This window comes from Gastrolobium bilobum, unplaced genomic scaffold, assembly GCF_033153095.1.
Source record: "Gastrolobium bilobum isolate Gb01-03AN ecotype WA unplaced genomic scaffold, APGP_CSIRO_Gbil_v1 utg688, whole genome shotgun sequence".
NCBI classification, from domain to species: domain Eukaryota; kingdom Viridiplantae; phylum Streptophyta; class Magnoliopsida; order Fabales; family Fabaceae; genus Gastrolobium; species Gastrolobium bilobum.
The window spans coordinates 220,987-293,075 of record NW_026897255.1 but is presented as its reverse complement, the minus strand read 5'-3'; the positions used below and the strand labels follow the sequence as shown (position 1 = coordinate 293,075).

General features: G+C 34.2%; 4 protein-coding genes across 4 annotated transcripts; 2 read left to right on the top strand and 2 right to left on the bottom strand.

Annotated features, from left to right (window-relative positions):
• Window positions 1–3,452: 3,452 nt before the first annotated feature.
• LOC133305288 (MND1-interacting protein 1-like) lies at window positions 3,453–9,870 on the bottom strand. The gene is made up of 3 exons (XM_061505460.1): window positions 9,730–9,870; window positions 8,526–9,523; window positions 3,453–4,223 (listed from the first exon to the last, which is right to left on the bottom strand). The coding sequence occupies exons 2-3, from the start codon at window positions 9,465–9,467 to the stop codon at window positions 3,720–3,722; spliced, it is 1,446 nt and encodes a 481-aa protein (XP_061361444.1). The 5' UTR covers window positions 9,468–9,523; window positions 9,730–9,870; the 3' UTR covers window positions 3,453–3,719.
• Window positions 9,871–34,580: 24,710 nt separating this feature from the next.
• On the bottom strand, window positions 34,581–40,011 carry LOC133305287 (MND1-interacting protein 1). Its single transcript, XM_061505459.1, has 3 exons — window positions 39,836–40,011; window positions 38,074–39,709; window positions 34,581–35,344 (listed from the first exon to the last, which is right to left on the bottom strand). The coding sequence occupies exons 2-3, from the start codon at window positions 39,682–39,684 to the stop codon at window positions 34,826–34,828; spliced, it is 2,130 nt and encodes a 709-aa protein (XP_061361443.1). The 5' UTR covers window positions 39,685–39,709; window positions 39,836–40,011; the 3' UTR covers window positions 34,581–34,825.
• An 11,439-nt stretch (window positions 40,012–51,450) lies between these two features.
• On the top strand, window positions 51,451–53,605 carry LOC133305294 (plant intracellular Ras-group-related LRR protein 5-like). Its single transcript, XM_061505466.1, has 3 exons — window positions 51,451–52,112; window positions 52,346–53,262; window positions 53,349–53,605. Exons 1-3 carry the CDS (start codon window positions 51,593–51,595, stop codon window positions 53,469–53,471), a joined length of 1,560 nt encoding a protein of 519 aa, XP_061361450.1. The 5' UTR covers window positions 51,451–51,592; the 3' UTR covers window positions 53,472–53,605.
• Window positions 53,606–61,985: 8,380 nt separating this feature from the next.
• LOC133305296 (eyes absent homolog) lies at window positions 61,986–65,397 on the top strand. Its single transcript, XM_061505468.1, has 6 exons — window positions 61,986–62,067; window positions 62,552–62,835; window positions 62,928–63,095; window positions 64,416–64,509; window positions 64,595–64,789; window positions 64,964–65,397. The coding sequence occupies exons 2-6, from the start codon at window positions 62,590–62,592 to the stop codon at window positions 65,221–65,223; spliced, it is 963 nt and encodes a 320-aa protein (XP_061361452.1). The 5' UTR covers window positions 61,986–62,067; window positions 62,552–62,589; the 3' UTR covers window positions 65,224–65,397.
• Window positions 65,398–72,089: the final 6,692 nt, after the last annotated feature.

The window sequence follows — 72,089 nt, the reverse complement described above, 5'->3', positions numbered from 1 at the left end:
TTAATGGATGGACCCATTAAGAACTCAATGCCTTAAGGTTTTCGATTGAGATGTGGTGGCGGACCTGCTTGCTACGGTTGGTGTAGCTTAGCCCATTAGTGGTGGTCCCCCGCCACGGGCTCTGCCATGGACCCGCCTGACATACCGACCATGTTATACCTCTGTATTTGTTAAAGGAAAACAAAACGACGGTTAGATATTTCATTATTTTTGTCAAGTCACCTAGACGGCTACTAACATGAGAGCTTTTATAACGCAATGAAATTTAAACAAAAGGACTTTCTGGTGCCTATTCACGTGCATCATAAAATTAGAGTTAAAGATAATAAATATCAAACATATAAAGGAAGCATAAGAAAATGACTAATGAAGCCTAAATTCTTAATGCCTAAAGAAAAGAAAAAGCCGATCAAATAAACTCTGAACACAAGCATATGAAGTATTAAAATAATAAAGGAATTGAGAATGCCTAATGAAGATACATTACTTTCATCATGAAGGTAAAATAAGTTTATATATTAGGCCAAGTTTTTCCTACACTGCTTTCATTTCCAAATAGAAAAAAAAAAAAAAAAAATTTCATTACAAAAATTAGGCCACTTCCAAGATACACTGTTTTCAGTTTTGCATCTAACAACACAAAAAATTGAAGCATTTCACAGGCATTTCATTAAATAGTTTATGAGCAAGAAATAACATCATGAAAGTTTGAAGACAATCCTACATTTCTCACAATAATATTGAGATTTAAACATTGTATCTCACAACAATAATAACAGTACTGAGATTCAAACGATTTGGAAAAAAAGTTTGGAGTTCCTTAACATAAAGAAATGAAAAAGGGTTTACCTTTGTAGACTTTCCCTCTAAAAATCTGAAAAATCCAGGAGAAACATAATAGATTAGGAATGGGGTTGAGTGATATAATCATATTTTGAGTTTCTGAAGCGTTGAGAAATAAATTTTCGGACATGGATTGGAGAGGGAGTGAAATGACCCTCTTACTTAAGTAAAAAAAGGGATTTGAAAACATAATCACTTTGATCGATTTCTTATTTGATTAAGAACTCGTTTCTTTGGGCTTATAGAAAAAATAGTTTTTATCTATTTCTTATTGGGGAAGGATATTGTAACAATCAATTAGTGTTACTATTAATGTTACTACCAATCAATTTTACCGTTAAATCGATTTCGTTGATCCAACAGTTATATTTATTTTTACCTTTGTATAGTTATGATTCCTCATATTTAATACTTTATATTTATTTTCACCTATGTATGGTTATATTTCCCATATTTAATGCTTTTACATTAAATATGCGAAATCATAACCATACAAAGATGTAAATAAATATAATCATTGCATTAACATACTCGATCTAATAGTGAAATTAATTGGTAGTAACACTAATTGGTTGTTATAATATCTAGTGTTTTAAAATCTCACCCCGCCCCCCGGGTTGACCCGAGTCAACTCTGACCCCTTCTCTCTGAGAGTTAGGGTCTCAAGTTGGTCCCTATATGCATATCGACGCCTTCGACCCCAAAACCCGGGCGGGTTTCAGTGACTCCCGAGTCAGAGGGATCAAAAGGGGTCACTGCATGTTTTTTTATTTAAAAAATCCATAAACCGACATCGTTTTATTAAAAAAAATGCTTGCAAACCTAAATCTAATCGTTCTCTTCTCTCCCAGTGACCTAGATGTCTTCAATCTTCACCTCGCTGTCGTGAATCTTCTAGAAAAGATAAAAATTTTACACATTCAAATGAAATTCTTACGGACATTGATGGAAAACAAACACTCATTTTTACTTCTTTTAAATTTTTCTTTATTAGGGACCTTCTCAAAAGAGGCAGAACCGGGTCAGCGTAGTGACTCCATTAGAATATGAGTTTTGTACTTTGGTATCTTGATACTTTAATTAGGTTGTTTAATATTACTTGTGGTTGTAATTGATTAATTATGTTAAGTATACTTTGAATCTTTGATGATTAGTGGTTTGTTTTTTAATATTTTCATATAGGATATATATATTTATATTTTTTTAATATATAAAATCAGGTCAGCGTAGTGACCCCTGACCTCGGCCGGGTCGATGGCCAGTCCAGGTTTTTAAACACTGATAATATCGTACCCCTTTCTTATTTTAGAAGTGTTTTTTATAAAAGTTAAAGCTATTTATATTTTTATAAAAATATTTAGTTTTTGAAAAAAATATTTAATTTTTGACTTCTGCTTTTTTAGAAATTAAAACTTTAACTTCTAAAAAAATGTAAGTTTTTGACTTTTTTTTTGTGATTTCTAATTTTCTTAAAAGCAAACATCCAAACGAACTTAAGATGATAAGTGCTTTTTTTTCTTGAAAAAAAAACAGCTTTTGTAGAAAAAATCCCATCCAAACGGACCCCAACCCTCTTTAAATGGGCTTTTTTTTTTTAGCTAAAAGCTATTTTTTTCAGAAAAAAAATACTTTTACTACAAAAATCCATTTGGATGTCTGTTTAAAAAAAATAGAAATCACAAAAAAGTCAAAAAAAAATTGAAGTTAAAAACTTTAGCTTCTAAAAAACAGAAATCAAAAGTCAAATGTTTTTTTTAATTCAAATATTTTTTTTTAAAAATCTAAATAGCTCTATCTTTTCTAAAAAATACTTTTAAAATAAGTAAGTATAAAAAGCACATTTTTAAGAAGCCCTTACAAACAGGCCTTAAGTGAGTCACTCACTTGAGTAAGGGATTCTTTACTTGATTAAATTACTTACTCAACTAAGTGACCCGAACTATTTAAGTAAGTATCGGTCAATTAATAAAATTAGACATATTGATATATAATTTGGGATAAGGGAAAAGCGATAAATATTTTTAAAAATAGGTACAAAATTATCAATGAACCATGAATTAAAACATAAATATCCAATTAAATTGTTAATGAAAAAGGATTAAATTTTTGAAACACACATCATTCAACAATTGGAAATCCTCATTTTATTGACAACAAATTATGAATTAATAAGTTTAATATTTCTTTTGTTAGTAGAAACAAAATTATATTATGTAATTCAAAATAAGTTATTTAAAAATTTAAAAAAAAGAAGATATTTTGAAGAAGAAAAAATTATGCAGTAAGAAACAAATAAAATTTCAAAATATCCTCTCTTTTTTTTTTTCTCAAAATCTGAAAATAATATCCTTGAAATCTAGCATCGCATCAATAAATTAAAATTATCACCAACTTATGGCTTTTTGACTCTTTTGTCCTTCATTAATTTTTGCCCCTTATTCAAAACTATCTACCAACCTGCCCCTCTTTAATCGATTAAGTTCATAATTTAATAGATTTTTTTTGAAGTACATGGGAATCGAACTGCAACACACACACCCATTAAACACTACACACAAACGGTCAAAAAATGCATAAAATATTGACTCCTGATTTAAAACTATCCACCAACCTGCCCCTCTTAAATCGATTAAACGGCCAAAAAATACATAAAATGTTGACTCCTGATTTAATCGATTAAATCTCCTTCGTAATCGATTAAATCACGGCAGACTCTTTTTAAAATTCCGTGATTTAATCGATTAAGATCCTTATTTAATCGATTAAATCTTGACATATGAGTTTTTTAAAAACCCCCCATTTGGGGGAGGGAGTAATATTGCAACCCTAATCGATTAATCTTACAAAGTCCTATTGAAACAGAACTCTAAAATAAGCTACGAGCCTATCCCAAACACACGGATTCTCTGTTGGATTTGAACCCGGCAGTAAGGACAAGAAGTCTTACCCTTTCTTCCATGCTCAGCACTGCAACTAGCACACATAACTTGGTGAGCACACGGCAAGAAAACAATGGAGACTCTATCTTTCATGCACATAATGCATTCTCTGTTGCTCTTCACTTCTTTCTCCGAATGATCCTCCATGTCATCTAAGTCTTGAAGCAGATTAGCAATTGCTGTCTCCCACTGGGGCATTGCATCCTCAGAGTTAGTCATCGATGATGACTCGGCAGACTGAGCAGATGCTTTAAGGCGCGAAATCTCCTCCTCAAGTCTTGATAGATCATCCTTGTGGCGCTGGAAATCTATCTCTATCTTCACGCGCAAAGCCTCAAGCTTCCTCTTATTTTCAGACTCAGCAGTTTCCTTAGCTTGGCGTTCCTCCTCAACTAGTGCTAGGGCTTCCTCTTTGGCCTTCAACTCTTCCTTCCACTTGACCTGTAATAAGTTATTACACAGAATGAATGGTTCAAAGTAACACGTGTAAGGTGGTAGAACGAGAAAGAAAACAATGATAGACACTGTCCTAATGAATCAAAGCTAGACTCAAACTGCAGAGATACATCTCATAATATGATGGCAAGGTGGTTTCTATGATCCAGAGTAGTTTGGAAGAATGCATCCAAAGAAAGACCATGGTGCCAATAGGAATATAAAGTTGAAAATACCCACACTCAAAACTATGTTCTGATAAGTCTAATGTAGGAATGCACAGTTTGAACCATATGAAGTAACCAAAAAGCTGTTTACAGTGATTCAGAGAACAAATGAAGAAAAAGATGCTGCCTTAAAGATCAGTGAGATCAAATTACAGTTCACATAACTAACTTTTGAGGTTCATTACAAGTACATCCAAACACAAAACATTGACAATTTGGATTTAAAATCTGTACAAAGTTCCAGCCGGTTTTTTTGGTATTCGTAGAGAAGAATGAATCCATCCTAATTTGAACCAATATACCATAGAGAAACCTAAAATAGCAAACAGTGCCAGTATCAATACAGCTTTTACACTTTATCAATACTTCAAAAAATAAAAAATAAAAATGAAACCAACTGCCCATAAAACCGGAATTGCAAGGGTAGGGATGAGAAAATGCTCGTATGAGGCCTTACTCTTACAATTTTGCAAAGAGACTGTTTTTTGAATTCAATCATAAAGTAGAAAATTCATCAATACTTAGGTGATGCCAAATACTTTACTAAGACTGCACATGGGATACAAAACACTATTATCTCACTACTTCCATATCTAGTATAGTTGATGCCAAATAACAGCACAAGGCTCAAAATTATTTATTCATAATTGGCTCAATCAATGGTAGCAGTGTCAGAAGCCAAACATTAGTAAGTTAGAGCATTTGATACGGTAGGAATCAAGTGTGGAGGGAATCCTGGGGTACGGAAGGTATATTGTAGGAGGAAAGTTCTTGATACATATTCTGTTGACTGAGGCTATTACTCAGTGAAAGGGACCTCTCCCTCATATGGGCTAAGCCCTCGTACAATTCTTACACATCAATACAGAATACATATACTTTTTCCTTCATCTTCCTCCATTCTTTCCTCTGTAAACTCACACTCACAAACCAGAGCCGTATCAACATTCAGAAAATTATTAAGTGAGCTAGATTAAAGCATGGCTGGCTGGATCTAGAATCCTTTGCTGGTGATCTAATGCAAATGCTGAACTCTGTCATTGCCTTTGCAATCCTTTTTCTTCTTCTTTTTCACTTATAGCCAAACGATGTCGTTTTATGAGGTTTTATTTTAAAAAATATAAAAAAGAGTACATGAACCGTCCGATTTCTATAAACCGGCCAGGTCACCAAATTATACACAAACCCGTTGGGTCAAACCGGTTTGCACCGGTCGATGACTTAAAAAAAAAATTCTCATAAAACAATGTAATTTAGCTATAAGTGAAAAAAAGGAAAAGAAAAAAGATAGCAAAGGCATCGCCAGAGCTCAACACTTACTTTAGGTCATCACAGCAAAGGATTCCAAACCCAGCCATCCAACCATGTCTATGTCAAGATTCTGTCCAGCCGTCCATTTGTTCAACATTCATGCTTTTTTTGTCCTTTCGCCCCTATTTTTTTCCTTTTTAGTGCAGCTATGTATTTATTGGATGACTCTAGACTCAATTTCTGTTTTTTGTTTTTATTCAATTTTCCTTTCAAGCAAAAAGTTGATAACTTAGCATTCTAAATCCTGCAATTTTCTCTTGTTTTAGCACAAAAGTTCTTTCAATTCTTCATGTCATATGTTATCTTCAAAATCGATATTATGAATAAATGGGTTTAAACTTAATCCCGGGAAAGAAAATGCCTCTATGATATTTTAGGAAACAGTATAATAAAGCATAATATGCTGATGTTCCATTTTTTGGTAATGTAATATGTACGTTCATTCCTTATAGGCAGTATTTAAAAACAAGCTTGGACAAGCCGATTCAATTCGAAAACTGGAAAACCGATCATGTAACTGGTCCGGTAACATACAAGATTGGTCATGTTCAAGAAGTGGTATGAACAAGTTTGACCCAGCTGGTTTTTGTAAAAAACAATGACTTGACCGGTTCATATAAAATTGGATGGGTCATGCACTCTTTAATTAAAAAAACCTTATAAAAAGACGTTGTTTTGCTATGGAAGGGAAAAAGCCCATTAAAATGACCCTTATAAAACGGCGTCGATTCGATCTCACTGTGCCTTGCGATTTCATGAAAAACCCTTCCAAAATTTTGACACATTCGTTTTTTCAATAACCCGACTTGAATGGCCTTAAAATGACCCGATACTTCAATTAAGTCATCTAAGTATTGAAAAGGGAAAGAAAGAAACCCTAAATGAGCCTCCCCTCAATGTATCGTGCAACACCCAGCATCAAAGCCTTACCCTTCGGCCGCGGCCGCGCATTCTCTATTGCATCTCGTCTCCCGTCTATGTTTGCATCTTCAATGTGGTGTGTCTCCTCTCTATTCTGGTGCGTTCTCTTCTCTCCCTTCTCTATTTGTATGGTTTTTCATACTACCTTCTATGTTTTGTGGGTTATTCACTCTCCATATTCATTTTGTGACTTGAATGATTTGAATTTGATAATGATTTGGAATTGTCTTTTATATTAGAACTCTTTTGTTGTCTTTTATATTTGTTATCTTTTATAATTGAAGTTGAGATCAAATGTTATTTAATATGCATAAATATCATTTTGATAATTAAAGTTACGAACATAAGATTTTAACGATCCGTCTCGATCCCACGATTTATAATCTTGCAACCCTTTTCCAATTCTCGGTAAGATCTCGAGTTTGACTACCCTTCTTGCACGAGCCCCCCACCCTCCTTCTGTACCCTCACATGTTTGCAAGCAGATTACAGGTCCTATATTTCACATGTAGATCCTCCTCAGCCTCTATTTTGCATACATGTGCTCCCTCTCTAGCCTTTGTTTTATACACAAGTTCTCCTTTCTTCTCTGAATTTTGAGCACTAATTATGAATGTGTATGCAGTTGTAGCATTTTTTGGAGTAGGTCTGTTGGGGCTATGACAAGTGGGCCTAGGTCCAGCAATGCAAAGGAGTCCATTGCAGTTAGTTGGAAGAGAGAGGGGTAGTTATATGGGGGTGATTTGGGGTGGGTTTTCACGAATTGAGTAAATTGGAGTGGAATTTGGGGAACTCTAGGGTCTTGGTTATTGACCTTATGAGCATATGTGGGTTTCTTTTGCATTTGTGTTTATGTGTCTCAAGGGATAGTTTTCCTTGAGGGAGTCATTTAGAGTTTTTCCGCTAATTGAGTCTTTTATTTCAAGTAGGAGGAGAGTGTTCACCTCTATTAGTTGTCTTTTATTATTTTCTATTATTGAAAGTATCATTTGTTTCTGTGAGCCTGTTGTTTGAGTCTTTGACTGAGTTTTCTGTGTAAGAAGAAAGTCTCCCACTGTTTAGTGTTAATCTGATATATTATTGGGTTCCATCAAGCTCCTTCATGACACATTCCGCAGTTAACTACTTTGGTGTGAGCACATACACATACTAACAAATATGCACAAACACGGACATCAATGCGGACAACTTAGAGTGTCCCTTATAATTTGAAGTACTGTGTTGTGCTAAACAAAAATGCTAAATATGTGTCCAACACAATCACGACTCCTTTTTTGAACTCTCCAATTCTCCATGCTTCATATATGCACGATAAACTGATACAGATGCAATATGTATGAAATTCAAGAAAGAGAAGGGAAAAATACAACATTTTGAAGTTAGATATGCATTCGATTACTCGGGTAAAAAATAACCAAAGTTTTTTATGCAGAAACTATCAATTTCAACGTGACGATGGTTACGGAGCACCACAACAGTCTAGGCCATATTGATGTCTGATTTTGAAACATGTTACTCTTGTTTGGGTAAGACCATGAGGTGACTCCACCCCATTTGGGTATTATCAGCTTGGCCCTGACCAGAAGGTGCTTCCAATAGGTTTCAAGCCCCTTCCCTACAGGTAAAGTCCACCCACAATGAGCACAATTTGCAATTTTGCAAACTGAGACACACCTTGAGGCTGAAACATGTTACTTTTATTCTGACATGAGAAATGCATGTCCCAATCAATAACCTCACTCTATGCAAACAGAGACAAATGTCGCAAAACCATATTTTCTTTAGAGTTTGGTGGTCAATGTGTGACAGTCACAATGCATAAATAAATAATAGGGAGTGAATAGCAAACCTCAGCTTCTTCTCGAGACTGCTTAATCTGAGCCAATTCTTCTTGTGTCTTCAATACCTTTTCTCTTTCATCAGAAATCTCCTGCTCTAGTTTAGCTTTCTGCTTTTCCCATGCTTTAAGTTTCTTTAAGAATTTTTTCTCCCTTTTCTCAACTTCTTTACAAGCATCCACTGACTCTGATGCACTTAATTTGGAAGCCTCAATCTCTGCTTTGATTTCTGCATTCTCTAACTCTATTCTTCTCACGTTTGCATTTGCACGGTCTGCTTGACCACTAGCCCTTCTTAAGGCATCCTCCATCTCTGAGAGTCTCTTCATGGTTGAGTCATCAAGAGTTGGTTTCCCTCTCTTCAATTTCAGAGTCTCCTCTCTTTCCATCCTTAACATTTTGAGCTCAGTCAGATCACTGCTTAGCTTTCTTGCTGCTCCTATTACTGACTTATGAGCCCAATCTTTTTGCTCTTCGATATATTTCTCAAGATCCTTAATCTGAAGAATTATTTTGATTATCTTATCATCCCTCTCATTATCTTCCACAAGCTTCATACCCTCATCAAGATTTAAATTGCTAAATTTACTCAGCGCTGATCTCAAATCAGCTTTGTCATCAAGATTCTGAGAATCTCCAGACTGCTCAACAAACTGTGTCTGCAAATTTTTGAATTTTTCCTTAAAACCAGCAGCAAACACAGCAACATTTCTCTTCAATGAGGATTTCATTGAAGGAGAAAGATTGAACCTTTTGGGGAATTCAATATCTCTTTGCAACTGCAAATTCATCTCCAAGCCTCCCCCGTTTTCAAATCCCAAACCTGCATCTAACCTACATGGAGCTGGAGCCATAACACCAACTGAATTGCCATCATCCTCAACCTCAATCGTAGCAGAAGCAGGGCACTCATTGCCAGGGACAGGAATCTCCATTTTGCTATCCATTTCCATATGAAGATCACTCAAACCACATGCAATCACCTTTACTCAAAAAAGGCCTCACCTTGCTGCAACAAACACAACATACCCTCCGTAAGTACTCCTGATCAAGCAACCCATTTTCATTTTTTATATTTTTTTTTTTGTGTTTTTCTATGATTTTGTTGATTTTTATGAGGAGATGAATAAAGGGGCGGAGAAGAGAGAGGTTAGAAATGGAAAATGAAGATCAAAATTCAAACTTGACGGAAGGAAGCGAAGATAGAATACTCACAGCGAGGTTTATTCAGAGAGAAGACAAAGGAGGCAGCTTGATAAAGTTTTCGTCTTCGTTTTCTATCAGCTTGATAGAATACTCACACTCAAAAGCTCATTCGGTGCCTGGGTTTAGGAGCGAAGTTATTGTGCCTGGAGTTCAGACCACAAAATGGTTGGTAGGACTGAAGTGGAGAGAAAGAAAGATAAAGTTGAGGAGAGATAAAAAAAATAAAAAAATTCAGGTATCAAATTTTAAATGAAAAAATTATGGTGGTCCTATACCACGTTAAAAAATTTCGGGGTTTAGGTTTTAACTGTGTGCAATTCTTAAATAGCCTGCTCTTTAGTAGAAAAATGTTATTTGACGATGGTCACAATCAATTATTATTATTATTAATTAATTTTATTATTAGGTTGATAATGTTAATATAACGATTAAATTTATTTTAATTTTTATATGGTTATAATTTTTCATATTTAATATGAAAATATGAAAAAGTATTAAATATGAAAAATCATAATTATATAAAGGTAAAATAAATATAACTATATAAAGATAAAAATAAGTGTAAAATATTGAATATGAAAAATTAAAAATAAATATAAGTTAAATATGAAAAATAAATATATAATCGTGATTTCTCATATTTAATACTTTCACATTAAATATGAAAAATGATAACTGTACGAAGATATAAATAAATATAACTGTTATGTTGGATCTAATAATAAAATTAATTAATAATAACATTAATAATATTAATAATATGACCACCGTCAAATAACATTTTTTGGCTAAAGGAGCAGCCTATTTAAGAACTGCAGACAGCTAAGACCTAAACCCCAGGCACCGAATGAGCTTTTGAGTGTCAGTACTGAACTCACTGAAAACGAAAGACGAAAATTTTATCAAGCTGCCTCCTTTGTCTTCTCTCTTAACAAGCATCTCTGTGAGTATTCTCTCTTCGCTTCTCCACCCCTTTATTTTGATCTTCATTTTCCATTTCTAACCTCTCTCTTCTCCACCCCTTTATTCATCTCCTCATAAAAATAAAAAATCATAGAAAAACACACAAAAAAACTATAAAAAATAAAAATGGGTTGCTTGATCAGGAGTGCTTATGGAGGGTATGTTGTTTTTGTTGCAGCAAGGTGAGGCCTTTTTTGAGTAAAGGTGATTGCATGCGGTGTGAGTGATCTTCCAATGGAAATGGATAGCAAAATGGAGATTCTAGTGCCTGGCAATGAATGCCCTCCTTCTGCTACCATTGAGGTTGAGGATGGTGGCAATTCAGTTGGTGTTAAGGCTCCAGCTCCATGTAGGTTAGATGCAGGTTTGGGATTTGGAAATGGGGGAGGCTTGGAGATGAATTTGCAGTTGCAAAGAGATATTGAATTCCCCAAAAGGTTCGATCTTTCTCCTTCAATGAGATCCTAATTGAAGAGAAATGTTGCTGTGTTTGCTGTTGGTTTAATTTATGGAAAACGTGTCTATCATTTTAAAGATGTATAGATGTGTCATTTTAAGTGAGAGATAGATAAACGATGAGAGAGAATTGACAAAAAAATATAATGGTGTGGGTCCACCTCTTTGTGAGAGTGAAAGAATAAATCTTTGGTGCTACTGTTGCACCAAGATTCAGTACATCATATTAATGAGAGTATTACACATCATATGAGAGAGAGAAAATTTGACAGAGAAAAGAAAACTTTAGCTAATATGTTATATTTTCATTGATGGGATGTACTGAATCTTTGGTGCAACAGTAGCACCAAAAATTTATCCAGAGTAAAAGGATATAAGTTGTGTCATTTAAAATGACAAATATTTTTCCCTGAATTTATTTGTGTTTAGTAAATGCATGTTTGGATTCTCTTGTTTTTAGTTTTTTTAGTTCTTATAAACAGAAATTAGACTAAATAGATTTTGAAAAAAGTTCTTATAATAAAAAAAAATTATAATGAAAAAAAAACACTAGAACTCGTAAGAGGAACTTCTTTTAAGCCTTATCAATTTTTTAAAAATTGTGTTTTTAAAAAAAAAATAAAGAGTTGAAAAGTAAAGAGTCCTAAACTAAAAAATCTACATATTGCTTACCAAAAAATATCTACATAATAACCAAAGAATTTTTAACTATTCTTAATCTCTTTTTTTTGGTAAAATTTAATCTCTTCTTTTTACATGTAAAAGAAGAATCATTATGCAGCAATCTGAGTAAGAACAAAGATGCAATTATTATTTTTATTTTATGTTCCCAGAACAGAAATGGATACAAACAGCGTTTAATAAAATTAATTTATTTATTTGTTCTCGTGATAAATTGATTTATTTTTTTGCTGAAAAAAAAAAAATTGCTTCTTCGTTCCGGAACACAAAAAGTAAAAAACTTTTATGTTTTTCTTTTTACCACCTAATTGAATGTTATAGGTTAAATTTTTGCTTTTAATTTTTGCAATAATCGGAGATGGAAACGACACTGCCGTTTCTGGTAGAGTTATTGGTGATTATTTACAATGCCTGGTCGGTATCTTTGGTGGCATCGGCAACTCAAAGCACAAGTTATTGGTCCAATAGGTCGAACTCGAAAACGGTGTCGTCAGAGGTTTCATTATGGCTGTCACTGACGGAAGCTTTAGCGTTGAGGAATCTCGATAGGTTGGTGGCGTAGTTGGACATGTTTATGAGAGTTTGGGAGAGAAGCAAGGAGTGCACAAGTTTAGAGTCATAGCAGAAAATCATAAAAAGAAGAGAAGGTTCTTAATTGATGACTATGGCGTTGCGCTGATAGTTATTAACATTGTGGTTTTATTCGAGAGGGATGGATGAGAAACGAGAGGCAATTAGGTGAATGAGAAGAGGATAAAAAATAATAATTAGAACTATATTGTAGCATTTGTTGCAAAAAAAAAAATTACACAATAAAATATTATAATTTTTTAGATAATTTTTTTTTAAATATGAAATGTGCCATTTAGTTAAAATCTATTGCAATTTGTTATTTTATACAGTTGATGAAATCAGTAAACAAAAAGTAAATAAATAGATTTGTATTTTATTATCAAACGTAATTCTGATTCTCAAAATAAAAATAAAAAACATGTTAATAAACGTAATTCTGATTCTCAGAACTCTTTCAAGGAACAGAATTAGAAAAAAATATTTTATATCAGAATCACTGCAGGATAATAGAATGGTTGTCATGGACCTCCTATTTGAAAACCATTATTTGCATTAGTTGTCTAATCATAAGGGAAAAAAATAAAAAACTTATTCAGATATATTAACTATTAATTAATTATTTGAGTTAAAAAATATAATATAAAATTATTAATGTTTCATCACTTATAAGTAAGTTTTTGAGTAAAATGGTTGCTTTACATGGAGATATAATATAAAATCATTTAAGGTTGTTTGGTTGAATTAGTGTTTTAAAATTTTATTTCTATTTGTTAAAATTTTATTATCAATTACCCTCTTTTTAAATTTAAATTATCAAATGATATATCAATTCATCCTAATATGACTAAAGTTTGACTAGTCTTTACTCTATTAAAAGAACTCATTTATTCAAGTAAATAGTTTACTTGAGTAAATAAGCATCATGTACTTAAAGTAATTCATTTACTTGAGTTAATCCGTCTTTTTTACTTGACTATAAACAAGATAAATGGGCAACTCAAATTCAGATTCACAAATATTTTTCATTTAAATTAAGTTTTAATGCCTTGTTCATATATAAATGGACTTGGTATGAGTGTTTGTGGGTCTTATACAATTAAGGGCAATCTTCATTTAATTCTAGATGTTAAAACAAGATTTTTTGTTGTTTTTCACTATAACTTGTTAGGTTTGATTCATTTTTATGTAATCTATTCATATTATGTCATTTTCATGTATATTTGCACCTCATATAGGGGTTCGTGGGTTCAAAACACTTACGATAATCCCTATCCAATATCAAGCTCTTAAACGACAATTTTAGAATCCACTTTCCTAATGTCTTACAAAAATTAGTTCAATTTTTATTTAAACAGACTTGTAATCTCCAATGATGTTGTAAACCCCATCAACCCTCGTCTCATGAATGGACGTAGGTCAAGACATCATGTAGAGTATATGCTCTCCTATCCGTAGGTAAGTGGATCTCCTCATTAGTACCATCACCAACAACACCAACAACATCTTTACCATCTTCGTCACCATTACCGTAATCAGCCTCAACCATATCCACATCCACCAAATTTACTTTAAGCACAAACTCATATTTCCATTGCCACAGATTTCTTGGCTTGGTAATTTTGCACTGCTCTAGCAGACATTTCACAAACTTATGGTTCCAACCTCTCAAAGTCTCAACTTACATGGGTACTTGGAATTGCTCTAGGAAATATAATGCCTTCAGTTGACCTCCATTTTATTACGTATGGGTCACATAACAATCAAATCACGCTCTAATACCTTCCCGTGATTATGAGGTAACGAGAATATAATATGAGTCATGATGTAAAAAAGGATCCTAGAAACAACGATGAGCAACCCAACACCAAATTGTTTATGTTGAGCAAGTCTCACATAAGACCTCTTCACATATGGAACAATGTCAGCACGCCTATAACCCTGAATGGTAGTATGGCGCTCCCCATCATAAGGCATGACATCCTCAGTGGTACCAAAAGTATATCCAAGCAACTCAATCCAAACATCAGAAGTCATGACAATATCAACACCATATACCTTGTATGTGAGATCTCCATCAAAGTAGCGTAAATTCTTTTAAAAGGCCTTCACCATGACCTCTAAATAAGGACAACATATTTCCTCAAGAGTTCTTAAGTGTACGCAATCTAATGCAGATACAATGTCAAACCCCTCACTAATAAAAAATATTGAAACCAAATACTTCGGCTCCCCTATGGTCTAGGGAAGATAATTGGAGACAAATTCACTTGTCTCAAACTAACAAATCTCAAACTAATAACCATATGTCATCTTCATATTACCAGCATCAACAGATGCAGAGGATAAACCAGTGGGATAATCATTGTGGTGTTTAGTATGCTTTCATCCATGTTACGCTTTCGGAAGTGTCTACCGTGTTGGGATATTCAAGTGTGATGAGTCCCGCATTAGTTGGTAATGGGCTGAGTGAAGTGTATATAAGTGGATGGACCCATGAACCCAATGCCTTAAGGTTTTGGGTTGAGACGTGGTGTTGGATCCACTTGATATGGTGGTCTAGCTTAGCCTATTGGTGGTGGTTTCTCGTCACGGGCTTCTTCTTGGACCGGCCTGACAATGGTATCAGAGTCGGGTTGGGCTCAAACTAGCCTGGTGATTGGCTAGGAGGATGCTTTAACGCTTGGAGATGAATTTGCAGTTGCAAAGAGATATTGAATCCCCCAAAAGGTTCAATCTTTCTCCTTCAATGAAATCCTTATTGAAGAGAAATATTGTTGTGTTTGCTGCTGGTTTAATTTATGACAAAAGTGTGCCTCATTTTAAAGGAGGTAATGTTGTGTCATTTTAAGTGAGAGAAAGAGATAGATAAAGGATGAGAAACAATAGACAAAAAAATATAACGGTGTGGGTTCACCTCTTTGTGAGAGTGAAATGTATAAGTTGTGTCATTTAAAAGGACAAACATTTTCTCTAATTTATTTATGTTTGGTAAATGCATGTTTGGATTCTCTTGTTTTTAGTTTTTTTTTTATTTCTTATAAACAGAAATTAGATAAAAAAGATTTTGAAAAAAGTTCTTATAATAAAAAAAAATTATAATGAAATAAAAAACTAGAGCTCATAAGAGGAACTTTTTTTAAGCCTTATCAATTTATTAAAAATTCTGTGTGTTTTTTAAATAAGGAGTTGAAACGTAAACAGTCCTAAACTAAAAAATGTACAAAATAACCAAACAATTTTTAACTTTTCTTAATCTCTTTTTTTTTGGTAAAATATAATCTCTTCTTTTTACATGTAAAAGAAGAATCATTATGCAGCAATCTGAGTAAGAACAAAGATGCAATTATTATTTTTTATTTTCTGTTCCCGGAACAGAAACGGTTACAAACAACATTTAATGAAATTGATTTATTTATTTGTTTGTTCTCGTGATAAACCGATTTATTTTTGTGCAGAAAAATAAAAAATAAAAAATAAAAAATAAAAATTGCTTCTTCGTTCCGGGACACAAAAAGTGAATAACTTTTATGTTTTTCTTTTTACCACCTAATTGAATTTTATAGGTTAAATTTTTGCTTTTAATTTTTGCAATAATCGGAGATGGAAACGACACTGCCGTTTCTGGTAGAGTTATTGGTGATTATTTACAATGCCTGGTCGGAATCTTTGGTGGCAGCGGCAACTCGGAGCACAAGTTATTGGTCCAATAGGTCGATCTCGGAAATGGTGTAGTCAGAGGTTTCATTATGGCTGTCACTGACGGAAGCTTTAGCGTTGAGGAATCTCGATAAGTTGGTGGCGTGGTTGGACATGTTTATGAGAGTTTGGGAGAGAAGCAAGGAGTGCACAAGTTTAGAGTCATAGCAGAAAATCATAAAAAGAAGAGAAGGTTCTTAATTGATGACTATGGCGTTGCGCTGATCGTTATTAACATTGTGGTTTTGTTTGGAGAGGGATGGATGAGAAACGAGAGGCAATTAGGTGAATGAGAAGAGAATAAAAGATAATAATTAAAACTATATTGTAGCATTTGTTGCAAAAAAAATTACACAATAAAATATATATATATTTTTTTAAATATGAAATGTGCCATTAAGTTAAAATCTATTGCAATTTGTTATTTTATACAGTTGATGAAATCAGTAAACAAAAAGTAAATAAATAGATTTGTATTTTGTTATCAAACGTAATTCTGATTCTCAAAATAAATAAAAAACATGTTAATAAACGTAATTCTGATTCTCAGAACTCTTTCAAGGAACATGGTTGTCATGCACATCCTATTTGAAAACCATTATTTGCATTAGTTGTCTAATCATACGGGAAAAAAGTAAAAAACTTATTAAGCTATATATTAACTATTAATTAATTATTTATGTTAAAAGATATAATATAAGATCCTTAATGTTTCATCACCACTTATAAGGCATGACATCCTCAGTAGTATCAAAATCATATCCAAGTAACTCAATCCAAACATCAGAAGTCACGACAATATCAACACTATATACCCTGTATGTGAGATCTCCATCAAAGTAGCGTAAATTCTTTTAAAAGGCCTTCACCATGACCTCTAAATAAGGACAACATATTTCCTCAAGAGTTCTTAAGTGTATGCAATCTAATGCAGATACAATGTCAAACCCTTCACTAATAAAAAATATTGAATCCAAATACTTCGGCTCCTCTATGGTCTGGGGAGGATAATTGGAGATAAATTCACTTGTCTCAAACTAACAAATCTCAAACAAATAACCATAAGTCATCTTCACATTACCAGCATCAACAGATGCAGAGGATAAACCAGTGGGATAATCATTGTGGTGTTTAGTACGCTTTCATCCATGTTACGCTTTCGGAAGCGTCTACCGTGTTAGGATATTCAAGTGTGATGAGTCCTACATTAGTTGGTAATGGGCTGAGTGAAGTGTATATAAGTGGATGGACCCATGAACCCAATGCCTTAAGGTTTTGGGTTGAGACGTGGTGTTGGATCCACTTGATATGGTGGTCTAGCTTAGCCTATTAGTGGTGGTTCCTCGTCACAGACTTCTCCCTGGACCTGCCTGACAATAGTATCAGAGCCGGGTTGGGCTCAAACTAGCCTGGTGATTGGCTAGGAGGCGGGTTGAGTACTTGGACTCAAGGGTACTCGGTTGAGGGGAAGCATATCAATGTTGGGTTTCTCATTGAGGGGGAGTGAGTCCGACATTGGTTGGTAATGGGCTGGGTGAAGTGTATATAAGTGGATGGACCCATGAAGAACTCAATGCCTTAAGGTTTTCGATTAAGATGTGGTGGTGGGCCTGCTTGCTACGGTTGATGTAGCTTAGCCTATTAGTGGTGGTCTCCCGCCATGGGCTCCTCCATGGACCCGCCTGACATACCGGCCATGTTATACCTCTGTATTTGTTAAAGGAAAACAAAACGACGGTTAGATATTTCATTATTTTTGTCAAGTCACCTAGACGACTACTAACATGAGAGCTTTTATAGCGCAATAAAATTTAAACAAAATGACTTTCTGGTGCCTATTCACGTGCATCAAAAAATTAGAGTTAAAGATAATAAATATCAAACAGTTAAACGAAGCATAAGAAAATGAATAATGACCGAATGCGTGCAGCTCAGTTGGTAACTTGGCGCTGAGTTAGTGGGGTTGGATATGTGTTCGATTCACGCTGAATGCATTCTTGGGGAGGGGGCTGAACCTTTAGCCATCACTGTTCCCCCGCACTCCGGATTAGTCCCATAGCCGGCTCAAAGAGTCGAAGCTCGTGGGGATACCGAAGGGAGCCAACTCATCTCAAAGAGATAATTAGGGTTGGGTAACTCCAAAAAAAATAAAAATAAATGAATAATGAAGCCTAAATTCTTAATGCCTAAAGAAAAGAAAAAACCGATCAAATAAACTCTGAACACAAGCATATGAAGTATTAAAATAATAAAGGAATTGAGAATGCCTAATGAAGATACATTACTTTCTTCATGAGGGTAAAATAAGTCTATATATTAGGCCAAGTTTTTCCTACACTGTTTTCATTTCCAAATAGAAAAAATAAAATAAAATAAAAAAATATTTTATTACAAAAATTAGGCCACTTCCAAGTTACACTGTTTTCAGTTTTGATCTAACAACACGAAAAATTGAAGCATTTCACAGGCATTTCATTAAATAGTTTCTGAGCAGGCAATAACATCACGAAAGTTTGAAGACAATCCTACATATCTCACCACAATATTGAGATTTAAACATTGTATCTCACAACAATAATAACAGTACTGAGATTCAAACGATTTGGAGAAAAAGTTTGGAGTTCCTTAACATAAAGAAATGAAAAAGGGTTTACATTTTCCCTCTAAAAATCGAAAAATTCCAGGAGAAACATAATAGATTAGGAATGGGGTTGAGTGATATAATCATATTTTGAGTTTCTGAAGCGTTGAGAAATAAATTTTCGGACCTGGATTGGAGAAAGAGAGGAATGACCCTCTTACTTAAGTAAAAAAAGGATTTGAAAACATAATCGCTTTGATCAATTTCTTATTTGATTAAGAACTCGTTTCTTTGGGCTTATAGAAAAAATTGTTTTTATCTATTTTTTATTGGAGAATAATATTGTAACAACTAATTAGTGTTACTATCAATGTTACTACCAATCAATTTCACCGTTAGATCGATTATGTTGATCCAACGGTTATATTTATTTTCACCTTTGTATGGTTATAATTCCTCATATTTAATACTTTATATTTATTTTCTCTTATGTATGGTTATATTTCCCATCTTTAATGCTTTTACATTAAATATGGGGAATCATAACCATACAAAGATGGAAATAAATATAACCATTGGATTAACATAATCGATCTAACAGTGAAATTAATTAGTAGTAACACTAATTGGTTGTTATAATATCCAGTGTTTTAAAATCCAACCTCGCCCCCCGGGTTGACCCGAGTCAACCCTGACCCCTCCCCTCTGAGGTTTGGGGTCCCAAGTTGGACCTTATATGCATATCGACCCCTTCGACCCTCAAAACCCGGACGGGTTTCAGTGACTCCCGGGTCAGAGGAGTCAAATGGGGTCACTGCATGTTTTTTTTTTTTTTAAAAAAAAAATCCTTGAAACAACATCGTTTTATTAAAAAAAATGCTTGCAAACCTAAATCTAATCGTTCTCTTCTCTCCCAGCGACCTAGAAGTCATCAATATTCACCTCGCTGCCGTGAATCTTCTAGAAAAGGTAAGAATTTTACCCATTCAAATGAAATCCTTACGATCGTCGATGGAAAACAAAAACTCATTCTTACTTCCTTTAAATTTTTCTTTGCTAGGGACCTTCTCAAAAGAGGCAGAACCGGGTCAGCGTAGTGACCCCATTAGAATATGAGTTTTGTACTTTGGTATCTTGATACTTTAATTAGGTTATGTAATATTACTTATGGTTGTAATTGGTGAATTATATTAAGTATATTTTGAATCTTTGATGATTGGTGGTTTGTTTTTTAATATTTTTATGGAATAGGATTCGCTTACAAACTTTTTTTGCAAATTACACTAAGTACGACCGGTCATACATGCATGATTAAATTATGACCGGTCGTACTTAGTGTAGTTTGCAAGAGTTTGTAAACAAAAAAATTTATAAATATAACCTGCCCCTATTTTCATATAGGATATATATATTTATACTTTTTTATTATATAAAACCGGATCAGCGTAGTGACCCTGTGACTCCTGACCTCGACCGAGTTGATGGCCGGGCCAGATTTTTAATATTTTCAAAAGTCAAATATTTTTTTTAATTCAAATATTTTTTTTTTAGAAATCTAAATAGCTCTATCTTTTCTAAAAAAATACTTTTAAAATAAGTAAGTATAAAAAGCACATTTTTAAGAAGCGCATACAAACGGGCCTTAAGTGAGTCATTCACTTGAGTAAGGGATTCTTTACTAGATTAAATTACTTACTCAACTAAGTGACCCCAACTTTTTAAGTAAGTATCGGTCAATTAGTAAAATGAGGCATATTGATATATATTTTGGGATAGGGGCAAAGTGATAAATATTTTTAAAAATAGGTACAAAATTATCAATGAACCATGAATTAAAACGTAAATATCCAATTAAATTGTTAATGAAAAAGGATTAAATTTTTGAAACACACATCATTCAACAATTGGAAATCCTCATTTTATTGACAACAAATTATGAATTAAGATATAAGTTTAATATTTCTTTTGTTAGTAGAAACAAAATTATATTATGAAATTCAAAATAAGTTATTTAAAAATTTAAAAAATAAATAAGATATTTTGAAGAACAAAAAATTATGCGGTAAGAAACAAATAAAATTTCAAAATATCATCTCTCCTTTTTTCTCAAAATCTGAAAATAATATCAATATCCTTGAAATCTAGCATCGCATCAATAAATTAAAATTATCACCAACCTATGACTTTTTAACCCTTTTGCCCTTCATTAATTTTTGTCCCTTATTCAAAACTATCCACCAACCTACTCCTCTTTAATCGATTAAGTTCATAATTTAATAGATTAAACGGTCAAAAAAAGCATAAAATGTTGACTCGTGATTTAATCGATTAAATGTCCTTCCTAATCGATTAACTAATTTTTTAAAATCCCATGATTTAATCGATTAAGACCCTTATTCAATCGATTAAATCTTCACATATGAATTTTTTTTTAAAAACCCCCATTTGGGGGAGGGAGTTATATTGCAACCCTAATCGATTAATCTTACAAAGTTATGCAAAAATTCATGGCGCATACTTGCCAAGGTCCTATTGAAACAGAACTTTAAAATAAGCTACGAGCCTATCCCAAACACACGGATTCTCTGTTGGATTTGAACCCGGCAGTAAGGACAAGAAGTCTTACCCTTTCTTCCATGCTCAGCACTGCAACTAGCACACATAACTTGGTGAGCACACGGCAAGAAAACAATGGAGACTCTATCTTTCATACACATAATGCCTTCTCTGTTGCTCTTCACTTCTTTCTCCGAATGATCATCCTCCATATCATCTAATTCTTGAAGCAGATTAGCAATTGCTGTCTCCCATTGGGGCATTGCATCCTCAGAGTTAATACATATTATTTTTTAGATATTGTTTTTTTTTAAATATGAAATGTTGACATTTTGGTTATTGCAATTTGTTATTTATATAGTTGATGAAATCTGTAAACAAAAAGTAAAGAAATAGATTTGTATTGTATTAGTAAATGTAATTCTGATTCTCAGGAATAAAGAAAATGTATTAACAAATGTAATTCTGGAACTCTTCAAAAGCACATAATCAAAAAAAATTATTTCATCTAAGAATCAGTGCTGAAGAACATAATGGTTGTCATCCACACCCTGTTTGAAAACCATTTTTTACATTAGCCTTCTAATCATAAGGAAAAAAAATAAAAAACTTATTCAAATATGTATTAACTATTGATTTATTATTTTTGTTAAGAGATATCATATAAAATCATTAATGCTTCATCACTTATAAGCTTAAGTTGGTTGCTTTACATGGAGATATAATATAAAATCATTCAAGGTTCATCACTTATAAACTTAAGTTGTTGGGTTGAATTGGCGTTTTAAAATTTTATTTCTATTTTTTTTTAAATATCACTTTACCCTCTTTTCAAATTTAATTTATCAAATTATATATCAATTCATCCTAATTTAACCAAAGTTTGACTAGTCTTTACTCTATTAAAAGAACTCATTTGTTCCAGTAAATGATTTACTCGAGCAAATAAGCATGATGTACTCAAGTAATTCATTTACTTGAGTTAATCAGTCTTATTTACTTGACTAGTAAACAAAATAAATGGGCAACTCAAATTTAAATTCATAAACATTTTTCATTTAAACTAAGTTTTAATGCCTTGTTCATGTATAAATGGTCTTAGGATGAATGTTTGTGGGTCTTTTACAATTAAGGGCAATCTTTATTTAATTCAAGATGTTAAAACAAGATTTTCTGTTGTTTTTCACTATAACTTGTTAGGTTTGATTCATTTTTTATGTAATCCATGCATATTATGTCATTTTCTTGTATATTTGCACCTCATATAGGGGTTCGTGGGTTCAAAACACTTACGATAATCCCTATCCAATATCAAGCTCTTAAACGACAATTTTAGAATCCACTTTCCTAATGTCTTACAAAAATTAGTTCAATTTTTATTTAAACAGACTTGTAAATTTCCAATGATGTTGTAAATCCCATCAACCCTCATCTCATGAATGGACGTAGGTCAAGACATCATGTAGAGTATATGCTCTCCCATCCGTAGGTAAGTGGATCTCCTCATTAGTACCATCACCAACAACACCACCAACAACAACATCTTTACCATCTTCATCACCATTACCGTCATCAGCCTCAACCATATCCACATCCACCAAATTTACTTCAAGCACAAACTCATATTTCCATTGCCACAGATTCCTTGGCTTGGTAATTTTGCACTTCTCTAGCAGACATTTCCCAAACTTATGGTTCCAACCTCGGAAAGTCTCAACTTACATGGGTACTTGGAATTGCTCTAGGAAATATATTGCCTTAAGTTGACCTCCATTCTATTATGTATGGGTCACATAACAATCAAATCACTCTCCAATACCTTCCCGTGATTATGAGGTAACGAGAATATAATATGAGTCATGATGTAAAAAAGAATCCTAGAAACATCGATGAGCAACCCAACACCAAATTGTTTATGTTGAGCAAGTCTCACATAAGACCTCTTCACATATGGAGCAATGTCAGCACGCCTATAACCCTGAATGGTAGTATGGCGCTCCCCATCATAAGGCATGACATCCTCAGTGGTATCAAAATCATATCCAAGCAACTCAATCCAAACATCAGAAGTCATGACAATATCAACGCCATATACCCTGTATGTGAGATCTCCATCAAAGTAGCGTAAATTCTTTTAAAAGGCCTTCACCATGACCTCTAAATAAGGACAACATATTTCTTCAAGAGATCTCAAGTGTATGGAATCTAATGCAGATACAATGTCAAACCCCTCACTAATAAAAAGTATTAAATCCAAATACTTCGGCTCCCCTGTGGTCTGGGGAAGATAATTGGAGACAGATTCACTTGTCTCAAACTAACAAATCTCAAACAAATAACCATATGTCATCTTTATACTACCAGCATCAACAGATGCAGAGGATAAACTAGTGGAATAATCATTGTGGTGTTTAGTACGCTTTCATCTGTGTTACGCTTTCGGAATCGTCTACCGTCTTGGGATATTCAAGTGTGATGAGTCCCACATTAGTTGATAATGGGCTAAGTGAAGTGTATATAAGTTGATAGACCCATGAACCCAATGCCTTAGGATTTTGAGTTGAGATGTGGTGTTGGATCCACTTGATATGGTGGTCTAGCTTAGCCTATTGGTGGTGGTTCCTCGTCACTGGCTTCTCCCTGGACCCGCCTGACAAAGGTTTCGGAGCCAGGTTGGGCTCAAATTAGCCTGTGATTGGCTAGGAGGCGGGTTGAGTACTTGGACCCGAGGGTACTCGATTGAGGGGGAGCATATCAATGTTGGATTTCTCACTCGAGGGGGAGTGAGTCCGACATTGGTTGGTAATGGGCTGAGTGAAGTGTATATAAATAGATGGACCCATTAAGAACTCAATGCCTTAAGATTTTCGATTAAGATGTGGTGTCGGACCTGCTTGCTACGGTTGGTGTAGCTTAGCCCATTAATGATGGTCCCCCGCCACGGGCTCCTCCATGAACCTGCTTGACATACCGGCCATGTTATACTCTGTATTTGTTAAAGGAAAAAAAAAACGACGGTTAGATATTTCATTATTTTTGAAAAGTCACCTAGACGGCTACTAACATGAGAGCTTTTATAACGCAATAAAATTTAAACAAAAGGACTTTCTGGTGCCTATTCACGTGCATCAAAAAATTAGAGTTAAAGATAATAAATATCAAACAGATAACAGATAAATGAAGCATAAGAAAATGACTAATGAAGCATAAATGCTTAATGCCTAAAGAAAAGAAAAAACCGACCAAATAAACTCTGAACACAAGCATTTGAAGTATTAAAATAATAAAGGAATTGAGAATGCCTAATGAAGATACATTACTTTCATCATGAAGGTAAAATAAGTTTATATATTAGGCCAAGTTTTTGCTACACTGCTTTCATTTCCAAATAGAAAAAATAAAATAAAATAAAAAAACATTTCATTACAAAAATTAGGCCACTTCCAAGATACACTGTTTTCAGTTTTGCATCTAACAACACGAAAAATTGAAGCATTTCACAGGCATTTCATTAAATAGTTTCTCAGCAGGCAGTAACATCATGAAAGTTTGAAGACAATCCTACATATCTCACAACAATAATAATATTCCTGACATTCAAACGATTTGGAAAAAAAGTTTGGAGTTCCTTAACATAAAGAAATGAAAAAGGGTTTACCTTTGGATATTTTCCCTCTAAAAATCTGAAAAATCCAGGAGAAACATAATAGATTAGGAATGGGGTTGAGTGATATAATCATATTTTGAGTTTCTGAAGCGTTGAGAAATAAATTTTCGGACCTGGATTGAAGAGGGAGAGAAATGACCCTCTTACTTAAGTAAAAAAAGGGATTTGAAAACATAACCACTTTGATCGATTTCTTATTTGATTAAGAACTCGTTTCTTTGGGCTTATAGAAAAAATATTTTTTATCTATTTCTTATTGGGGAAGTATATTGTAACAATCAATTAGTGTTACTATCAATGTTACTACCAATCAATTTCACCGTTAAATCGATTTTGTTGATCCAACGGTTATATTTATTTTTACCTTTGTATAGTTATGATTCCCCATATTTAATACTTTATATTTATTTTACCTATGTATGGTTATATTTTCCATATTTAATGCTTTTACATTAAATATGAAAAATCATAATCATACAAAGATGGAAATAAATATAACCATTGGATTAACATACTCGATCTAACAGTGAAATTAATTGGTAGTAACATTAATTGGTTGTTATAATATCTAGTGTTTTAAAATCTCACCATGCCCCCCGGGTTGACCCGAGTCAACTCTGACCCCTTCTCTCTGAGGGTTGGGATCTCAAGTTGAACCCTATATGCATATCGACCCCTTCGACCCCAAATCCCGGGCGGGTTTCAGTGACTCCCGGGTCAGAGGGGTCAAAAGGGGTCACCGCATTTTTTTAAAAAAAAAATCCCTAAAACGACATCGTTTTATTAAAAAAATGCTTGCAAACCTAAATCTAATCGTTCTCTTCTCTCCCAGTGACCTAGATGTCTTCGATCTTCACCTCGTTGCCGTGAATCTTCTAGAAAAGGTAAGAATTTTACACATTCAAATGAAATTCTTACGGTCATCGATGGAAAACAAAAATTCATTTTTACTTCCTTTAAATTTTTCTTTATTAGGGACCTTCTCAAAAGAGGCAGAACCGGGTCAGCGTAGTGACTCCTTTAGAATATGAGTTTTGTACTTTAGTATCTTGATACTTTAATTAGGTTGTGTAATATTACTTGTGGTTGTAATTGATTAATTATGTTAAGTATACTTTGAATATTTTTTAATATTTTCATATAGGATATATATATTTATATTTTTTTAATATATAAAATCGGGTCAACGTAGTGACCCCTGACCTCGGCCGGGTCGATGGCCAGGCCAGGTTTTTAAACACTGATAATAACGTACCCCTTTCTTATTTTAGAAGTGTTTTTATATAAAAGTTAAAGCTATTTATATTTTTATAAAAATATTTAGTTTTTGAAAAAAATATTTGATTTTTGACTTCTGCTTTTTTTAGAAATTAAAACTTTAACTTCTAAAAAAAGCAAGTTTTTGATTTTTTTTTTTTTTTTGTGATTTCTAATTTTCTTAAAAGCAAACATCCAAACGAACTTAAGATGATAAGTGCTTTTTTTTCTTGAAAAAAAAAACAGCTTTTGAAGAAAAAATCTCATCCAAACGAACCCCAACCCTCTTTAAATGGGCTTTTTTTTAGCTAAAAGCTATTTTTTCGAAAAAAAGTACTTTTACTACAAAATCCATATGGATGTCTGTTTAAAAAAAATAGAAATCACAAAAAAGTCAAAAAAAAAAATTAAGTTAAAAATTTTAGCTTCTAAAAAACAGAAATCAAAAATAAATAGCACTATCTTTTCTAAAAAAATACTTTTAAAATAAGTAAGTATAAAAAGCACATTTTAAGAAGCCCGTACAAACGGGCCTTAAGTGAGTCATTCACTTACTTGAGTAAGAGATTCTTTACTCGATTAAATTACGTACTCAACTAAGTGACCTCAACTATTTAAGTAAGTATTGGTCAATTAGTAAAATGAGGCATATTGATATATAATTTGGATAGGGGCAAAGTGGTAAATATTTTTAAAAATAGGTACAAAATTATCAATGAACCATGAATTAAAACGTAAATATCCAATTAAATTGTTAATGAAAAGGGATTAAATTTTTGAAACACACATCATTCAACAATTGGAAATCCTCATTTTATTGACAACAAATTATGAATTAAGATATAAGTTTAATATTTCTTTTGTCAGTAGAAACAAAATTATATTATGTAATTCAAAATAAGTTATTTAAAAATTTAAAAAAAATAAGATATTTTGAAGAAGAAAAAAATTATGCGGTAAGAAACAAATAAAATTTCAAAATATCCTATCTCTTTTTTTCTCAAAATCTGTAAAAAAATATCATTAAATAATATCCTTGAAATCTAACATCGCATCAATAAATTAAAATTATCACCAACCTATGGCTTTTTGACTTTTTTGCCCTTCATTAATTAAATAATAATCATTTTGCTCATTATTCAAAACTATCCACCAATCGGCCCCTCTTTAATCGATGAAGTTCAAAATTTAATCAATTAAACGGTCCAAAACTGCATAAAATGTTGACTCGTGATTTAATCAATTAAATCTCCTTCTTAATTGATTAAATCACGCCAGACTCATTTTTTAAAATCCCATGATTTAATCGATTAAGACCCTTATTTAATTGATTAAATCTCGACATATGGGTTTTTTTAAAAAAAACCCATTTGGCAGAGGGAGTTATATTGCAACCCTAATCGATTAACCTTCCAAAGAAAATCCCCAACTCAAGATGTTGCCCACAAATTGTATGCCATGACAGATAACCCACATGATACCAGGAATATTTACACGATGAGTATTAGGACAGTCCATTACCATGAATATTTTCTCAAGTTCTTTTACCCATTCTATAGCTACCTTAGGATTATAATCTCCACGAAAAGTGGAAGGTTCATGCCTACGGAATTCAATTAGCCCTTTGTAATCAGAATTAGGTCCTCCTTGAGCATTTGTAGTTCTAGGTTCACTTTCACTTTCAAAGTTAAGGGTGTGATTTCTGGTCAATCTTCCCTCAACTCCTGAATAATTTGATGATTAGTTACAGTCTATTCTCTAAGAGCTTCTACCACTTGGGTAAATGCATCAGTTACTGGGTTAACTTCTAGTTCATAAGTTGAAGATGTCTGCCTTGTATCTGTCATAGATCTACATATATTGTTTCATGGTAGTGAGTTGATTAGGCTCATTACTAAATAATTCAAAATATGCATGATCTATGACAAAATATCAAGCAACTATAATAGTTTAGGTCTTTTATTTATTTGAATCGTTGCTCTAATACCATAAAATGTAACATCTTACATAAGGCATTATTTTTTTATACTATTTAAACTATAGGAAGATTTAACACTACCATTATGAAGATTAATTATACATAACAACAACATTATTTATACACAAAAGAGATGCAACAGTTGCATATTTTTCGTACTAGTGATACAAACACACTAACTATATACATATTCTTCCTACTCTTATTTATTTGTTACATTGAGTAGAATTACAAGTTTGAATTATATTAGTCTCCCATATTAAACTAAACAGTTTCTATATGGTCTAGATAAAATGTAATAATCACCATGGCCCATGGGTTCCAAGCATGACACAAAACTCAATTTTTTCTTCGTCAATTGAGAACGTCATCCCTCATCCGTTCCCTGTGATGAAGATGCTCAGCATAATTTGCTTCTGGACAAGATAGTATATAAAAATAAAATAAAAAATACTGCCTTATGTAGGATGTTATAGATGCCATGAAGTTCGTGAAGATGGTAGTCAAGAGTGGGAGAGGGAGAGAAAGAGAGAGGAGGATTTGGTGTTTCATTTCAATGAAAATGAAGATGCTGAGGGCAATGTATGCGGTGCAACATGTTTCAGGCTCTCAAGTGATACTGACGGAATAAGGGATGAAGATCATCATGGTCAAAATTTAGATAACCACAATTTTGACTGTGAAACTATCACATGCTTATGTGTAAAAATTGCTCCACACGAGTAAATGTTTTTTTCAATTAATTCAGTAAGTGGTAGGATATTGTAACAATCAATTAGAGTTACTACCAATATTATTATCAATCAATTTCACCGTTAAATCGATTATGTTGATCCAACGGTTATATTTATTTCCATCTTTGTATGGTTATGATTCCCCATATTTAATGTGAAAACATTAAATATGAGGAATCATAATTATGCAAACGTGAAAATAAACATAAAGTATTAAATATGGGGAATCATAACCATTCAAATATGGAAATAAATATAACCGTTGGATCAACATAATCAATAGTGACATGGGTAGTAACCCTAATTGGTTGTTACAATATCTTTCCCTATTTAGTAATCTTTAATTTATTTTTCCTCTGTTTGATCGATGAGCTCAGAAATGATACGCAATAAACTCATTTGAAGTTTTTATTTTAAAAATGGTCGGGTCGATTTTCATTGGGTTCACAAATCTATTCAAACCAATATGTTACAAGTCTCACATTGATTACCTATGCAATTAATGTAGGGTTTATAAGACCTTGGGCACTCTCACTTTTTGAGCTAGCTTTTGAGGTGGTGACCTCAAGATCCGTAACAATTGATGCTTTTATTGAGAACTGAGATCATGGGTAACAGAAGACACAATGTATACACTTTTGTCTCATACAGCAGTATATTGTTCTATTTTTAATGAGTGGTTCTCTCATCCATCTCCGAGTCAACTTTTCCATCTATTTAAAGCTCAGTTTTCACTATGTGAATGACTCTATTCCAAGTTGCCATCTGTTTTATTTTGTTCTGTTCACTTTAGAAGCATCGATTTTGTTCAACTATCTTTTAGTGTGATGATGGAAAAAAACTGGCCTCTAAATTTGTTCGCGAGTAACATAAGTTTAATCCCTAGAGAAACTAAAACCCAACTAAATGGGAAAATTATAATCCAAAGATATAATCATGAGAGACATTTTGAAAGGACAAATAAAAAAAGAAAAAGCAAACCGATGGTCTCAGGCTGCAACTGATTTACGAAAATGAAAATTATAAATACAATACAATATTTTCAAAACTCAATTCATATTCAAATTAAGTTTTTAACATGTATTTTATGATTTATCTTAGTTCATTTGGCAAAAAATTAATATATTGATATTTAAATAAAAAATTACAAATTTATCGCAGTTTTTAAAATATTTACGAATCTACTGCACAATGTCACGTCCAAATTGGGCGTCACATGTCACGCCTCATTTAGGCGTGACACCAACATGGATCACGCCTAAATAAGGCGTAACATGTGACGCCCAATTTGGGCGTGACACATGCAGCCATGCTGCCTCCCCAGAGCGTGAATGGCTCAAAAATTTTTATATAATCCCCTACCATTCCATGCACTCCTCACATCTCTTCTCTACCATCAATTCTTACATTTTACATATATAATTATTATCTTAAATTTAGTCTTTTATTTTATTTGTCATTGCATTTTAAAATGAGTTCACATTCTGATTCTGTTCGTGTCGTGTTATATTACAATGGTAGGAAGGTGGAAGGTCGACGAGGTATCATGTTTGAAGGTGAAAAAAGGTCGACATGCATCCAACGCAACGCAACCATTTGCGAACTGCATCACAGAATTCGTCAGAAGTTAAGTCTTCAAGGTAACCAATGTATCACTCAAATCACCACAAGGTTATGGCAATCTGAACAATACATTAGTTTGCAAGTGGTTGACGATGAAGATGTCGAGATGATAATGAAAGAATTTTTCAACCAGTCAAGGAAAGATTTTCTGGAGTTGTATGTGGACATTGCCGGAGCAGAGGATATACCATTATCGGTGAGGTCAATTGCTTTAAATTCTCCCCGTATTGCATCAACATCTGTCGCTTATGCTTCTCCAATTGCTAACATTTCTTAGGGAGATAAAAATTATCCGACATGGGTTATGCATGACGACGACGACGACGATGAAAATATCGCAATGGAAGAACGTCTTCTGTCCAAGGATGTTAGTGCTTCAGAAGGAGATGAAGGTGGTGATATGGGCGCGTCTCAAATCCCAGTATATCATGAAACAGTGAAGCCTCAAATCCCGCAACTTAATGATGTTGGCTCCGCACAACTACTAGGTCATCATGAAGGTAATTTACATATTAATTCGTATGTGATATAGGATGTATGAATATCGTATTAAGAAGTTTTAATTCTTATATGCAGGTGACAATGCTGTTATTCCTTTTTGGGAAGGAATTCCACATTACACAAATATTGATTGGAGTTATCGGAGCGAACAAGAATCATGCACTGATTGTTCGGTTTCAGGATCGGGATCAATACAAGGTTCGTGGCAACTGGGTGATAAGTTATTTGTGAACCGAGAATTTGCAACAAAAAAGAGGTTCAGATGGAACTGAAGCACAACCTCATGAAGGAGCATCAAGATGAAATTGTAATTGAGAGCATGCCTGCAAAGTTAAGCATGAAATGTGGCGCGTATGATAAGGGTTTCCTGTGGCGCGTTAGGGCAAGAAAACCAGTGTTTGGTTAAAATTGGAAGATTACCAGATGGGGTGAGGATCACAACTGTTTGAATGACCGTATTTCTCAGGGTCATAGACAGCTCGATGCTGACGTCATTGCGGAGCTCATTCTAGGTACGTATTCTATCAAAATGTGCATTCTACTTTGAAAGTGGTGTGACTACTTATACGCGTTCTACTTAATGTGTATGTAACGTCTTCATTGGGAGGGATGTTAAGGGAAGAACCATCAGTATCAATTGCCCTGGTTCATGAAAGGATCACTCTAAATATGGATTTAAAGTTTCATACAGAAAGGCATGGTATGCGAAGCAGACAATGATTGCAATGATGTACGGTAATTGAGAGGAATCTTATGCTTTTTTCCCCAGGTGGTGTGAATACATGCTTCACTTTTCTCCAGGTTCTTTTTATCATATTCAAACAAATGATTATTATGTGGAGCATGGCATAGTTCCTGGAAAAATAGTGTTTCATCGCAATAATGTACGGTGATTGAGAGGAATTTTAGGTATTTTCCCAGGTGGTGTGAATACATGCTTTGCTTTTCTCCACGTTCTTTTTATCATATTCAAACAAATGATTATTATGTGGAGCATGGCATAGTTCCTGGAAAAATAGTGTTTCATCGCATCTTCTGGACGTTTAGACAATGTTGTGATGCGTTCAAACTTGTCAAACCAGTCATACAGATTAATGGCACGCATTTATATAGTAACCAACACCCTAGCATGTGAGCAATGTGCGCCTTCGTGAAATAAATCTCTCGATCATGATTCCCAGCTGCATCACTCCACCGGGCCCACAAACGATCGAAGAATGAGTCATGTAAAAAGTATGTGTCTCTGGTCTCCACCTCTCGACCAGAGCACTAATCAATGGGGCATCAATTTGAAATACATTATACAATTATCACATGTTATGTCATTGTATTGAATAACTACATAAATTGTAACGTCGTCAAGTGCATACTTGAATATGTCGCATGCGTGCAACATGTATAAATCCAGCCTGTGTGAACTAGTCGACAACCACGTCTGGAATAGCGTTGGCAGGTAGCCCCCCTATACCTTGCCACGCCTGGTCTGCAACTGACGCACATGTTCCGTATTCCACACCTGCTGTGAAATATGGGCACTCTGCGTCCTCTTCTAAAGGACCTCCCATCTATACGGCCCAGTTATAATATACATAGTAGGATCAGTAGGTTGTGCCTCGTGATCGGATGCAGAACCCCCAGATGATTATGAATCACCCATGATAAAAAAAACTATACAAAACAACTACCTACAACATGTAATAGCAAATTTTATTTACAAATTAATTAAGCAAAGCCCTAATTCACTATCAAAATTATTAAGCAAAAACCCTAGGTATTTACTACAATCGTAAGTAATGAAATAATATTAAACCTAATATACTAATTAATTTTTAATGAAATAATAATAATACCTAGGACACTAATTAATTAGTAATGACATAATATTAATACCTAAGTCACTAATTAATTCGTAATTAAATAATAATAATAATACCTAAGTCACTAAAAAGTTCCTAAGTCACTACAACATTTATAACATGGTACAAAATTCCAAAGTCACTATGACTATTTTCTAAGTCAGTAATATACGCTAAACCCTGTTATCAAAAAAAAAATATACGCTAAACCCCAGTTCATAATTAAATAATAATAATACCTAGGTAACAAAAAAATTCCTAAGTCATTAAAACATTCATAACATGGTACAAAATTCCTAAGTCACTATCATTATTTTCTAAGTCACTAATATACGGTAAATCCTAACATTCGTAACGAAGCACTGTAATTTAAACGTATACATAGTAAGTATTAAAAACTTACTTATGTTAGCAGAGTTTCGCTACGAAAAATTCCACGTAAGGTTGAGAGCATAATGGTCTTAGAGAGAGGTTAGAGTAAGAGTATGAAATGGTTAAAAAGGTAAAATGAGGAGTTTTTATAGGCTTGGTGGGTGATGCCTCATTTGGGCGTCACATGTCACGCCTGGTTTGGGCGTGATCCACTAGGATGTGACGCCCTCTTTGAGCGTGACATGTGACGTCCAAATGGGGCATGATTTTGTGCAATAAATGTTTAAATATTATGAAAACAACTATAAATTTGTAATTTTTTAATTACAAAGCATTATATTAGTTTTTTTGCCTAGTTCATTTATTCTGCGAGCTCTAATGCCACGTTGTATTAAAAACCCAAGTCTGCCCTACTGTTTGATAATGTTAACTTATACCGAGTGTATGCTGTTTCTCGTAATTTTTTTCATTTAATAATCACGATACTGTGAAATGAATGATATGTTAACAAATTGTTGAATGACAAGAGTAAAAACAACACGCATTATAACAAAAAAATATATAAAGAGTTCGTTTTTTTACGGAGAATGTAAATAATATTATTTTGGAACAAAAATCAAGATATTTTTATAATTATATAATTTATTCTAAAGTTAATTTTTATTATTATAATTTTTAAATCTTTTAACTCAAAACGAAATCGTTTTGAAAGTGAATATAAATAATTTATCTATGTCAACTTTAGAAGTTAAAAACATTAAAGCCATATATAAATCAGCAAGTACCACAAGAAAAAGCATAATCACCAAATTTACCACTCAATAAGATTTAAAGTCAAAGAAGATAAGTACAGATTTTTTTTCCTTTTGGAAAAAGATCAATATATTTATGGACTTAGTATTTGTCATTTAAAAGAATAGTCTTTTTAAATGAATGTAATACATTTTTTAAAATTTTAAATTACAAATTTTTTTCTCTCACTCTCTTTTTCTCCCATAATTTATTCCTCTATCTCTCTTAAAAAGATATAAATGTGTGTCCTTTTACTTTTCCCAATATTTATAAGGGGCTATATTTTCTCCAGCATCAAAAAACATCAATTTTTACTGCACATCCATGGAGAACCGTGTCAACAGTTTTTTCTTTTTATTTTATTAAATAATAAGACCCACTTCAAAAAAAATGTATCTATTGCATGAAATCAATTTGCCAGTTGCTGGAAGACTATGATTTCCCTATTTATAAACGATAGACATTTTATGCAACGGCTTAGAATAAAGCCCTACTTCGATAAAACGAAATATGTAGACAAAGAAAAGACTGCCGTAGAGGGGAAAAGAAGGTCACCACTCAATAAAATGACACAGCCACTTATTTCATATTTTCAAGCCAACGGCAGCAACTAATAAAATTTTAGACATTCCAAGAGAGAAGCTATTGCTAGGACTTAGTTTTTATTAACATACTAATAACAAGTCCTGACAATGCTCACGACTCACAGCATGCAATATGAGATTAGAGACGAGAAGTCTCAACATTAACTCCAAAGTTACATAAAAATTCATGGCATATACCTGCCCAGGTCCCATTGAAAAATTACTTTAAAATAAGCTACGAACTTGCCCCAAATACACGGATTCTCTGTTGGATTTGAACCCGGCAGCAAGGACAAACAGCCTTACCCTTTCTTCCATACTCATCACTGCAACTAGCACACATAACTTGGTGTGAACACGGCAAGAAAACAATGGAGACTTCATCTTTCTTACATATAATGCATTCTCTGTTGCTATTCACTTCTTTCTCTGAAAAATCCTCCAAATTATCTAATTCTTGAAGCAGCTTAGCAATTGTATCTCTTTGAGGCAATGCACCTTCAGATTCAGTTATAGGTGAAGTACTTGACTGGTGATGCAAGTCAGCAGACTGAGCAGATGCTTTAAGGCGCGAAAGCTCCTGCTCAACTCTTAATAGATCATCCTTGTGCCGCTGGAAATCTATCTCTATCTTCAGGCGTAAAGCCTCGAGCTTCCTCTTATTATTAGACTCAGCTGCTTCCTTAGAACGGCGTTCCTCCTCAACTAGTGCTAATGCTTCCTCTTTAGCCTTCAATTCCTCCTTCCATTTGACCTATGATAAGTAATTACACAAAATAGATGGTTCAAAGTAACGCGTGGTCTGTAACATCAAATAATTTTTTATTTTTCGAAGTATTTTCACAGAAACTGCAGTTTTCACACTAAGAATTTGCGGTGAGGAAAACGAACCAGTACAAATATATTGTATGGAGCTGACATAACTATAGCTAACTAATCGAAAGGACTTGAATGAAATCAACAGAAAGAAAATTCAGGTGTAATAATGTTCAATAACCAAATGCCACTTTCGGGATTATGAATAAGAAAACACCTAGAGAATATAATTTAGGATCATCAAGGATTGAAGGAAATGAGATTTTCGCATGCCCACAGAAAGAAATACCCATAAATACACAGCACGCAATCCCTGATAATTGGAACCAAATTATCTACAAAAGTAGATAGCTCCAAAATATTAGAAGAATTAGTGAATTCGTTAAATAGAGAATAATCCAATTGGTTCCAAATTGATTATAACATAAAATATGAAAGAATTATAACCTCTATTTCCACTAGATAGATAAAAAAGTAGACTTTGATATTTCAATTTGATGAGAACGAGAGAGAATGATGACCAGCACTCCAAATCAATCAAGGCTAGTATCAAACTGCAGAGATACATCTGATAATATGACGGCAAGGTGGTTTCTATGATTCAGATTAGTTTGGAAGAATCCGCCCAAAGAAATACCATGGTTCCAATAGGAATATAAAGTTGAAAATACCCGGGCAAAGACCAACACACCCAAAACTATGTAGCAGTTTCATTAGATATTTAGATTAGCTCAAATCAATTAGTTATATGTGTGAAGGCTACAATACTATAAACATATAATATGCGATATATTAATAGCATCTAAAGTATGAACTTCTATATGATAAGATGGAATAAACAACAACAGACAAGCCTTATCCCCATAGATGGCTACGTAGATAAATCATCACCATTGGGCACAATCACAAACCAAATTTTGAATAAAAACACCTATGAAGTTGTAAAATCTGGCCCAATCAACGACTCGGGGTACTGCGTCAATGGTTGGCTAAATTACCTAGTCATTGGTTGAACCCATAGATAAATACATGTCCATATTCCATACTCAAAATCCCAAAAAATCATAACACAGCCTAACCTAATGTAACAAGTCCAAGTTCCAAATTCCAAAACAGTATTACACAGGAACCTAACACATTTTTACAAGTTCAAGACATAAATACAATGTTCTACTAAGTTTAATAAAAATCTAAAAGCCACTAGGAATGTAAATTTGAACCATATGAACTGATCAAAAAGCTGTTTACAGTCAGTTCAGAGACAACAGATGAAGAAAAAGATGCTACCCTTCACCCATGGATCTGTGTTGTTATCACTCATTCTTCCTCAACAATAAACAGAGCATACACAATAAAGCGCATTCAATAACCATAGCTTAAATTCACTAAAATCTCTGTTTTTATCCTCACTTGAACCCCCCCTCCTCTCTTCCACCAATTGATGGAGTTTTGGATCTCCAATAACCCATCGCACATAGAGACCAATTTTTTGCATTTGCAGCAGCTCTCCTTTGCACCATTGAGGCAGTTGCAGCCTCTATTCACACAAAATCAGGAATTTCGCACTAGTCCACCCCACGTTTGCCAGCTTCGCACTAGCCCACCCTTGCTCCATACTCTCACACGTTCACACACAGCTTGCAGGTCCTATATTTCACACATAGGTCCTCCTCAGCCTCTATTTTGCACACAAGTGTTACTTCTCCAGCCTTTGTTTCATACACAGGTTCTCCCCTAGCCTTGGATTTTCAAGTATTAATGACGAATGTGTCTTAAGTTTGAGTACTTCGGGTTTTCAGTATCAATTACGCATGTATTACAAACTGTAAAAATTTTACATTCCATCCACTATCTTTGGCCTACAGCTGCTCTATGATCTACTACGCAGTTATAGCATTTTTTGGAGTGGCTGCTTCATGCCACATTCTACTGTTAACTCCTTGAAGTGTCCCATAGAATTTGAAGTGTTGAGTTTTGCCGTGTCTAACAAAAACGTCAAATATGTGTCCAACACAAGTATGGCTCCTTTTTTAAGTCTCTGTTCTTCATAGCATACACAGTACATTGCAGATGCAATATGTACGAATTATGAAATGCAAGAAAATTAAGAAAAAAAATACAACATTTTCATCTTTTTCAAGTCGCAATTATTAACCAGTACACTGAACTATAAAGTTTTAAAATCTTAAATTTTGATATGCATTTGATTATACAGGTTAAAAATGCCAAAGTACTTCATGCAGAAACTATCAATTTCAATGTGATTATAGTTAACTGTGCACCACACTAGTCTAGGCCATATTGATGTCTGATTTTGAAACATGTTACTTTTTTTGGTAAGACCATGAGGTGTCCACCTCTTTTGGCTGTAGGACTAATCCCCATTGGGTGTAGGCTTGCCCACAAGGTGCTTCCAATGGGTTTCAAGCCCCTGCACTACAGGTAAAGTTCACCCACATGGAGCACAATTTGCAATTTTGCAAACTGAGCCACACCTTGTGGTTGAAACATGTTACTTTTATTCTGACATGAGAGATGCAACTCCCAATCAGTATCCTCACTCTATGCAAACAGAGAGAAATGCTGCAAAACATTTTCTTTTCGGTTAGGTGGTCTGTGTGTGACATTGTCAATATACAAATAAGTAATGGGGGATAAAGAGCAAACCTCAGCTTCTTTTTGACGCTGTCTAATCTGAACCAATGCTTCTTGTGTCTCCAATATCTTCTCTTTTTCATCAGAAATCTCCTGCTGTAGTTTAGCTTTCTGTTTTTCCCAAGCTAGAAGTTTCTTCAAGCATTTTTTCTCCCTTTTTGCAACTTCTAAACAAGCTGTTACTGACTCTGATGCACTTAATTTGGAAGCCTCCATCTCTGCTTTGATTTCTGCATTCTCTGTCTCTAGTCTTCTCACAGCTGCATTTGCACGGTCCACTTGACCACTAGCCTTTCTCAAGGCATTCTCCATCTCTGAGAGTCTCTTCATGGTTGTATCCTCAAGTGCCTGTTTCCCTTTCTTCAATTTTTGAGTCTCCTCTCTTTCCATTCGTAACATTTTGAGCTCAGTCAGATCACTGCTTAGCTTTCTTGCTGCTTGCATTGCCTTCTGATGAGCCCAATCTTTTCGCTCCTTGACCTGTTTCTCAAGATCCTTAATCTGATGAAATAAATTGACTATCACCTCATCCTTCTGATCCTCTGCCACAAGCTCCAAATTCTCATCAAGATTTAAATCGCGAAATTTACTCAGCACTGAGTTGACAGCATCTTGGCTATCAAGATTCTTAGCATCTCCAGACTGCTCAACCAAGACTTCTGTTCCCGATACAGCCAAAGAATCCAGATTAGACACGGTGGTACTACGGCCGGGAAAGGCCTTCACCTGTGTCTGCAATTGTTGGGAGTTTGCCCGAAAACCAGCAGCAAACATAGCAACATTTCTCTTCAATAAGGACTTCATGGAAGGAGAAAGATTAAACCTCTTGGGGAATTCAATATCCCTTTGCAACTGCAAATTCTTCTCTGCACCACAAGAGAAGAACCCAGTCACAGAAGAATCCAAGCCTCCCCCATTTCCATATCCCCAACCACCATGAAACCTACACAGAGCTGGAGCCATAACACCAACTGAATTGCCACCAGCCTCAACAGCAGCAGGAACAGGGCAACCGTTGCCGGGCACCGGAATTTCCATAGTGCTAGCCCTTCCCATATGAAGATCACTCATGAGCAAACACCACATGGCATCACCTTTACTCAAATGAGGCCTCACTTGTTGCAACAAACACACCATACCCGCCAAAGAGTACTCCTCTAACTGCCTCAAGTCAGAGAACACAGGCTCAGACTCATCCAAATTCCCATTATTACCAACACCATTGCTATTCAAAAACGCTAAGGAGTTGTGCAAGATATTTGTCAGCACATCCATGCCACCATAGCAGTGCCCATTTCGCAATATGGCTTTCACGGCAACGTCCTCATCATAGCCCAAAGCAACAAGCTTTGACACAGCTTCTTTGTATATGAATTCCAAGTTTTTCAACAGGATCTCTTCCAATTGCTCTTCGGTGCAGTAACCCCATCCAGTTTCCTCGAGATTAGGGTTCGGGTTAGGATTCTGATTCTGAGAAGAATCGTTAAGAAATTTAAAGGGCTTGAGACCAGACTCGGCTATGGATTTGGATATGGCATCCCCGTCGCATGAATCCGAATCCGTTTTCGCCGATCGAGACCTCCGATTAGCTCTGATGTGCTTTTCCCTCATCGTGCAACCCATTTATATTTATTTTTAGGGTTTTTTTCTATGATTTTGTTGATTTTTATGTGGAGATAGATGAATAAAAGGGGTAGAGAAGAGAGAGGTTAGAAATCGAAAAAGAAGATCAAGATCGAAACTCGATGAAAGGAAGCGAAGAGAGAATACTCACAGAGGGGGATGACGATCGAATCAAATATTGAGACAAACGAACGAACCAGAGAGATAAGAGCGAGAGAGAGGAGGGAGGTTGTTAATGTTATCGTATTTTGGTTTTTGGAGAGTTCAGTAGTGAGAATCAGAAGCTCATTGGGTGCCTGGGGGTCAGGTCTCAGGCTCAGCTCTGTGCACTTCTTACAAAGGCTTGTCCTCTATCTACCTGAGCAAAGGAATTTTAATAGATTATTTTTGGGAAAAAAAAAATTTATTCATATTTAATTAAAATTTTAAAAGATTGCAAACAAAATCGCAATTCATTGATACTCAATTGATATAGATTTCGTGAGACTTTTTTACTGGTAAATGTAACTAGAATGTCGTCTCACAATCGTACTCTAATCCCTAAAGGGTGTATTGGATTGAGATTTTTTAGGATTTTAATAAATTGTTTTTGGACAAAAAATTCAAAGTGGTATTCGATTAGGATTATAAAAGATTATTTTAGAGTCCTTCCAAATCTGTTAGTATTCAATCAGTATTTTAAACAAAGAAAAAATAATCTTATAGTATTCAAAAATCTGACGATATTAATGGACTTTCTATAGATGTGGATTTTGTGAGACTTTTTAGTGAGAGATATAAATAGGATGTCTCTCTTACAATCTTACCCTAACCCCTAGGATTTCGAGATTTCTCTATTGCAGTATCTTCTTCTTTCTTTAGCAGATCGTCAACCCGCTTGAAATCGAGTTCTGCCAAGGGAGCTTCATCAAAGCTCAAAAACAACATATCTTTGAGCGATTTTAATCACAAAACAACCTAGAAACGACAACCCAACAAGATTTTAATCTAACTCATATAAAAACAGCAGATTTTGGAGCAATTTTTGAAAGTTTAAAAAATAATTTTTCAAGCTATTGGTCATGATTTTTCTTGGTAGGAAAATATGTGATTTTTGTATTAAAAACAACATAAAATAGTGGGAAAACAACATGGTAACAAAAACTCCCAAGAATAATTTTCATTTTACATCAGTGAAACAAGATCAATTTAAATAAAGATTGAAACTTTCATAACATGAACCTGTTTCATAATAATACATTCACGAACGAAATTCCTTCGTTTTTGGAAATGATTTCAAACAGTTTTTGTATCTGTATATCACTAAAAACTTATTTTTCAAAACCCCCAGAGCAATTTAAGATTTCAATGTGTTGATTGAAAATAATTTGAGAATTTTTCTAAAGTTTCATGTAATAAAACCCATAAATTCAGATTCGAAATTTTCTTGAAATACTCAATGAAAACATGCATATGATATATGATTAGAAAACTCTCATCACGTCGAATAAAAATCTCAAAGTTTACAAGATCAATTGCAAAAAATTTCAAATAAAAAAGTATCATGAATTTTACTAATTTAGAAAATTATATTATGTTTTACTTTTTTTTATTAAGATCATTGCATTTCTTTATTAACTTTTTTTATTAACTCTAGTAATTTTGAATGTTTGTTAAAATTTCATATGGTTTTTAAAAATCTTATAAATCCATATTGTCCTTTCAAATCTTATAAATTCTATTAAAATCCTTTAAAATCTAATCTTATGAAATATTGATGATAAAAAAAGTATTTTAAAAAAGTCTTTAAAGTCTCTCCAATTCTAAATAGTCTTTAAAATCTATAAGATTGATTACCAAAAAAAAAATCTATAAGATTTTTTATCTCAAAAATGTCTTTTAAATTCTTAATCTAATACAACCCCCTAAGATTTATTAAGATTTCTCTATTGCAGTATTTTCTCTACCTTTGGCAAGTTAACCCGCTCGAAATCGGATTCCGACATGAGAGATTCGTGAAAACTCAAAATAGCATATTTTTGATTGATTTTCATCACAAAACAATCCAGAAAAAACAAACCAAAGAGATTTTAATATAATTCATCTCAAAAATAGCATATTTTTGAGAGATTTTGGAAGTTTAAAAATAATTTTTCAAGCTATGGGTAGCGATTTTTCTTGGCACAAAAAATGTGATTTTTGTATTAAAAACAATATAAAACAGTGGAAAAACAACAAGGGAACTAAAACCCTCAAACCAATTTTCACTATACATCAATGAAACAATATAAATTTAAAGAAAAATTGAAACTTTCATAATATGAACCCTAAACTTCATAAATATACATTCATGAACGAAATTTCTTCACTATAGAAAACGATTTCAAATAATTTTTGTGTCAATGGATAACTAAAAACTTGTTTTTCAAAAGCCTCAAAGCAATTTAGATCCAAAATTTTCTTAGAATATTCAATGAAAACATGCATATGATATATGGTTAGAAAACTCTCATCATATAGAACAAAAATCTCAAGGTTTTAAAACGAAATTTTATCATGAACTTTAGGTTCTATATGAAAAATTTAGAATTATTTTAATAGTTAAAAAAATTGGGTCTTATAATCATATATGCATAGCTCTAATACTAATTGAAGAAGATAATTTTCAACCCATTGATCAAACCCAAGAGCAGGAACAAGAAAATGTTAATGCGTATAGGACTAATATAACTTTAGATATGTGGAGAGTTGTTGCTTAGTAAGTTTGAATGTTTGTCAAAAATTATATGATGTTTTATTGATTGAGAAAATTATATTAGTTTTTATTTTTTTATTAATTTCATTGCATTTCTTTATTATTATTTTTATTGACTCTTGTAATTTTGAATGTTTGTTAAAAATTCATATGGTTTTTTAAAAATTTATAAATCCATATTATCCTTTCAAATCTTATAAATTCTACTGAAATCATTTAAAATCCAATCTTATGAAATCTTGATTGTAAAAAAAGTCTTTTAAAAAGTCTTTAAAGTTCCTCCAATTCTAAATAGTCTTTTAAAATCTATAAGATTTTTATCTTAAAAAGTCTTTTAAAATTCTAATCCAATACACTCCTCTTAATTTTATTTTTTAATTTTATATCTAGTAAAATATAATAGGAAGCCTTAAAAAAGACTATTTAGAAAGTATGTCTTAAAATTTCTTTTATAAGGATCGGCCTATAAGTCTACTATATTAATTATTTTAAATAAAATTATTATTTAAATAATTTTGTATAATAAAATAATATTACTATAATTATTTTTTTCAATTCTTGAATGCATAATAGGCTTAATCAGGCTGACAGGCCTAGGTAATGCCTTTTATTTTTTTAAATATAGATAAGACCATATTTATAATTTGGCCTACAACCTTTGCTTTTTGGGTAGAAAAGTGAAATAATAAGATTATGAAACTGATAGACATTAGCTACATGTATGCTTATTAGTAAACCCATCAGCTCTATATCATACACGTGCATCATTATCATTTGTATACTTCAACACCCCCTATAGACACACACAAGCTGGGCGGTGAACATCTCGAAGCCCTAGCTTGGCAACAAGAGCACCGAAAAAGGAAGGATGCAATGCCTTGGTGCAAAGGTTAGCGAGTTTGTTAGAGGAAGAGACTGGGAACAAACGTAGCAAACCAGTGCAAAGTTTCTAGCGGGTAACATGAATGTCGATCTCAATATGTTTAGATCGCTCATGTAGGGTAGGGTTCTTGGCAAGATAAATTGTAGAAACATTATCACAGTAAACGGATGCAGCTGTAGAACAAAGGAAATGAAGGTCGCGAAGCAAGAAACTGATCCATTGAAGCTCACAAGTCATGGATGTAAGAGCTATGTACTCCGCTTCCCTAGACGAACGAGACACTGTAGGTTGCTTTTTAGAATGCCAGGCAAAATCGGTGAAGCCACCCAATTATAGGGAGGTCTAAGAAGAGAAAAACAACCCAGTTGCTGGAGACCCCTTGATGTAATGAAGAACACGTGTTGCTGCTACATAATGATCAAAAGTTGGAGCACTAACAAACTGGCTTAGCTGTTGAACGGAGAAGCATATGTGTAACACCTCATGTGCACCTGGTGTATTAAAAATATAAATGGTAATAAGCGCAACTCAATAAATGTGGAAGCTAAAATTTCCAATTATGATTCATTAAAATCAACCAAGTGAATCTTTTTCAAAAAAATCGCATGTATGTAAATTGCAGTAAATAACTAAACTGAATAACCTCATAATATAAATAATGTATCAAGTCATGAAACTACAACACGTAGACCAGACATGTCCTGATACAATAATACAACTCCAGTCTGAATATCACAGCTTATTCAAATATGGCATAGAAAATCCCCATACTCACCAAATAAAGCAACATAATCATCAAATCATGTCTCAAGTACAATAACCATAAAGGTATAACAGCAAGGCAAAAATTATAATAACATAACAAGGTGCATTCATCATCTCAACTCAGCTCCGGCCTCTTGCCGCTAGAAGTCTCAACCTCAGAAGTACCTGTACTTGAAAATGTGCCCCACACGGGGTGAGATCTCTGACAAGAAATCTCATTAAGACAAGGAGTCCTCAAGATCTCTCCACCCCAAGCTCACTTACAAATATAAATTCAAAAATGATAACAATAGTAAAATGGCAAAATCTGTGCAATGCAGCAGATGTCCATGTCATGTGTGTATGCATCCTACTGGCCAGAGAACAAAACGTAGGCATTATGCACGTCTACAACCCACAGTACAAGGAGTCCACCATGTACCTCACACACAGAGTTACCATCTAGCATGTGGCCTGACCTACTCAAGGATTACTGTCTCGTGTGGAATACCCAACATATATATACATATGGCAAATGCACTATATAATAATCCAGCTCAACAACATATCCAATATTCATCATATAAATAGTTATATTTTCAGAAAAATACATCATGCATATAAACCATCCTTCCATGAGATTTAGTGGAACCATCAATGGGAAAAACCGAGAACACAAAATCTTACCTGCAGTGCCAAAATCTCTATCCAAAGGCTCGGTATACATAGATACACCAATAGTCACACAATCTGACAATTGCAATCTGTTTTATATCAAGACATTATTAATATTCATAAATCCCAAATTTCATATCAATTGAGCAATGTTTTCTCTTTCGTTTAGTGACTCAAGTCCCTCCTAAACTATAATTATAGCATATTAACCCTTACTATTATTTGTATTTATATTTTCAATAGTAGCACTGATTTCCTAGGGTATTATACCCTAATTGGGCTTTTCTACGCATCAGAATTGGTTTTTGGTCTTTCTGACAGGGGGTAATCAATTACCATACAGGGGGTAATCGATTACTCCACACCGTACTCGATTTCCATGAACAGGGTAATCGATTACTCCATATGGTAATCGATTACCATCTGCATGGTAATCGATTACCACGCGGATAGAACACGAAAACTGTAGATTTTTCTGCATAATTCGCGGGTTCCATGGCTTCCAAGGGTCCAATGTCCAATTTTTCATCAAACAGAAGCTCAAACCACATGATTAAACATAGCTATACCATTTTTTACATGAATCATTAAGATAACCACTTTTTACTTCACAAACTAACTCATTTTCAAGAAAATACAAGGGGAATGGTTTGTAGACTTTGAAGAGGCACTAAGCTACTAACTTAGTGGTGCACGAAAATCACACTCAAAGGTAGGCCTTGGAAGCATCATCAATTGCAAGATTGAGATGGAATTCTTGTTCCTACTGAGCTAGCATTGAACAAACTTATTAACATCAACCCTTTCTTCCTCACCCTCATCAACAACCCAAATACTTCTCTCTCTACCTTGGAGGTTTTCAAATTTTCCCCACCTTCTCTCTAAGATTTCACCACTTAAACTTCATCAAAATCCAAAACACTCTTCACCAATATTGTTCCTTAGCTCTTGAACTTGTGAAAGCTTGTATTTTTGAACCTTGGAACCAAAATTTCATGGCTGTACTCTCACCAAACAGCAGCTACATTTCCTTCCTTTTATGGCAAAAAATGGTGGTTGAAGCTCTTTGTTGAAGAACACACTTCCTTTGGTCATTCTTTGAGTTTCTAATGTAAGTTCCTTGCATTTTCATCTTGAAAGACCCTACCTTTACTCTTTTTAAATTTATGTTCTTGGTTCTAAATCCTTGAATATTTCACGAAGGTGTGTTCTTGGTGAAAAATAAGCATTATTGGTAAGTAAAGGTTGGAGCTTGAACTAAATGAGCCATCTTGGAGAAGTAAGGCTTGAATCCATGGAAAAATGACAAAAAGTCCTTCTTTCCTCCACATTTAATTTCGGTCATAAGGAGTTTATAATGCTAATGATGTTGTATTTTCTTAAAAATGGAGTCTTGGTGTTTAAATGTGTTGGTGGAAGTCTAAAACTTAAGAAAGATAAAGACTTGTAAGAAAAAGTATCACCTTTGGCTTGTGTATGAGTTGTTCTTGATGTGGATGAACTAAGAACCCTAAAATCACATGTTATGATTCTTCCCTAACTATTAAAATTAGTGTTTAATGGTTAAAATTAATAAAGATGGTACCTTTGGGGACTAAAGACATAAATGACTTAATTAAATCATGAAAGTGTGTTAAAAAAATAAGTAAAAACCTTAATCTTATGACTATGCAATTTAGCCATATAGATATATATTAGGGTTTGATGTCTTAAAATGGTTCTAAGACTTAATTAGGACACTAATGAAGGGATTAAGTGAGGTGGATTGAGCATAATTGATTAATTAACTCTTAAATCCTAAAATTTGACCTAATTAGGGTTTAGGACCACTAATCATGTAATTAGTGAAGTAAATGAACTAATGCATAAGTGAGGATGTTGAATAACATAAGGAATATAAATAAATGAAAAACCCTAAATTTATGTTCACTTAGGGTTTCCAACTAAACCTAATTAGGATTTGCTAATTAAACACACTTTGATTAAATGACCAGTTTTTATGCTAACTTTAGGAGAACATATCATTTTGAAGCCTGAGATGTCATCTATATTGTGTCAAAATTTGATACCATTTGAAGAGGTGTAGCGTTCTGTAGGTCCGATTGAGTGAAGACTGCTCAGGGAGGCCATGTGCAGGGGTTGTACGAGTATGCATCTTTCACGAATTGTTTTTCCCTCAGTTCTTCCTCAAATTAAGCTCATGATATATAAAATTAAATCTCAAGGTGTCTAGTTTTCTTTATATAAATTTGAGAGCAATTGGCTTAGTTTATTTTCCAGAATCGCAGAAATGGTGAGGGATGTTTGGGGCTCTGTTTGGAGTTGGCAGACAGTTTTGCTTGTCCAATTTCAAACGGTGATTACCGGAGCTAGAGAACTCCAAATGAGGCGTGTGATACCTTTTTGAAAATATAATTGAGTCTATATTAACATACTAAAAGATGAGATTGTTATAAATAGTGGGTTGCGCACAGTGACTAAAAAATAGAAGCATGTACAGTTATAGGAAAATCGTAAAAGTGAGATTTAGGCTAAGTGGGTTTATGAGAACCCCTTAGTAACTTATAATAATTAATGTTCAAGGTTATGAATGACAAATATTGATGATAAATGTCTTGATTAGTTGTAATTTAAGTGAAAAGGGCCTTAATCTAAGAGAGTTTATTGATGGACTAAGTGTCTAATGAGTTATTGTTGACATAGGTAACAAATGAACACCTTGTGTACCTAATATATGTCACGGCCATGAAGGATGTATATGGCTAGGATGATTTGAAAGTAATACAAGTTATCTTAGTTGCCTTAGTGTGTAATTCTAAGATGATTGATGTGCTTAAATCACATAGTGAATGATGTTGTAAGATAACACTTCTATATGAGTTAAAATATGTAATTATATAATTAATGGTCTAGACTTGTGTTGGGCATATTATTGACATATGAGTATGTAAAAAGGAAATGAAATCAATAAATGGCTAAGTCTTGTATATTTACTTGACTAATTAATATGTCATTAATGTATATGTATGTTTCCTTCTCTAGGTGTGCCTAAAGATTCTTGCTTGTGAGAACATTGATTTGGAGCATACGTACTTGCCTAAGCAAGTGGGCTTGAGTATAGCTCTCTGAGGTAAGCTTTATTTAGGATGTTCGTCTTCTCTTGTGACTCCACCATGATGGTGGGCATTATGGTTGCAATTGTATGAAAGTATGACATATATTGTATATGTGCATTCATCCACATTCATATAGAGATTATATGATTCATTATGTTATGATGCACTGGTGATGTATGTTATGAGGTTCCTGGTCAGTGAATATGTTTGTAGGCTCTTGGGTCATTCCCTCGAGTTATTTCATGCTCTTGAGATATTGTGTGTAGACTGTCTATGACTGGACTCTGGGGGTTATTGCACACTAGCATGTTGGACATGCCAGGATGTTGGCTATTCGGGGTTCGAGTCTTTGAATAGCTGACCAGGATGAGATATGATGCTATGTTTATATTGTATGATTGTATATATGCTCTATATTTGACTTGTCATGCAGGAAATGAGTTCAAGGGAATAGAGGATTCTCTATAAACCCTGAGCTTACTGAAATTGTTGTTATCTCACCCCCTATTGGGGACATCATTTCAGGTACCTACCATAGTGGTGAGCCCTCCATGTGCAAGGATCAGGCACGTGGCTAGTGGAGTGCCAATAGATATTTATTTGATAGCATGTTTAGCTTTGATCATGCTATAGTTATGTATTTTGAAATTATGTAATAATGCGCATGACTTGTATTTAATGAGTTTATGGAGAATTATGTATTTGTTTAGATGCATGTGTTGAGTATATGAACATGTTGTAATTGATGTTTAGTTTTGGGCATGAAGCCTTTATGTATGTATGGACCCAACAGTTATTGTGAGACTTGTGAGATGTCTAATTATATAAACTGTGTCTATCTGGATTATATTATGGAGTGAGATTTTTATATCCCAGTTATCCGTTAAACAACCATTATTCTATCCGCGAGTATTTGGAACAAAGGGTAAAGGTAACTGAGTATCAACAGAGTCATCAGGAACGGAGATGGAGCCAAAGGATATACTCAGGTGTTTGGTGAAGAATATGGGGATACATTTTCCCCTGTGGCAAAAATGGCGTATGTTCGCCTCTTTATTACTATGGCTGCTATCCGTCACTGGCCCCTTTATCAATTGGATGTCAAAAATGCTTTCCTCAATGGTGATCTTGTGGAAGAAGTTTAAATGGAGCAACCTCCTGGATTTTTTGCTCATGGGAGTCCAGTCTAGTTTTTGACTCCGCAAATCTTTGTGTGGTCTCAAACAGTCTCCACGAGCTTGGTTTGAGAGGTTTAACAGTTTTGTATGACTCAAAGTTCTGCTAATCACTCAGTCTTTTATCGCCACTCAGACTCTGGGTCCATTTATTTGGTGGTATATGTTGATGAGATTGTCATTACAGGTGATAACCATCAAGGCATTACTCAGTTAAAACAACATCTCAGTCATCATTTTCAAACAAAGGATCTCGGAAGACTATCATATTTCTTGGAAATTGAAGTGGCTCAATCCAAGGATGGTATTGTGATATCCCAGAGGAAATATGATATGGACATTCTAGAGGAGACAACTTTGTTGAATGCTAAGCCTGTCGATACCCCCATGGATCCAAATGTCAAGCTTATCCCAGGGGGAGCTATTTTAAGATCCAGAAAGGTATAAAAGATTGGCTGGGAAGCTGAACTATCTTACAGTTACTCGACCAGACATCTCATTTGCAGTCAGTGTAGTAAGTCAGTTCTTGAATTCTCCTTGTGAAGATCATTGGAATGCAGTGATCTGTATTCTCAAGTACATCAAGAATGCTCCAGGTATCTCCTCTATAAAAACAAATGTCATACCAGAGTTGAGGGATACTCAGATGCTGATTGGGCAAGTTCCCCCAGTGATAGAAGATCCACATCTGGGTATTGTGTATTCCTTGGAGGTAACTTGGTTTCTTGGAAAAGCAAGAAACAAAGTGTAGTTGCCAGATCAAGTGCTGAAGCAGAATATCGCTCCATGGCCACAACCACCTGTGAACTTATTTGGTTAAAACAATTATTAAAGGAACTCAAATTTGGAACATTGGAATAGCATATCTCATTTGCGATAATCAAGCTGCTTTACATATTGCTTCCAATCTAGTGTTTCATGAAAAGACCAAGCACATTGAGATACACTGTCATTTTGTTAGAGAAAAAGTCCTCTCTGGAGATATAGTCACTAGTTTTGTTAACTCAACTGATCAATTAGCTGATGTTTTCACTAAGTCTTTGAGAGGGCCTAAGATAGATCACTTATGTAACAAGCTTGGTGCATATGTTTTATATGCTCCAGCTTGAGGGGGAGTGTTGTAAATAATAGTTTATAATAGTAGTATAGAAGTCCCATATCATGTATATCTCTTTGTATTTTCTTTCTTTAAGTTATATAATAGACTCTCCGCTGTGTAGTTGAGACACACAAATTACTTATAAATCTCCTTGTTCTTGATTTTAACACCTATCTCAGCACGATTATAATTTCATTCAACGGTGAAGATTTGCGAGTAAAATAAATTCTTTTATCCCTTTCTCTCTCCTCCTTTGAAAGCGTTTGGAGTTCAACACTGATGAGGCCTTCTTCTGACAAGAGAGCGCCACTGGACGCGACCTTGGTGTTGAGTTGACACTCTCAACACCATCGGCCACAGTGCTTACCACACCTAAAATATTTTTTCATTAAAATATATTCAATATTTTTTTTCTTGTAGATCGTAGCTGTCACAATACGGTAGAGATAATAATCCTTTTTCCTTTTAATTCCTTATTATTTCCCCCTTTTCCCCATTATAACTGAGTTGGCATTCTCATATGGAAGTCATGATGTGTGGTTGTTGTCTCATGGAGGGCGCGACAGAGAAAAAAGGAGCAGAATCAACGATGGTAGGATATGGTGCGATAGAGAAAAAGAGGAGGTGAGAAAAGGCAGAAGACATTGAGAAAAGAGAAAAGAGTAAACTGATTTATTTTATTCCACAAATGTTCACTATTGAATGAAACTATAATCTAATAGTATTGAGAGGGTAGACAAAATAACTTATCCTAATATTAGTTTAAAACGGTCTTAAAAATAAAGATATATATATTTTAAGAATAAAATTTATGTTTACTTAAATATTCCATTGAAATCAGGACAAAAAATGTAAGATTTTTTTTTCTACACCTAAAAGCCTATACCTAGCTTACACCTACTTACTCATTAGTTAACTATTGATTAACAACGTTTATAATTTAATTAACATAGTGCTTTTTTTTTCATTAAGAAGTTTTTCTTTCGTAATCTTTTCATTAAGAAGTCGTTGATCTATTAATTAAACAATAAATATTGCTACTATTATCTTTAAGTGTAAGCCACTTATAGTTTTTTTTTTTTTTTTTTGGGGGGGGGGGGGGGGGGTGGTGGTTTCATTATTGGTTGCTGGTTATTTATAATAAAATTTTAAACATTTATTATAAAATCATTGAATTATTCAATAAACACTTACATCTATCATATCAATTTCTACAATAAGGTATATAATAACCATATTTCATTTCTTTTTATTTTACTTTTTCACAAACATTCACCAAATTTCCCATCCTTGTTTTTTTCCCCTTCTCGTGTCTTTCTCCCAAGCCTGTTTCAGACTTTCAGTCTACAACTGTTTGTGAGTTGTGACCAGAGCTTCATAAAATAAATAACCAAATCCACAAAGCACATAGCAACTCTATCATTCAATTCTTTCTTCTTCTTCTTCTTCCACCTTTGCACCGCCATAGCAATATCCAAGGCCATGATGATTCAGAGTGAGAAAGCCCCACCACAGCCACCTTCACGTGCCTTTCTGGACACAGTACAAGAAATCACCAGAATCTATAGCTCACTGCCACCTAGACCTTCCATAGAAGAGGTTGAAGCTGCCACGTCTACACTGGATACAGTGAACAACGAGGAACAAACCAAACTCAACGAAATCTCAATGCAAGAACCACCCCATGATGTCCCCGAGGACCTCTTCTCTGTCCTGCAAGAGCTCAAGAAGACCATGGTCCTTTTCCAGAGTCATGAACAGAGGAGAGAGGCTCTCCACCTTCTTCAGCTCGAAAAGATGTTTCAGACCTTTGGTGATCTCATTCAGAGAGCTTCTGAATTGGTTTCTGGGGACACCCAGAAAGAAAAGCCTCACACTTTAGCCGAACCCCTTGAGAAATTTGCAAGGGATGATGTGATCACTGATGAAACTTTGGTGAAGAAGAAAGAAGAGGAACAAACACAGAAGAATGATTTCAAAGCCGAAAAGTTCTTGTCAGCAGGTCAGTTCCAATCATTTTCATCAAAGTTTTTCCATGGGAAATAACCCAATTTCATATTTACTTAGATCAATATTATTGTATTTTTTCCTCTAATTATTATCCAAAGATTATGGTTGATATTTGAATAACTACAGTTTGTTCATACTTGCTTCTATGATTTTTGGACCTTATCAATTGGTTGACTAGGCTAGTTGATATGATTTTTATCCTTCCATTTGACTTTAATTTTGTAGCACATGGGAGCTCTGAGAAATTAAGTCTCATGAAAGTGGCTACTCTTATTGAAAATTGTGCTAAAAGTGGAGCTGAAATCCTTGATCTGAGAGGGAAGTTGGTGGATCAGATGGAGTGGTTGCCGGTGTCAATTGGGAAATTATCTGATGTAACTGAAGTGGACCTATCTGAAAACAGAATCATGGCTCTGCCAACAACCATGGGGGGTCTTAAGGCCTTAACAAAGCTTGATCTTCACTCAAACCAAATTATAAACCTTCCCCACTCATTTGGTGAATTGATAAACCTTATTGATCTTGACCTCCATGCCAACAAGTTGAGATCACTTCCTCCTACTTTTGGAAACTTGACAAATCTCATTGATCTTGACTTGAGTTCAAATGAGTTCACACATTTACCAGAGACAATTGGGAATTTAAGCAGCTTGAAGAGACTAAATGTTGAGACAAACGAGCTTGAGGAACTGCCTTATACAATTGGAAATTGCTCATTACTGTCTGTGCTGAAGTTAGATTTCAATCAGCTCAAGGCCCTTCCTGAGGCAATTGGGAAGCTTGAATGTTTGGAGATTCTCACTTTGCACTATAATAGAATTAAGAGGTTGCCTTCAACAATGGGTAATCTAAGCAATTTGAAGGAACTTGATGTTAGCTTTAATGAAATCGAATTTGTACCAGAGGACCTGTGTTTGGCAGTTAATTTGAAAAAATTAAACTTGGGAAAGAACTTTGCGGACCTAAGAGCCTTGCCAACATCAATTGGAAAACTTGAAATGCTTGAGGAGTTGGATATAAGTGATGATCAAATAAGAGTTCTACCAGAGTCTTTCAGATTCTTGTCCAAGTTGAGAGCTTTTCGTGCTGATGAGACTCCTCTTGAGGTGCCTCCAAGAGAAGTGGTCAAGTTGGGTGCTCAGGTAAACTTTTTTAGGTGTAACTTTGGCTTGTTTCTATTCTGTCAGTTTCTCTATTTACTTAAACTTTGCTCATTGTTGTTCACCAGGAAGTTGTGCAGTATATGACTGATTTTGTTACCAAGAGGGATGCAGAACTTCTGCCATCAAAGAAGAAAAAGAAGGGATTTTTGTTCTGGTTTTGCTCCATATTTTGCCCTCAGCAGAAATGATGTTTGAATTGTTTCCTTGTGATATATTTTATCCATTGCATATGTTTGGAACACCTTGTTTTTCCTGATAAACTGTTCTATAATTTTGGGTTTGCCTTGTAAACTGGTGTTTATAACTTTGATTTTCTGCTAATGTTTGTGTAAATATGAGTGTTTGTAACTTTGATTTTCTGCTATTGCCATTTGCAAATAAAATGAAAGATGTTGTAGTACAACATCATTCTGTTCATCGCTTTTTAGTAATTTGCAGTTTTCCAGTAGAAAAAGGATAAGAAATTATGTTGATAATGATAAGGAACTTGTTAATCCTTAATAAATTTATATATGTATACGTATATGTGTGTAATGAAAATAACTCAAGTTATTGTTATTGAAGATATTATAAAAATCTGTCGTTAGCTTCAGTATAATGGTTGACTTGGTTAAAAATGTAATTAGATTGGGAATTATTTTTTTTATAAAAGGCGTTTAGTAAACGAAGAGGGTGTCCTAATACAATGGGCTTGAACTCTGATATCATCGTGTCAACAATGTCTTCACAAAAAAAAAGTCTTCGCATGGGCGTAAATCGTAATACAATTTTTTTTAATATCAAATTTGAGTGTTGTTAAACTTGACCCGACCATCGATTTGTTCCGGGTACTTGAGTTACTGGTCGGATCGGTAGGTCATTGATCAGACTGGTTGACCCGTATGTATATATATATATATATATATATATATATATATATAAATTCAATTCTATTCTCCATATTTAAAATAAATTAAAAAAGGTTCACTAAATAAGCTCAAAAACATGAAGCATAAATAAATAAAAATGCACGCTATTATTATGTCAATTTAAATTGCAACTCAAATTCCCCATAAACATACATCTCAATGTCATTGAACTCATATTTTTCAAATTCAACTACATTAACATGATATATGTCACATTCTCTAATTTATTATTCCGCAAATTGTTTAAGTATTGAAAATTAAAATTTGATATCATTGTAGAAGAGTATACTAACAAATAAAATTACAAAAAAAATTTAAAATAAGTTCTACATTTTTTTCTCGTAAGATGAAACACTTTTGGTTTTTTGGCTTTTTAGTTTTTTTTTTAAATGCATGACCCGATCGGATCATCGGTTTTGATCGGGTTTGGCCAATTTTGTTTAGATTTTGACTGGATTTGACTGAGTCAATACATGATCGGTCCAATGCTTGACCCGAACCCGTCTGATAACCGGTTCATCGGGTTTCAGGTCGACCTGATCGGGTAAGGCCAGATTTTATAACAGTGCCAAATGTAATTATCTTTGTGAGGCAAGTCGGTTCTTGAATATCTCCACAAACTTTAATTCTTTGAGCTGATTATAAAACTAATCCTAAACTCTTCATAGATATATTTGGTGGACTTAGTCACAAGTTTCAAACCCTTGTTTTTTTTGTTGATTTCAGCTTATGTAACTTTTTTTTTAATACATAGCTCATACAACTTATTACTTATAGCGATTTAGGTATTAATCTTTGTATAAAAAAGTATTAATCTAATTTCATTCATAATATATTCACATAAACCATGAATTTACCATACGTTCCTATCACAGATTATTATTAAAGTTAAATTGATATTTTATTAATTATAGATGATTATATAAACTAAAATGAAAAATCTTTTATCAAGCTGAATTTATGAATCATTTTTCCATTTAATTAAGAGGTGTGTAGCATATACATTCGAAAAATAAAGAATATAGCTTAAAAACCATCAAACTATATTACTTTTTAAAAAAAAAAAAAAAACTAAAGAAACTTATAGTTGTTTTAATATTTATCATTACACGTCGTCAAGTACTAATCTTGCTGTTAATTACTTAAGGTTATTAATTCTAATTAACTATGTCACTTACAATTAATATTATTTGACCACTATTTTATCAGCATTCGAACCCACTTGCTTTGAATAAGATGCATTTAAGATTCAAAGCAAATGCGTATGAATGTATGGACATTATCATATCTTTACAAACTTCTATGTTATTTCTTTGGCTAGAAATCCACATCAATTTATTTGTTTTATATTTAGGCATAAAATATAACGTACAGATCAAATGAGTTAGTGACTTAGTCAGCATATCCAATAGGAATTTGAGTCGAAGTTAATTGCCAACCATAATAAATAATCAATTAAGGGAAGATAAAAAATAATAATCATCATCAAATTAAAAAGAATAATCAATTTCTTCTTATATCTTTGTTCTCTGCACGAAAAAACTCTCTCATATGATTGCAGATTTAGTAAGTAATAGGAAATGGAAACCTATCAAGGCAGGGAGAAGGGTCCTCTAATCTCTCATCTCATGTTTGCAGATGACTTAGTCTTATTTGCTGAAGCTAATGAAGAGCAAATAAGGATGATAATGGATTGTCTCATTTTTTTTTTGGGTGAAATCTCTGGTCAAAAAGTGAATACTGTCAAATCCCTAATTTACTTCTCAAGGAGTACCCCTCAATTGAAGGCAGCAGCGATTTCTCAAATTTGCGGCTTCAAGCAGGAAAGGCAGATTGATAGATATTTACGGTCGAGAATCAAGCATGGCAGAACAACTCTCAGTCATTACTATGACATTTGGGATAAGGTGCACAATAAGCTTAATGGCTGGAGGGGGCGATGTTTGTCCTTTGCTAGTCATGTTACTCTAGCAGACTCTGTAATTTCTATTATCCCTGTTTACAACATGCAACACGAGTTACTCCCTAAGACCATTTGTAAGGAGATTGAGAAAGTGGAGCAAAGCTTTATTTGGGATATTAATAACGAACGTAGGTTGCATTTAGTTGCTTGGGAGGATATATGTATTCCTAAGTCAATGGGTGGGTTGGGTCTTTGAAATTTACATTGCCACAACATGGCGTTCATGCATAAGTTGGTGTAACATCCCCAGCCTCGAGCCAGTTCAATTAACATGCATATGATACTTAACAGAAACAGCGGAAGACTTAACTTACGAAAATACGAACTAACTTTTTCTTTTTCTTTAATCCTTTTTCACATGACATATCACATTGCATACTTCTTCTAATTTAATTCTTATTTTACGGAGACGAAAATCGGACAGAGTAACCTCTGTAAATCGGACAACTGGGGATTTTCCAATCCCACTCTCAAGAGTTCCTGATAGACAATTTAAACAATATATATTTCCAGAAGTACCAGTCATGCAAATATACTCAGATACCCATCTATGGGCGCATGCTGAACTTGGCTCCGTGCCACAAATCTAATAGCATGCAATCTAATACATAACATAACTGAATACTACATAGTCATATCATCATGCCTGAATGCATAAATGTACATGTATCGAATATGAACACTATGCAACAATACATCTTTTCCAAAAATACGTCTAAAACAAATAGTAGCATCCGACCACCCAGAACTCCACATCCTCATACTAGTACCTCTAGTCACGGTTAGTGTCCTTGTCCCATGAGGCTCTTCAATTAACTGTGTTCCTGAAATCATATCCCCAAACGGGATTAGAGACGAATCTCTAGTAAACTCCAGGTTTATGGAAAACCCTCCATACCCTGGGCTCACTTCCTGCATGACAGTCAGATACATAATATACAAAATATCATATAAGCAATTATCATAACTGAACAAAGCATATATACATATCTTATCAAAGACAAACGCAGTCATTCCCAAGGGATGACCTCAAGCGAAAATCAACGCACGTAACAAATATCTTTTACAAAAATCATCACAATACTCACATCAGAACAAAACGTGTTATATCAGAGACGTACGCAATCGTTCCCAAGGGATGACCCCAAGCGGAAATCAACGTACGTAACAAATATCATTTACAAAATCATCATTCATATCCCATAAAACATGTCATATAATCAAATATCATAACTAAACAAAACATATACACATATCTTATCAGAAACGTACGCAGATATTCCCAAGGGAGGACCCCAAGCGGAAATCAACGCACATGTTCCCAAGGGAGGACCCCAAGCGGAACCAGAACATATCAGAGGCGTACGCAGTCATTCCCAAGGGAGGACCCCAAGCGAAAATCAACGCACGTGTTCCCGAGGGAGGACCCCAAAGCGGAACTAGAACATATCAGAGGCGTACGCAGTCATTCCCAAGGGAGGACCCCAAGCGGAAATCAACGCACGTGTTCCCGAGGGAGGACCCCAAAGCGGAACCAGAACATATCAGAGGCGTACGCAGTCATTCCCAAGGGAGGACCCCAAGCGGAAATCAACACACGTGTTCCGGAGGGAGGACCCCAAAGCGGAACCAGAACATATCAGAGGCGTACGCAGTCATTCCCAAGGGAGGATCCCAAGCGGAAATCAATGCACGTGTTCCCGAGGGAGGACCCCAAGCGGAACCAGAACATATCAGAGGCGTACACCATCAGTCCCGAGGGAGGACCCTAAAGCGAACATCCGGGTACTATACAATCAATGGCCAGATATTGTTACAGAAATCATATTACAGAAGTCATATCATAACAAAACATATCATATTAACACATATCAAAGTAAATACATCAAAACAAAACATATCATATTATCATATAGCTCTATATGAATGCATCTATATCATATATCTCATACGTATCATACAACCTGACCACAGTCCGTACACTATGGCGGAACACAAAGTAGGAGCAAACCCCATAAACATAGAGCTTACCTCTTTGAGCTTTACAATTTGCTTACTTGAAGAACAAGCTACTTATCATGCTCCACGAGAATCCAAACGTTCACAGTCCCTAGGTACACCTAGAGAAGGAATTCAACACAAAACTCAATAAAATGATATAATGCCATGTAAATATACAAGACACACACTTTATTGTTTATTTTCTTTTTACTTAATCATATTAAGTCATAAGTGGGTGGTTCTTTGTTCAATAAATCCCCACAAAATTTCACATATTCACTTAGTCTTAGGATAGTCCCAACTTAAGGCAGAATGCCCATTACAATGGAGCTATAAGATTTCTCTTTGTCTAGTGCCAAAACCCAAGCTTAGCCACCTATATAAATTATTTTACGCGTATAAGTGTTCTCACTTTGCGAAATAATATCTCCGAACATATACCTCCTTTGAAAATGGCTAAAACTCATTTTAAGGTCATACAAAGGAGCTACCTTATTTTCTTTTTTTATTTCACCAAAGCGAAGGTCCATACACCTTAGAATATTATTCCACGCATAAAAGTATGCTCGATTTGTAAAACAGTAACTCATAGCACATACTTCCTTTGTAAATGGCTAAGAGGCACATAAAGGAATTCATGCCAACTTCATGATTCCAATGCTTTAGTCCATCAAATTCAAGCTTATCACACACCTCTAATCCAAGATTCATTAATTCATATATATACGGTACTACGGTACTGTTCATCTCTACAATACTATTCATGTATACGTCACTATTCACGTATACAACATTATTCAAAAATATGGTATCTTTAATTTTTTAGATACATTTTCACCGTTAAAATTCTCATCTAAACACTTTTCTCAACATGAGCTAAACCTGAATCAAGCTCTAACATGCTCAATCAAACCAAATTTTCAAAATGAAACCATAAATTCAATCTTCATAAAAACATGAAAAGGAAGGGAATTTCTTACCACAATGCACTCTAAAACAAAGGAGAGATGAGTATCTAAGCTCCCATGGCCTCAAGCTCCATCAAAATCCATCTTTTCCATGAAATTCGAAATCTTTGGAGGAGGAGATCTCTTTCTACAGTGAAACCCACCCAGAAATACTAGTACCAATGGATTCCTCTCGAAATTTCTCACAAGTTTGGCTTTGGAACGAAGTGATTTGGAGGTCTCTAGCTCAAGTTATGAGCTATGGAAGATTTGAGATCAAAAACCCATTCTCTTCTCTCCCTCTCTGTCGACGGCGTGAAGAAAGAAGAAGGAAGAGTGCATTGTTTTGAAATTTAACTTATATAGGTCAAGTTAAATTCAACTGGTAAAAGTTTATCTATCTACACACCTCCATTCATTACTAAACTTTACCAAATGGACTAGAATATTTTTCTAGTCATATTTTTAACTTTACTTTCACTTTTCGGGTAACTTTGTTTATCCGCATTTTTACCCCTTAACTGCCATTTTAACTTATTTTTCACCCAAGGTGACTTTATTTCTTTTACTTCTAATTATTCTTCAAAATTAAATCCACAACTACTAGTGAGGGTTATTATAGTTGGCATGGCAGATCATCAATGATAAGGATTCTCTTTGGATTAAAGTTTTGGTGGCTAAGTATGGCTGCAACATGGATCTGCGCAAGAACATCTTGGTTAAGGCCACTGATTCACTTCTTTGGAAGAGCCTTGGTCATATTTGGAACAATTTTCTCAAAAATTTGATGTGGGAGATTGGTTCGGGGAATAATATCTTATTTTGGACTGATAAGTGGATTAGTGCTAATGATACCCTTATTGACCTAGCTCAGGTTTTGCCTCATGAAGAAAAGCTGGACAAAAAAGTATCTGATTATGTGTTATCTTCGACTATGAACTGAAACTTGGATCATCTCAAACAATTTTTAGATGATGCCACAATCTCAAGAATCCAAGCTATTTTGCCTCAGGGATGGCAGAAGAAAAGGATAGTCTTATTTGGAATATTCATCCTGGACAACACTCTATTGTTAAGTCTGCTTACCACTCCATCATTAATTCCACCTCCTCACCAAGAGATCCCCTCTGGAAAAGGACTTGGAATTGGAAGGGGCCTCAAAGGGTAAAATTTTTTATTTGAACCACAGCACATGAGAGGCTTCCCACCAAGAGTAGGACCAGTTCTTGGGTCCAATCTGATAACTTATGCTGTCGTTGCAGGAATAGCGCTGAAACTCACCTCCATGTTCTGCAGGATTGTGATATAGCCAGAACTATTTGGTTCAAGTGAGTTAAACAATCGAAGAAACAATTATTTTTTCAATTTGAATTCAATGAGTGGTTTCGAAGTAATGTGTTAGAAAATTGGGGTACCAGAAATGACATCCAGCATTGGAATGATTTATTCTTCATTGGGTGCTGGTTGTTATGGAGCTGGAGAAATAAAGGGGTCCATGACCCTAGTTTTAGGTACTCTCATGATCTATATAGAGTGGTTTAGGAAATTTTGAACTCATTCAAATGGTGCCCTGCTATCCATGATCCTCCTCAAAGTACTTGAAAATTGAGTCAAAGTGTAGTTAAGTGGATTGCCCCTGTAGAAGGATGGACAAAGATAAATGTTGATGATGCTTATCAAGGAAATGGTAGAATGGTTAGCTGTGGTGGCATCCTTCGTGATGTTTTGGGCTTCTATTTTGGTGTTTTCTCCTATAAAATTGATAGTTGTGATCCTACGGAAGATGAGGCTTGGAGCTTCTTTAAAGGCTTAAAATTTGCTTGGACTGCAGGGGTATCTAATCTTATCGTGGAAAGAGACAGCTTGTCCATTGTTAATCTGATTCAGAATCCTAATCCTAGACTTCCTGAATCCCACCTAATGAAGCGTATAAGATCCTGGATGAATAAAGACTGAAGGGTTTGCTTTCAACATACCCTTAGAGAAGCTAATTCTTGTGCTAATTGGCTTGCTCATGAGGCTATTAATCAAGATGTTGTCTTCAAGCAGTATACTTTTATTCCTCCTAATTTAGAAAGGCTTATATAGCCTTAGATAGAATAGGAGTTCCCACAACTCCTACTTAGTTAGTTTCCTGCTTTGTAGTCCTTTTTTGTTTTCATGTTGTTTTGTGTTGCTGGGCTTGTAGCCCTCCTAATGTACTAAAAAAAAGTAAAAAAAAAAAAGTGAAGGTTTATTTGGTACTAGTCAAAAATCAATCACGTGTCTTAAATAAAAAGGAACAAGAAGTAAATCAAATGGTGATAGCTCAGTTGGAGCCAAAGAACTGAGCAAGTGGTGATGAGAGCATGTGTATGATTCTCCTCAGTATTGTATTTGGGAGGGTTTAAAGCCTTATCCCGGGACCCGCCCTGAATCGGACTAGTAAAACATATGATTAAAAACTTGTTTTATTTCTCTGTTTTAAAGAAGAACATCTTTGTTAATTTTTAAATTTTTTTAAATTTTTATGAAAACTAGATAATTTAAAAATATAATTTTAGATCGTTAGATCAGAATATCAACTGATTTTCACTTTTTCTTTCTCCTCTTGAGATTGTGATGTAACATTATTTTAGCGAGGTAGGAAGAGTAAATATGAAAAAAAAAGGGTAAGCACGTATACCATCTCTTAAAAAAAAATTAACTTTTGAAAAATAAAAATAAATTGTCCAAACACAATAAGTATTAATTACAAGGTATTTTTTATTTTAAAAAAGGTATAGCTGTTATTGGTCAGGGATATAGAGGCCCAATTTTCCATAATGGGCCAGAAATCTGGGCTACTCATTCGGGCATGTGGGAAAGCAAAACAGGTGGAAAAAAATTTGCAGCTGATGTGCGGGAATGTGATGGTCTCACACTCACTCACATCGGAACTACAACGTGCTCCTCGTACTTACTCGCTCTGCAACCTTAACCTAAGGTAACCAACTTTCTTTGTCGTCACGTTTTTCTGTGCATACATGTGTAGATTTTGGGCTTTGTTATATGCCTCTCTTTTTTATATCCGTTGTTACAGTTTACACGCTGATTCGAATCCTGCTAGTTTTGGTTATTGTAATTGAAATAGTACGTTCATCTTCTAAATAAAATTTCTGAATTCATCAGAAAGCCATATTCCCACACTGTTGAGCGATTCTTTTTAAAAAAATAAATAAATAAATTTTGTCATTAAAATATGATTCCATTAATTTCAATTGAGGTGGCTTAAGTTTGTTCAACAACTGAATGAGTGTGAGGAAGGTTACGCCTGTTTTCATTTTGTTCTAAATCCTAATCAAATGATGTTTAGTTTAACCCATTGAAATAATTGATGTATTGCATCCTTGTGTGCTGATAGGATTTCAAGATGCTCTGAGAAAGTTGTAAAGTAACATTCTTCAATGCATTATGATTTTTTGTTGCAGTGCTCTTTCAGGTGAGTTCCCTCTGAGCACACACGGTAATGGCCGGTGCATCCGGGATATCTGAGAAGGAAACACAAGTGTTTTCTAGCAACAACATCTATCCCAGGTTGGATGTCTACGTGTGGGACATGGATGAGACCCTTATACTGCTTAATTCCTTGCTGAAATCATCATATGCTGAAGCTTTCAATAGTCTGAAGGATGTGCAGAAGGGTGTTGAAATCGGGAGGATGTGGGAAAATCTCATTCTACAATTATGCGATGATTATTTCTTCTATGAACAAGTAAAATTTGGCTTTTGTGTCGAAACATCCATGGCTTGTTTTACTTGGGGGATGATAGTTATTTGATGTGGTGTGGGGTTTCTGTGCTGCAGATTGAAAACTACAATAAGCCATTTCTTGATGCTCTGACCCAATATGACGATGGGAGGGACCTATCTGATTATGACTTCAACCAAGATGAATTAGGTCCCCCACATGATGATGCCAACAAAAGAAAACTTGCATATAGGCATCGAATCATAGCCCAAAAATACTTACAGGTAAAGGTTCTATGGCATTATTGCTATTTCTAATTACAAATTTTGGAAGTTAGTACTATAACATGGAATTTTACTTGTTATTGTATTATTGTATTTTTATTGAAGCCTTTTGAAATTGATATGTATTATGTGATGTATGTATCTATTACAGTACTTTGCTTTTATTTCCATGATGGAATTTTTGGTAATGAAGCCATAGCATTGTTTTGTTTTATGGCACTTGTTTAAAAATATCAGTTTCTACAACATTATATCTATGTATTTTAAGGTAAAATAATTTTTGATTGAGATCACATTTTATACCTATATGTTATAGTTTGCTATTGTCTAGAAATACATAATTGTAATATATTTGGCTGATATGGACTACCTTTCTGTGAACCCTGTGAGAATTGATTCATAGTCGCATAATACATATAGGTTAAAAATAAAAGTTGTAAAACTTAGTTTATGGAGCATTATTGATAGTCTTACTCTTCACGTAGAAGTTTGTAAGTTATGTATTTTTTGTGTGATGGATATTCTGAAAGTCAGTGGTAAAACTTGCATCTGACGCGCTTTTTTATCATTACTTATTTATTGAAGATTTTTGGATTGTATATGATATTATGTGACACATTGTGTATCTGTTAGTTTCCAAATATTTCTTTTAGGATGTGTTTTAGACATATATAGTTTGGCAATCAATAATTAACCCTGTTTACATAAATTTGAGTCTACAATATTTTATTTATGTATTGCTATGGTAAAATAATTTTTGAATGAGTTATTGTTTGGTTCCTAAATGTTGTCAAAATATATTTTTCTGAGTTGGATGGATATATTGATAATGTTATTGGAAAATGTCAAAAAATGTTGTCCCCCCTCCCCTCCATTTTCATTTTATCTTCTATTAAAAACAGGAAAATAATAATTCATCTAGGCATAGCAAGCTTACTGTGTCTTGTAAATGAGTTCCTGATTTTCAAAGCTACACAATCATAGGCTCCTAGTGACTGCAATTTACATGTAAATAAATATTCAAGTTCCTATGTTAACAGATCAATAGTTGTAAAAAGTAACGGAAAAAGTTTCAACAAATCAAAGCTTATGTACAATTAGACAACTGTTTTAAAACAACCTCATGAGCCTTAATTTATAGGTGAGAGATGGTAATTTGTTTTCTAATGACTGAAGCCTAATAAACTTCAGGGAGTGAGAATCCAAGTTATATACAGAGTTAGGATGTAACCAAACGAGTTGTAGTTTACTTTATTTGCAAGTTTTTTCATCATTAGCTTGATCTAGTGATAAACTTAACCTTCTCTCTTCTTGTTTCAGGGTTTACAGAATATTTTAGATCATGATACAATAAAGCTCTGGGATGAATTGTATGATAAAACTGATGAATATACTGACAGATGGCTTTCATCAGGTATGTTTTGACAGTTCAATCAATGATATTACCTTTTGTTGCATGACCTGTATTATTTAAATTTTTCATGTTTAATGTATTGTAGCACGGGCCTTTTTGAAGGAGTGCTCAGGTGAAAATGAAGATGCGGTTTCTTCTATTGCTTTTGCTAACACAAGCACTGACTCAACTAATGCAAAGTGTCAGCATGTAAATGTTTTAGTGACATCTGGATCATTGATACCCTCTCTTGTGAAATGCTTGCTCTTTCGTCTGGATAGCTTAATAACACATGGAAATGGTGAGTAACTTTTTAACTTCTGAATAATATACGATTGCCATGTCACAGAATACATTTCTTATGCCAAACATTATCTTCTTAAAAGATCAAAACTAGTAAATGAACGAAATTGTTTAGTCCTTATCTTTAATCAGTGTGACTTGCCATTGTTAATGATGAATCATCCCATTTCAGTTTATAGCTCATGGGAAGTGGGAAAAATTCAATGTTTTCAATGGATTAAGGAGCGCTTCGACCATCCCAACGTTCGCTTTTGTGTAATTGGAGATGGATGGGAAGAGTGTGAAGCCGCGCAAATCATGAGATGGCCATTTGTTAAGATTGATCCCCGGCCAGGCCAACCTCACAGGTTCCCTGGTCTCACATTGAGAACAGTTAGCCACTATTTTTCCGTGGTTTATGGAAGACCAAACAATGAGAATGATAATGAATGATGCATGATCTTCATGTTATCTACCCTTTTTCAGGGGTTCTTGTCTGTCCCCCCCCACTTTATGATGCTTGCATTCCATTAAGAATGATAAGGAATGTGTAGCCACTGAATGAATGGACATCATTCATCACTTATGTGTATAAGATGTTTCAAATTTATCTCTATGCACCTTTTCTGGGCCACGAGTCCATCATATGTCGCTGTTATCACTCATTTGGTAGTAGGAAGGCATATTTGGAGCTACACACGGCTAACTAAGGGTGTGCATGAGTCGAATTGAACTGAATTTTTTGAAAAACTAAACCGAATTGGTTTAAACAGTTCGATTTAGTTTGAAATTGGTTCGAGTCGAACCTATTCTAAAAATAAAAAAATTAAAGAAATAAAGTAATAAAACGGTTTAGTTCGGTTTGAAACCGATGCGGTTCGAAAACGGTTTGGTTCTTGAACTGGTTTCTAAAAATCAGTTCGGTTATTGAACTATTTTTTTAAAAACCAGTACGGTTCATGAATTGGTTTTCAAAAACCGGTTATTTTAAATGCAATTCGGTTCAGTTCACACTTTTTTGATTCTTTTGCATACCTTGCACACCTCTATGGCTAACTACACTTGTGCTGCTTTTTGCTGCACAAAACGAATTCTCCAAAGATCTGAAGTTTACTAGATTTTGGGCTTTATCTGAATTTTGGAATTCTGTAAAAAATTTCGTGCATAACAAATCCAGTACATAAAAGTCTTTTAATTTAGAAGCACTTCATAATGTCAATGTTTCTGGGAGTTCGTTCCTGTTCCAAGTTCTGGTTCAAGATGCTTTGCTGATCTCAATATCTGTATACTATGTTGGGTGAAGTTTCAGAGTGGCTTCACTCTCAAGGTGATTTCCATAAACTTACACATCACATTCAGAGAGCTGTATCTGATGTAGCATGACGGTCAACTAAAACTTTCCTGTTGTGATTTTCTGAGGATTGACCACAAACACCTGGAAAGATATTATGAGGTCCTTTTCAGTTTTTAAGGGTGTGTATATTAACATTTTCAAAAATACTATTTTCTCTTTTTAATCAGTGAACAAAAATGGTTAAAAATTAAGATGGATAAAATTTATTTATTGTTCTGTTTTAGGAAATGAACGGATAGCTTAGAAACAAAAATTGGAGGAAAAAAAAAATTTCTTCCCAATTGTCACAAAGGTAGGTCCTGCTTTCAATGAAGTTTGACAATTAATTTGAATCTGAATGGCCTAAGTCCAATTTTCCTGCAGCTCGCCCGCTTCCTCACGTTAATTAGCAGTTTGTCTTTTATCTATATTCCAAAAGATAACCTCTATAATGATATTGATGTGGTATTCATTGGACATTGGCATGCACTATGTATATGGTTCTGACATCTGAATTTCGGATATGCTTCAAATCTATCACACATTTTCCATTACTTGTTTAAGACACACAATGCACTGATTTGAAATTAAGGATAAGATAATTTGTTATGTATCAGTAGAGGCTAATCGTCCAAATGAACACTTTGTCCATCTAATCATTTTCTAATTAAGGACGAGAATCAGAAGGGATTTATTTGGCCCTACACAATTGGACAACAGATACATTTTCGTTATCTACTTTGGCTCGGCATGCTTCACCTTTCGTTCAAAACTTCTTGCACTACATTAATGTATGACAAGTGGGTTATAACAAAACAAAAAGCGAAGCCTTTTTGGCGAAGAAAGTGTTCTTTAAATCTTAAGATCTTACCATGATTTTTATTGAGAAGATTTTAACTTTGCCAATTTTCTTTCGAATGCAAATAAAATCCTCCTTAAAGTTTGCCTCAATACTACTTAGGATTTGTAATTTCTTTGCTTCTTTTGGTCATTGCTACTAAGTGAGAAAATTGTTGTTGACTTATTTCTGTTCTGTTAAATGTCAAACTGTTCTTAACATAATGGATCTCAAAGAAAATTATGGTAGAAGAGATAAAAAGACACAAAATAATTAATTAAGTCTCACTTTAAAGTTTTAAGGTTTTGGATTGAAGTAACGTTTATCATAGTATTAGAGCTGGAATAACAAAGAGGTCATGAGTTCGATCCTCGTCGTCCTCACTTTCAGGTAGAATTAAAAAAAGCACAAGGTAAATAAAAAGTGGGCTTGTGCTATATCCATGCTTCAAACCCAAATGACTCTTGCGTTAGGCGATGTGTTAAAGAGATACAAAATAATTAATTAAGTCTCACCTAAAACAAGATATGAAATAACATCTTTTGCAAGATAAATTAAGATTTTAGATTTATCATTAGTATTATGGTAAATAATAAACCTAATGCTATATAATCCATGTTAGTGAGACCTGAAATATTTGCATGTCCCATATTTAAACAGAATAACGAAAATTTGCTTCTATGAGATAAAGGCTTTCACGAAACAATTTATTCCCCACAAACATGTAACTAGAATTACTTGAATGACCCAGTAAATTGATGCTTGTGCAAAGTATAAAACATAATAATTGATGGACATATCTAGAACAATAATGGGAAGAATATCCAGTTGGGATCAGGGTTAGAACGCGGAGAAAATCCAACAAAGCTACAACTTTGTGGTCCCTTTGTGCTTTTTGCATTCTTATCTGTGGACCTTGTTTTTGGTTCTTTGTAACGTTGCAAAGTTCGGAAAAGGAGTACCCATGCCTCACAGGGACTTTTCTCACTGATTTGATGCATATATAAATATTTCATATTTTTCTATATTATGAACCTCAGAATTTCCTTTTCTTTCCTTGTCAATATTTATAATAAACATTTTTCTTTATGTATATAGTATCTACAAAGATTTTATACTTACTCTGTCCACTTTCATACACCAATCTTTTTTGAAGAATAAGAACATTCCCGAACTACATTTTAATTGTCTTTAAAGGGAAGCAGTAGTTGGAATCTCGCTGTTGAGCTTCATTGCTCACAATGCCAATGCAATTCATCACGTTTAATTAGAAAGGATATTAAAAGGACTTGAACCATATTATTATGAGAATGGAATCAAATTAACGAAGCCACTAGTCCAAATTTGCTGGTCCAAATTCTTTATATTCATTTGTCTAATGCAATTGGCTTGTCCTCATGGGTATATAAGGAAAAAGCTTAACTAAATGGGCCACTCTGAGAATTCTAACATGGTTTTGATTGACAAACTACAATAATGCTCTATGTACTATTAATTATTATTATATTGCTTGTTCTTTGTTGAAGGAAACGTGACACTTGAAAGCTCATCATATATCTAGGACCACAAAGCTAACTAGATCATCCTAACTCACCCTGCTTGTGCCCTCAACACGCTGACTACTAAGTACTATTCTGTGGACGGTCCTGATTCAAAATGTCAACGTGGCTCATATCATCTACCATTTATTTTTTTCTTAACCGGTTCGAATACAGTTGAACCAACACAAAAATAAATCTCCCAACAACATTTTCTTCATTATTAAATCGAGATGTTATAAACAAATTTTTTACCATTTGAAGCAATGTTTATTTTATTAGTAACTATAAATCTCTAATGAGAAAATTGGGAGTGTGCCAAACTTGAATCACTCACGTGCATGCACTGTATTTTACAGCAATTGTGGGGCTTAAAAGAGAGATAGAGAGAGAAGTATGACCCAAGATCTCTTGTCAGAATTGATCTTGATATGCCACCAACAGAAACGGGAGTTAATGATCCAGGGTCCAGACATAAAGTGGGAAACTACACTTTGCAACTTTTCTTTATCTGATGAAATGAATATGTCGTTGCTTTTATTAATTTAATGATTCCGAGACCTGATATTAGTAACGTTGGTCATTAACAAAAAAAATATTATGGTTGTTACTTTTTTTTTTTAGTATTATTATGGTTGTTACTTTACTTCCTTACAAAAAAAAATTAGTCGCTTGATACTTATAAAATTTAAAGTTGACTTATTTTAGTTTTTTTGAGGGATTAATGTGGATTTTTTTTGAATTTGTAAGGGATCACAATTTCAACTAAATGGGTCCACTTTGAATTTCTTTGGGACCTCAAGACTAATTTTTTTTTGTATGCGACTAAAATGGGGACCGTGTTTTTTGTTAGGGACCAAAAAAAAGTTTTACTCTAGTAACTATATATTTGAACAGGAGAGTAATTCGCATTTGGACATCCATTTTGGTAGAATCTAGGGGGCGTTTAGTACAAGAGAATATTTTTTTTTATCTGAAAATCATGATTTTCGGGAATATGGTGGAAAATTTATTCTCCTGGAAATGTTACTAAAAAGTTGTTTGGTAGGGCAAAATTTTTCTAAAAATGTTAGGTTAATTTTTCTGATGCTATATTTGGTTAATTATAAAATGTTGAGAATCTAGACCAAAATTCTAAAATTACCTTCAATTTTAAATATTGAATCTCTTTTAGTTAATCAAATAGGATAACAAATTTGACAACTTGGCGGTGCAGAGAGCGCATGTTGTATTGTTCTGAAGCGATTGGTTATAGTTTCCTTGAACGGCTTGAAGGGCTGTGGTGGGAACAAGAGCTTTGAATTGTTGTTGGGTGGTGATGTTCATGTAACCCTGAGAGATACAAGAGGTTTGAAGGCCACAGGAAGAGCGAACATCGATGTTGGGTTCGTATTTGTCGATGAAGGATTGGAAAATGTCCTGACATGAGTTGGAGGAGTTGAGAGGAGGGACAAAAAGGCCTATGCGGCGGAGGCCTGGAGAAGATGGAGTGCTTAGAGGATGTAATGGCATTGTGTTCAAGAGACAAAGGAGGGTTTGGAACCGCCACCCACGATGGTGAGGACGGTGATGTTGAGGGGACATGAAACAATGGCATTTTAGGTGAGGGAAGGGGTATGGAAAGTTACGATGAGGATAGGAAGGAGGAGAGAGAAGAGAAAGAACATTGGGGATTATGGTTCTGAGAGTGAATGGATTGGTTAGAGTTAGAGTTTGAACATGCGGGAGAGAGAGAGAGAGAAAATGTTTGCAATTTTGACTAAAATGGTTGTATTTGTTACTACTGTTTTCTGCTGAAGTTGTTCAAAGTTCATTTTACCTGAGCTTTGTCTCTCTCTCACCATGGTCAGTTTTTTCTGTTTCATTTCCCCTGAGCTCTTTCTCTCTCTCAGAACGCTTTCACAGTTCCATATCCACAGGGAGAGAAACGAAAAGAAATCATATTGATATTTGTGAAGAGGATCAAAAGGGTGTGGGGCACATCCACAGTTTCACCTGTGAAGAAATGAAAGGTAGTGATTGAATTTCTTGGGGAGAATAAAGAGTGGTTACAAAGAGGAAGAGGTGAGAAGTCTGACAAGGACGGAGGGCACTTTCGTCTGAGAGAATTCTGACTACTTTCCCACGCGGTGGGAAAAAAATACCATGGGATAGATGGTATTTTCGATTTGGATGTGTAAAAAAAAGCATGGGAAAAAAAATTTCATGGGAATATTTCCACTCCTCCTACCAAACGTGGAAAAATTATTTTTACCAACCCACTTTTCGAGGATTCCAAATAAAATCCATGTATCAGACAACACCCTAGGCAATGTTATTAAGATCGAGATCTTACCTAAGATCTGGAGAGGGTAAAAAATTCGTAAATCGCAATATTGACACGGATCGTAAGATCGTACCTGTATATATAAAATATTAAGAAGGATCAATCAATAAATTCAATATGACATTTTATCCAACTTTTGTTTGTAACAATATGATGACTATCAATTAAGAAGAAGATATAACAAATTCAAGAAAAAGATGATATTATCTCCCCCAAACCAAACTATCATTATCTCTTACTTGAAGAAAAACCAAAACAAAAAAAAAACTCCCTGAACCCAAAAAGAATTGGATTATACAGTTTTCCATTAGGCTATCATCTTTGTTGCCAACAACCAAGTCCACAGCTATATATTTGATATCAAAGGACATTCAGGGAAATCTGACAGCAAATGAAAATATTCTAAAATTGAGCACAAACAGAAGCAACAAAGTTTAAGAGGAACTGTACATTACTTAAGAGTAATAGAAAACATTATTGTCCTTCATATGCGAACATTAAGCTTTGCTGTGAATTTGATTTATGACTTGAACCGAAAATGACTTATTTTAATTACATGGAGATGATTCCCATATCTCAAACTCAAACGAAAAATAACAAGAAAATGAAGGAAGAAACTCATAGACACAGTCGCACAGCAGCGCAGGACGCCAGTACCGGTGAACTCACAGACGGCGGCACTGTCACACAACTTGAGCTTAGGGTTTATGATTTGGAGAGAATCAAAGAGCTAACTAAGAGTCTGAGACAAAGTTGTGATTTTTCAACTGTGGGCTTTTTTTTTCCGAAATGGGCTTTAGTTGTGGAACGGGAAGTGGGAACTGAATGCAGATTGTTCATAGATTTTCTTCAATTGCAAACATGAACGCTTTCACGATTCTACGATCATTAACGTCGATTTCACAAAATGAAACAACATAATGATAGAGCATATGTTTTGACTCGTGGGAATAGAAAAACTCATAAAATCGGTCGATCTTACGTTTTTCCACTCGATCTTAGCAACCTTGACCCTAGGGACAAGGTGCTTGTAATAAAATTCAAGTATCATTACATTAATCTTTGATTTATTTTGTAAATATCAAATTAATCTTTTAAAAACAATTAATGATAAAAGTTTTGTCCATTTAATGATCATTTTAAAGCAATTTACGAATAAGCTCAATGATATGAATTAATATTATATAATTAGCATAAAAATTAAAATAATATATTTTTCAAAAATATTTTATGATCTATTCCATTGTAAAAATTATTTTTCCTTATATCTCATTTTAAGTCTCG

Excerpts from the sequence above, each read along its gene's own strand:
- LOC133305288 (XM_061505460.1), bottom strand. The coding sequence starts at position 9,467 with ATGGAAATGGATAGCAAAATGGAGATTCCTGTCCCTGGCAATGAGTGC. Across the intron at positions 4,224-8,525 it reads AGTCTCGAGAAGAAGCTGAG|GTCAAGTGGAAGGAAGAGTT; the intron begins GTTTGCTATTCA and ends AACTTATTACAG.
- LOC133305287 (XM_061505459.1), bottom strand. The coding sequence starts at position 39,684 with ATGGGTTGCACGATGAGGGAAAAGCACATCAGAGCTAATCGGAGGTCT. Across the intron at positions 35,345-38,073 it reads AGCGTCAAAAAGAAGCTGAG|GTCAAATGGAAGGAGGAATT; the intron begins GTTTGCTCTTTA and ends TACTTATCATAG.
- LOC133305294 (XM_061505466.1), top strand. The coding sequence starts at position 51,593 with ATGATGATTCAGAGTGAGAAAGCCCCACCACAGCCACCTTCACGTGCC. Across the intron at positions 52,113-52,345 it reads CGAAAAGTTCTTGTCAGCAG|CACATGGGAGCTCTGAGAAA; the intron begins GTCAGTTCCAAT and ends TTAATTTTGTAG. Across the intron at positions 53,263-53,348 it reads TGGTCAAGTTGGGTGCTCAG|GAAGTTGTGCAGTATATGAC; the intron begins GTAAACTTTTTT and ends GTTGTTCACCAG.
- LOC133305296 (XM_061505468.1), top strand. The coding sequence starts at position 62,590 with ATGGCCGGTGCATCCGGGATATCTGAGAAGGAAACACAAGTGTTTTCT. Across the intron at positions 64,510-64,594 it reads TGACAGATGGCTTTCATCAG|CACGGGCCTTTTTGAAGGAG; the intron begins GTATGTTTTGAC and ends AATGTATTGTAG. Across the intron at positions 64,790-64,963 it reads CTTAATAACACATGGAAATG|TTTATAGCTCATGGGAAGTG; the intron begins GTGAGTAACTTT and ends ATCCCATTTCAG.